The 60948-nt window shown below is 37.5% G+C and overlaps 1 protein-coding gene across 1 annotated transcript; it reads right to left on the bottom strand.

The window, feature by feature from the left end:
• Positions 1-451: 451 nt before the first annotated feature.
• On the bottom strand, positions 452-55716 carry LOC124157093. The gene is made up of 18 exons (XM_046531574.1): positions 55037-55716; positions 42213-42479; positions 24394-24577; positions 19566-19769; positions 11286-11398; positions 10578-10706; positions 8841-8973; positions 8183-8311; positions 7806-7942; positions 6482-6707; positions 6208-6324; positions 5517-5629; positions 4908-5113; positions 3612-3821; positions 3294-3450; positions 1506-1640; positions 1220-1391; positions 452-1114 (listed from the first exon to the last, which is right to left on the bottom strand). The coding sequence occupies exons 1-14, from the start codon at positions 55143-55145 to the stop codon at positions 3687-3689; spliced, it is 2202 nt and encodes a 733-aa protein (XP_046387530.1). The 5' UTR covers positions 55146-55716; the 3' UTR covers positions 452-1114; positions 1220-1391; positions 1506-1640; positions 3294-3450; positions 3612-3686.
• Between the last annotated feature and the right edge of the window lie 5232 nt (positions 55717-60948).

The raw sequence follows: 60948 nt of genomic DNA, 5'->3' as shown, positions 1-60948 counted from the left end.
CAATTGGTTCGAGCTGCTCAAGCTACAGATTTCGTTGTGTCATGACCAAAGGGACTACATAGAGGTTCTCAGTCCGACCCGATGAAGCATGCTGAAACAAAAACATATCAAAGGAAAAAAATCATTCTCTTTAACTCGTGAATTTATGTTGAAATTTTGAGAATATAAATAAAATATAACCTAATAAATTCCAATTGCTAAAATATGTTTGGTATTTAAACTTATAAATCCCCCTCCCAAAAAATAGTGGAGGATGATCTCTGATAGACATCCAAGAACTCTAATGCTTCACCGCTGAATACTAAAAAAGTAATAAATATTTAGGATTGGAGATTTTTAATCGAAAAGGTTGAAAAATTATCTTTCGTTGAAAAAAAACCATCGCTCTTGTAGTTATCAGATTCGATTAAAATTCTTCGACTTCCTTGTGTTGAATTATTAGAAATTTTTATCAATCAGATATTTATTCAAAATAATTTTTTCTGCTCGATATTTCACTAGCACTTGACCAAACACATGCTCACTCTCTCTTCAACCAAAGTCACTTCAACATCTTCACTACTGGATAAAATGTTTTCCAAATAATCCCTTGAGCCAGAGCACTGTACCTTGCGTAATTTTTTACGAGAGGCACTAGCGAAAGACATCTTAGGAAACTCGTCCTATGATGGAAAGAAATGTCATTTGGCTCCTAATTGAATGAATATATTAGTCTTTATCTCATTCGAAGAACAAATCCTTGGACGTTAACACACGTATTACGTTGCACACTGGTAGAAGTATAATTTCCGTAAAAAATAAGTATAAAAAGTAATATCTCTCCATTTTTTTAAGTTTGAGCCTTCCGACAGGTCCACTTATTCCGGATAAATATCTCTGACAAAAATCTGATAAGGCACTAAATCTCACAAGCTTGAAGTTACACGATCACACAAAACTGAGCTTTCGGAGAATTATTATAAGATACATGATGAAAGCGACGTGCTGATTACTCCATATAATATTTCCATCAGATGACCTGTCCGGAGGCGAAGCAACTCTTATATTGGCTATCTCATTTTGAGATTTCCATCTTATTGAGTATCCTGCGGGTGAATTCGACAGGGATGACAATCTGCAAATAGCAATAGAAAGCAGGAGTGAATTAGAACGGATTCTCGCAAAATAAAATAAACAATAACAGTAGTTTATAGATAATTAGTCATTTGTTTATACTTACTTTATGAAGACATTGTTTTGCTTCCATTGAAGGTGAATTATTTTTTTCCTTTGCTTCGGACAAAATACATGTAAAACTTTTCCCATCATGTCTTCTCTAATTTCCTTGATTTCCGATTCGATTCCATTGTATTTATATTGGATGACTGTTAAATTCCATACATTGCATTGCTCTGTAAGATTCGTCATAAAAATAGAAATAAGTTTCAAGGCATAATTTTGTAGGAACTGGCACTACTAAAATTAAGTAACAAGTTGACAATATGGTATTAAATATAAAGACTTACTACTTTCAGAGGAGTACAATTCAATAGTCAGCTGCCTATCAACTTTGGAATTTAAAAGCCAAGTACATGATTCATGGTAATAATTCCTTACAGCAGCAGGTAGCGCCTTCATTTTAGTTTTCGAGTCAATGGAACCTAGAATTTTAAGAATAATACGCATAAATTAGCAAAAAAATAATATCCTTAGTACCTAATGAAAGAAGAAAATTGATTTTTATAATACAAAGTAGAAATCCGTCCTACAAAATATAAGAAATATATGAATTAAAATATTAGAAAAACCACCAGATTATCCAGTTGCGGCATGCAATTGCGTTCCACCTAGTTTATCAACTAGATTACTACCAAAATTTTGCATTCTTTCTCCTATAATATGCCCATCATTTAACAACATTTCAATTAATTATTCAATTTTAAATAGGTCGCTGTTATGATAATTGGAGAGCCATATTCTAAAATCACATTTCACTCGCCTATCTTCTTTCTTAATTATAAAATATCCATCCAAATAAAAGTAACTCTAATAGCTTACAAGATTATTTTGAGCCTAAAACAGCCAAATAATTTTCATTTAAAAATACATGAAAAAGTGCCGCATTTTTAATTTGAAATTCAACATACAAGAAGCCAATTTACCAGGCAACGTAGGCATATCATGAAAAACATTTATTTATTAGCGTATATATTTTTGCTTCATCAAAAGCACAAATGGCTATTTTCGGGCACTTAAATAATGAAATGGATATGTGGGAAGGAAATATATTTATTAACGTTATTAATAAGTGGATCATTTTCTCCATCTTTATCCATAAGGAACTTAAAACACTGAAGAAATTCATAAGCTTCATATCGAAGAGGACTTTTTTGTAAAATAATAAAACGAGAAAATTTTTCTCGGGATGCATTCTCGAATTATAAAATACTTATTTGATTCAAGACCATGATAGTTCTCTTCAACACAACGAATCAGAAGCAAATGATATTGAAAAATCTGACCAGAGACTTCCAAGACCTGGTGCTTGGGGCGTGTGTTGAAGAGCAAGTGGACGGAAAGTGTGATGAATGAGTAGCTGTGCGCGAGAACATGAGAGGAAAAGGAAATATAGAGCTCCATACGCCAGAGAAGGACCCATTGGATAGGCCATATCTTATGACACTGTAATTACGAGAGAAAGGTCGAAATATCGAAGAAAAAGCCCCCATAAAAAGACCGAAGGTAATTGAAGTATACCGGCCACGGTGAAAATTTTACGGAGTCGCCCGCAATGCACAAATTGTGCGAAAAATCCACAGAGGAAAAATCATTCGCCTTGACCGGGATTCAAACACGGGTCCTTCGATTTTCGACCGAGTGCCTTTGCCAATCAAGGTACCGAGGCATCATTCTCCCCTATGGAGAAATTTGTGACTATATCGGACAGGGTGGTATGGACTTCTGAGCATATTATGCGACTAGCAGTCCAATTCGTGCGCACGGCGCCACAGCCGGAGAGCAAAGCCCGAGCTTTGAACACGAAGAGGTGTTCGCTCTAGACGAATTTAAGTATACCGGGACTAGCCATGGTGATAACTTTACTGAGTCACCCGCAATGCACAAATTGTGCGACCGAAGGTAAGTATTTATGGCAGATAAATATGGAGAAAATAAAAATAATGTAGGGAACTGAAGGAACTCGGGCGGGAAGGGGGAAAATGGAGTATGTCAATCGTAGTATTACAACACCATGAATCCATTATAATATTATTAGAGAAAAATTTTCTTTTCTTCTTTGGATAAAAATACATTACCTGCAAGCTCAGTTTTTATTTTATCTCCACACGAGTTCTCATCATCAAATCTGAAGGTTCCTTTGAAACCGAATCCTTTAGCAGTCCAATTGAAATGGGAAACCCTGTATTCCAAGAGAAGACTAGTTGTGCTCTTCATGGCAATTGGCATCACATGCTAAGAAAGAAAGAAGAAGCATACATTGGTATATTCTAAACCAATTTAATCATAAATATAAAGGACAAAATTGAAAAAATAGAGGTAAAAAACAAATCGTCATGCATTCGATACGCTGCTAAGTGATGACGCGTTTATGAAGATATCCTCTTTTTACTCACGTGAAAATCGCCACAGAGGCATGAGACCTGACTTCCGGACCCATCTGCGGCAGTTATCACCATGTGATCCGTTTGCTACAATGGGATGGAGTTGGTCATGCATGAACATCCACCGCCAATGTCTTCATCCATTATACCTCCTCCACCATTCTCAGTTTGGCAGCGAGTGTTGCAGTGTGGATCATACGTCAACCTCTCTCCCGAAGTAATCTGTATCGCAGCGGAAATTCATTTGTAAACGGCATGGAAGACATGGCGATGAAATGACAATCAAAATAATTATTCAATAGTATACACCCAGGGGATCTTCGAAGTATGGCCCGCCCAACAAAACCCGTACTTGTGTGTAAACATACTTGTGTGAACAAGCATTTTCAAAATTGAGGTAGGTGAAATCTAGCTATAGAGAACATTTTTCTGATGATTATTTGAAATAAATTCTGACAATTGGCTCACTTAATCTGGAACGTGGTTTTTAACTAAATTTTGAAGTAAAAACAAGAGTATCATTCTTCACACTAATTTGGTTGCGTAAAATTAAACTCAAGGAATCTTTTACTACCTATTCCGTATGCCCTGACTTTTTCCAAGAAGTTTTTTTTTCAATTTTTCCATGTTTATACTGTAAATTTTTAGGAAATTTTATTACTAGTACTGACTCTTTTTATTACTTCGGCCTGCATACATATGGGGAATATATAATGTGGCCATTACATGGAAAAGGTTGGAGACCCCATGTATACCGATGAAAATCACTGAGAATGCTTTCTGCCATTTAAAGGTCAAATTCAGTCACTATAGAAAAAGCCCATTTTTTAGCTTCATGACGACGGGTGATTCAGCCCGGTAAATCTGGGCATGTTTATCGTGCCACTTCGCGTTTCATTCGTCACCGATTTGAATTCTCCGACGTCATAAAAAAATTGTATTCTTTATAGTCATAGTCACAAACTTGACAGGTAAGAGCTCGAAAATTGTCCACTTGGAAAATAAGTGACACCCTTTCAACATTGGTTCGAGACCAGTGCTGCTCAACTGCAGTGATCTTATGGTGAGCGGAATGTCGGTGATTTGTTTTCGCACTCACCCTCCCAAATAAGGCAATACTCCGTATTCCTTCGAAAACGAATGAAAGTGATGAAGGAAACACAGTTATAAACTAATTATAACATTAAATATGAATATAAAATTTGAATGATAAGTGATAAACTCCCTCATTTCCATTACCTTCATTTTTTTTATTTAGCTTTATGGATAAATTTATTCCTTAATTATAAAAATATGTAAAGTATATACCTTTAGGGTAATAGTTTGACCTTTTTCGACGTCAAATCTTTGTGAGCACCGGAGAGGGCCTTCGACATATCTCAAAAATTGATGGGAACGACCAGCTATTGGCTCAGTCAAAGGCTCTTCCTTTTTCGCTTCCCGACCTCTCCTCTTGGCCCCATCGTAGACAACATCGCAGAGTGTAGAGGGCTTTAAAGACCCATCCAGACGTTCTGCAAATAAGAATGGAATAATTATCATTTGTAATTTAATGAAGCAATTTATCGAAGTGTGACTTAAGTTCAATATAAAATAAGCATGTATGCGGGATAATAGTATTCATCACAGATATGTAATATAAAATGTGAAAAAGTATTCGATTAGGTGTTTATAGCTAAGTAATTATCAGTTAATATTCACGGCTAGTTGCTTTGTGCCCGACTTTTAGCATCTCGCAAGTATTATTACAAATAATAAATCTAGACATCCGTTATATTTTTTTAAATATATTGAAATACTTATAATGTTAATGCACAAAAATAGTAATTCAATAATTAATTTTTTTAAGAAAACATAGCTAAAAGTGAAATAACGAAAAAAAGTTTTTTCATGAGGAGAAGTAAAGGAAGTACGTACCATCGTGAAATAAAAAGGCACCTTCAATGAATTCACTACTTGAGTCAATCGTCTTGTGGAAGACAATCGTCAAGATATTTCCCGTCGATACAATGGACTTGTGCTCTGAAATACTAATAGACAATGAGAAATCAAGATCACTAACACCATTTTAAGCAGTAACATATATATTACTGTAAATTTTATTCTTCCTGTTCAACTCATATTCTACTATTTCGTAAGAATGAGTGCATAAATTAACATCCCACATTTAAGAATAGTTTGAACCGCATATATGGAACAGAAACATTAGCATATAAAATTAGAGGTTTTTTTTACGTTTGATGAACCTTTATTCTCTTTCTTTTAAATATATACAATGTACTGAGTTTGCTTGCAGACGCATTATAGTTGGAATCTCTCATTTTCACATTGCAATCAAGTTTGATTTCTCAATTTTCGGATCATTCAAAAGACCAAAAATGAACAGTTTTTGGAAAAATTGAACATAAAATATTGAAAAGTACTGCACGTAACCTCTATTAAAAACGTCAAGGTTAAATATGCAGAGCAGGACGGCTTTTTATTTATAATAATCATGCTGGCTGGTAACAATTTCATTCCATATTTCAAATCAAAAAGGTCGCTTTTCAGAGGCAGATGTAGGATCTTTGACTATAAGCAGTCAGGTGTAGATTAATAGCTACCTTACCTTCGCGGTCGATCTTCTGCATTTCTTATGGAGGGACTACATATCTTTTCGATGCATTTGCTGCTCTCGTCTAGTACTCCATCGAAAATTTCTATGAATGACTCACAGGTAGGGGCCCTAAAAGTATATTATCCACCTAAGTAAAGTGATTTTCAACTAAAATGTGTTTTAAGCAAATAAGCAGTCCATACTCATTAAGTCAACATAGAATTCACATTATAATTCAAAATAAATAGATACGGTGCTAATTTGATGCAACCGTAGAAATTATTACCTTAAATTGAAGTTAAAAAGAGACATGTATACAATATCCGAGCTCCTTCCATGAAACTCAAGTTTGCAGGTGATTGGTACAGCAACGGTAGAGACCCCAGGTGCAGACGGCACTTGCAGGCCTTTATTCCTCGTGTCAAATTGTCCGGATCTAGTGGCATTTCCATGGTACACAAAATCACAAAGTGTGTTTGGTCTACGACTGGGAATATTTCCAGTTTCATCCACTGAGAAAGGAAAAACGATACTCTCAGTTTTTGCCTAAAAAACAAAGTACCTTTAATGACAATAAAACTCCAATTTAAGTATACTGGGACTAGCTTTGGTGATAACTTTACGGAGTCATACGCAATGCACTAATTGTGTGAAAAATCCAGAGAGAAAAAATTATTCGCCTTAGTCAAGGTGAATGATTTTTTTTCTCTGGATTTTTCGCACAATGAAACTCCATTTAATATTTCCAATGTAGTGGCTATTACTCCATTAACGAGTCAGTAAATATAATTTTCTATCAAAGTGCTTAACGCCTTATCAATTTTTATAAGCATATAAAATAGTTTATAGCATTATGAAACAATCAAATCACATTATTCTTTAATTCAAAATCTCACTTCGTGAATGCCATGAAGTCTATTTCTTTAGAAATGCCAATAAACTCAGAAAACGAATTACGCTGTAACACATATAAATAAATGTGTCGTTCTTTTCTTACTCTAATTCAAATTTAGTCATAAACAGCGATTCAATTTTTTTTATACCAAATAATACATTGGCCTATCCAAGGGGAGACTTTCCGGGTTACTACCTTGAGCCTTTTAAGATTTTACTCCATCCGATTTATATACTTTATTTTAATAAATAATCGTAAAAACTTAGTGCTTCAGAGTCCTAAAAATCACGTTTTCAACATCGAAAATCTCAAAAATATTCGGAGGAGAACCCGGACCTCCCTTTGTTCTACTGTGTTTTCCATAACCCCGGAAGGGCCCCAGAACTTCAGGTAAGCCAACCGGATTCCAAACTCCTGGCTACGCCACTGGCATAATATATGCCTTCACCTATTTCCTCGGCCGAAATGAGATGAAATTGAAACGACTACTTTACAATGTACTTCAACAATTGCGAATACCCAGTATTTTAGTAATTTGGTTTTAATACGATGACAATGTTAATTTCCAAATCAGAAGTTTAAATTATTTAATTGCTGACTCCAGTTTAGAATAGAATGAGCTAATAATACGTTCAGCCTAAAATTGGACTGGAATAAAATAGAATGATTGATATGCTTCCTGTCACATATTCAATTTTTTTAAACATCGCCTTACTCAAAATTCCCGACTCAGCTGATTTTGTAGTTGAGCTTATTGGTAGTTCCGTTGCGGGAAATTCCTCGGGTAGCTCGTTGAATTCTAACTTTGCGGTAAATCCGTTGTAATCATAAGGTGGAACAGGTGGACCAGATCTATAAGAGAAAAAGTAAAAATATGTATATATTTTTTTTCGATTCATCTCCAAGGTAATAACTGAGGTATGAATGTTTCCATACCCATTGATAATCCTTAAATTAAAACTCGACAAATGAAATAAAAAAACAGGCATATGCACGATAGATATTGTTCAGCATTATAATTTAATTATGAATTTATATATTAAGAAGAACTGAAAAATTATGACAAAACAAACATAAATACCAAAACATTACCTGAATTCAATGAGCATATTTGGTCCAGAAAACTCCAATTGTGTTTTGCGCGTTCCACATATTTTTGTCAGCACTGGGCTGGCTAAAGTTGATCCCTTATGTATCACTATGAAGTCGGTATCACAATGGCTGAGAAAGTAAAATTTTATTCATGAGATGAAACGATGATGGTAATTCTTAAATATTAATTAAGTAATTAAAAATATTACGAAATTAAGAAAACAAATAATATATGTATTTATAACTCTCAGAGATGATTTAAAAAAATGTGCATCATAATTATGCACATTAAATGTACTCTTTTTTCTTCACATTAATTTTCACTGAATATTTTTTCGTTAGACCTGATATCGAACTAGAGAGGAGTGGCTTTTCGGGCTACGTCTTAGATGACTACGATACCAGAGTTAATTGATTTCCTCCACAATTTCAAGTAACTTATGTGGCGAGGTCTGAGTGGTGGACCGAAAAATCAAAGGCCTCTGGTTCGATTCCCCGCCAAAGATACTATTTTCCCAATGTAATTATTGTGAATTTCACCGCCATCCGCGAGGAAAAATGGAAATCAAACCTATTTCTTACCACAGGAGTTGACGTTTATTGGTACGGATTTATTTATATTAATTGTTACTTATAAATAATCACATACTTCACTTACTTGTAAGGCATTAGGAGACTCGTGAAAGTAAGATTAACGTGCGTCCTACTGGACGATGTCGTCACCAAATACTTGCATACCCTGTTAGGTGGGTAAACGCCGGGATAACCCGGACTTGCTAGCACACATCCTCCTGAAATGAATGAACCCAATTTCATTTCCAACAATCAACCAAAAATTGAATCATTACGACACATGCACATATATATGCATACATTGCTGATATCAACGTTATGCACTGAGTAACTTTAGCTTTTTAAATCCCAAAAAACAAATTCTTAAAGAACTTTGATGCACATGTGAAATCGTTTCAGGTTTGACGTGGTGGAAATGCGATTTATCCATAATAAAATATAAACCATAAATGGTTACATTCAGAATTTACAATGTAAATCCACTACCAACCATGGTTTCGATATTCTATGTCATTTTCAAGGTAAATGGTAGAATGCCGGCCTCGGAGGTGGCGGGATATCATCCTCGCCTACCAAGCAGAATATCGCGGGTTCGAGTCCCGCCTGGTTTGGTTACCCCTATCCAGGGCATGCTGCTTTTTAACGTATACGCTGAGGAGATGGTAAGAGAAGCGTGGGACGAGTTGGAAGCTGGATTGAAAGTGGGAGGAATGATGTTGAAATCGGTAAGGTTTGCGGATGCTCAGGCGCTGATTAGCCAGTCAGCGAGGGGACTACAGACTCTAGTGAATGCGTTATACGAGCCGTGCGAGGAGTATGGGATGAGGATTAATCACAAGAAGACCAAGGTAATGCGGTTTTGTAAAGTATCGCGAGGGAGGAATGTGAGACTCAAGATAAAAGTAGGTGGGGAAAAACTTGGACAGGTAGAACAGTTTAACTATTTGGGCAGCCCATTAGAGGAAAACGGACACAGTAGCAAGGACATCAGGAAGCGAATTACACTAGCAAAGGTGGCGTTCATGAATAGGAAGGATCGTTATGTAAGAATTTAAAGAAAATGTTAGTGAAGAGTTTGATTTGGAGTGTAGCTCTCTACGGTACGGAAACGTGGACACTGAGGAAAGAAGACGAGTGAAGATGGAGGCATTCGAGATGTGGGCATGGAGAAGAATGGAGAGGGTGAAATAAACGGAGAGGAAAAGGAACGACGAAGTGCTGGATGTGGTTGGCGAGGAGAGGCAGCTTTTAGATGAGAACGGAGGAGACAGAAGGTATGGATGGAGTAGGTGCTTAGCGGTGAGGGGATGTCGAAAATGATACTAGAGGGTAGAATGTCAGGGAAACGAGGGAGGGGAAGGAAAAGAATAGGATTTTTAGATAGATTGAAAGGGATTAGGCCTTACGGTGAACTAAAGAAGGCATTGCTGGGAGGAAAGGGAGGCTTCCAGATCACTTCTTGAGCACTCCATGGAAACCTACCTTAAACGGTAGAATACTATAATAAATAAGTCCAGTGCATGGTTGTTCGTGAAAGTGCAATCGTTGAAATGTTTAATGAACCCCGATGTAAAAAGGCCATTACACGTGCTGTTTTCGGCGTTATGGAAATAAATAAATAAATAAATGTCGAAACCATGAGAGAAGAACCACGGCATTCTACAATGGTTTCGTCATTCTAACATTTACCTTGAAAATGACATAAAATGTCGAAGCCGTGGTCGGTATTGGAATTTTTATATTAGAGTGTGGAAAATAGCATTCATAGTATCCATGGATTTATTGAGCCTGCTCACAATTTTTTGACGCAAATCTTACTCACCTGCGTCATTTCCCCTGGCTCCATCCTCGAATCCTCCCTTCGCTTTGCCCCTGCCTCCCTTGCCAGTACCCCCAGTCCCTTTGACAGGTTTTGTTTTGCAGAGGTGCTCCAAATACACCCAATCACACTCTGAAAAATGAAATCACCGACGACGGTGTTTATATTTTTTCTTTTATAGAAACAAAACTAAAATTCTTACGTTAAATTCATTGAAAAAGATATATCATCAGAGTGCTGTGTATAAATCTTCGTGTCATTGCAACATTTTTCGAGCAATATTGAATAGAACGACAAATTTTACACCGGATTAAGAGGAACAAATATAAGTAGAGCACGGTGATCATCCTAAATAGAAAACATTACGTCCTGCCAAAAACATAATTGAGAAGATACCCAAGATCAAGAAAAACCTAGTTATAACAAAGTTAAAAAAAACACACTCTTCGGCGTATTTGAAAACTGGGATCATTGTATGCTACTAAACATTAGACTTATGTTTTCTTAGTACACCTAATGCAAACTGAGACGCTCTCCTACAATCACAGCAGAGTTGCAGCAATTTACTCCCCGCTACGTTGCTATATTCTGACACTGTCTTCAGTTCAATTTATCAATGGTGTTAATAATGTTAATAAAAATTTCATCAACACGGCAATGGATAGTTGATTTTGTCCTCGGAATAAAAATCTTTCCAGAACACTACCTCACCTGTGTGTTCCACTCGTTTTCCTCCGCGATTGGCAATCCCCAGGCTGAAGTGGTCGGCAGGAGTAAAGCTGAAGTACGCCAAGAATTGCGATCGCAAAGTCCGCTCTCCAACTCTGAAATAAGATTAGACAATCGATGATACTCAAAACATTTACTCCTACAATCCAAATTAAGTAACTGATACATATAAAAGGATTAACATATTTAGCAACATAGTAGTAAAATAATTGACGAACGCATTATTAATAATCGAGTAAAGTTATGAGTATAAAGTAAAAGTATGGTTGTCTAGGGGTGCTTCGGTTTCGTAAAGTGACTGCAAAATATGATAGTAAATATTCATCGTATGATCTACAAAATTCATTCTATTGAACTTTTATGAGACATTACATATAGCGTAAGAAATTGCTTTCGACTGTAATAGAATACCGGCCTCATTTCTGTCGGAATCATGAGAAACCAGAGGATAACATAATCGAAAAATATTCTTCGACATATTTGAAGATTATTGGATGAAAACTGAGATCATTGCATGCTACTAAACATTGGAGTTATGTTTTCGTACATTTTCATTCAGCTGCATTTCCTTGCTGAAAATTTTTCTTTGCTCCATATGTGGTTGATACACACTTTTATAACGTGAATAGAGTTGAAGTGAGTAAAGAAACGTACTAATAGTTGACACTCGATTGGAGTCAATTCTAAATTAAAAACTGTTCAGATCCACTACGGAATACTATCTCCTATATAGCACAGAAAGGCGTAGTCAGTCATTTAATAACTTTAATATATAACTATAATAACTATAGTATTTTTAAGATAATACGAGTATTACTTTTAAGAACAGTCTCCAGGGTACTGATTGTGAGCTACGTCATAGAAGTCTGCGAAAGGATTCGTCTGCGATCCTTAAAAAAACTGAGCATTTTTCAGCTACTCATATCGTTAAAAAAATGGCTGTTGCACCATTTAAGTGTAGAGTATACCTACTCTACCGATCATTCATATATTTCAAACTCTTACCTTCAACCTGTTCTCGTAATTTGGATCACACGACTTCTCCATTACTTCTTCGTTTTCGCAGGAAGACGAGCTACGTGAGCACGATAGGCGGAGACATTCACGGAGGAATGAAATACGAGAAAGAGAGCCGGTCAAGAGCTTTCTAAGTAGTCCAAACTGTTCCGTAGCACCCGGTACTCCCAAAAGACCTTAACTCTCGTAATCTCTCTCTCTCTTCTCGCCAAATCCTTCGACTTCCCTTTCACCTTTTCCCTTTCCAAAGACACGACTCGGGCCAAACTATTCCCCTTCCCTTTTCACTCTTCCAGCTCTGTGTGCTTTCACGCCAAAGTTCTCACCCTTATCGTCACAATTCTTGACGCGTGGGCTCGCTTCAAAGTTTTAGTCGTCGCCCGGGAATGTCATTAGCAAAGTGTGAATCGAACGTTTCAGGAATCGACGAAGTAACGGAGACTGTAAATGCCGCTTACAAGGGACTGCATTGACCCTTTTCTCCCCCGAACCATAAATGATTTTGATAAATGCTAGTCCTAATTTTTTTAACATATGCTTTATTGCTATGTCTAGCTGATGTCCTAACACCACCTGTCAAACGCCTTTTTAGGCAGCTTTCGGGGTTTTAAATAGATTTAGATGTAGATCTAAGTATATATTTCACGTAAATGAGTGGTAAATAGTGTTTACTGGACCTTCTTATCACTCTTTCCTGAATACAAAAGGTGCACCTTTATATGTATAAAAGAGGATGTCTGTTGATCTTTGCATTCTCTTCGGGTTTTCACCGCGCCCGTTGGCTTTTAGCGACAACAGTTTCGCTGACATTGCAGTCAGCGTCTTCAGGTTGAAGGTGAAGTTCACAGAAAGAAGACGCATACTGACCGCCACCTGAAGGCTTCTTCGCATCACCACCCAATGCAAAAAATGTCGAAAATCTTCGAACCTACAGGATGTCTGCTTGTCTGTCCGCTATGCGTTTCCATACGGCAGCATGGATTTTTTTTATTATCATACATTGCTGCAAGTAGACTATTGCCTGGTGGCAGCATTAGATGTACATGAATAACAAATGTGTACAAACCAAGTTTCTATCGGCCGTATTCATAGTTTCCTTAGTAAGCTACTAACGCCCAAGTAGCGTTCTAAGTAGTAGCATACTAGCAAAATGGTATTCATAGATCGTTAGTGAGGGCTACTAAGCTTAGTATGCTACTATCTTAGTAGCCGGTTCTTAGTCGCCCTTCGGCCTTGTCTAAGGGAGCTACTAAATATGGCGGACCGTTGTGGATGATCGAACTCCGGTTTTATTTGTATACTCTTATAGAGTTTTTATGCATTTGTGCCAAAATGGAATACGAGAATCCATTCTTCAAGTAAGGCAGGCAACGTATGTAGTGTAATTGTTGACAGGAATTGAAAGTTTTTCGTAGCTGCGAGGAAGCTACGACTTGCAGTGAACTTGTGCCTCTAGTGTAAGTGGTGTATGTGAACACAATTTGTACATTCAGTGCGCCCCTAAGTGAATTGATTGCATATATACGATGAAGTAAAGAGTGAAGCGACAAGTGAAGTGATTTGTGAGTGTATGAGCTTCGACAAAATTATTTATTTATTTCATACTGGTTTAACCATTTCGATCAAAGGTAGCTGTTGCGAAGGGGATATGTTTCATATTTGAAGCAGTTGTTCTTTAGGGATACAGCAAACGATTATAAATTTTCATTCGTTTGTACGCTTATAATTTGTGTTTGATTATATTACTTATTCTAGTCACTTTAACGTGAGCTTTCGGCAGTATTTACATTTCGCGTATTTCGTTGCGCTGTTGTTTTTGTTTTGGTTACGGTACGAGTGATAGTGGAGAGTGAGATTGGAAGTTTGTTGATGTTTCAATTTCTGGTTTAAAAATTTGTTTCAGCCTATTTATTTCATTGTCTACGTAATGGTAATGTGAAATAACATGAACTGATTCTAAATCATTAGTGATGAGTGGGAAGTGAGACGCGAAGAATTCTTTCGAACGTCAACGAGTGCAAATTCTTTTGGTGTGTGCAGAGAGATTGGAAAACTGATTATCATTGTTTACTAGAGTTACGTTATAGTGTTTTAAATTAAGTGTGAGTCAAGCTTTTCATTGAACCAGTTGATTCAGAATGTACGGATTATAAGTGTCATAAAGACAGCTCGTGAAATGTGAAGTGAAATGTGAAGTGAAATGTTGTGTGCGTTGTAGTGCTATTTGTGATATGATCAGCAATAAATAAGTAAAACAAGTTACGTAAATTATGCTTTGTTTTTTACATTAACCACCTCTAGTAAAGTATATGCCGTATATTTCCGCACGCTGTCAATATTTGAAATATTTAAATGTAGCGAAGCAGATTGTTGTTTCCTTGACTAACATTTTAGGAGTTGCAAACATATGTTACTAATTGCTCGCACGTAGGTGTTTGTAACGTAATAAATGTGTATCATTCACACATTTATCTCAACGTTATTTTCTTAACGTTTCATTTCTGCATTGCAAAAGTTTTCGTTTCTACTCCGACATCGAGGTGTATTTCTGCTTTCCGAATAAGATATGTATAATACTGACGTTGCTAGTTTTGTTTTTCCATACTAATCACGCATACACTAATGGAAACAAATATCGGAAGTGCAAACAATACGCAATGTATGTGATCAATAAATATACGGCCGTTTGTAAAGCAATAACTGCATCTCAAACATACAAATGCTTCGGTATTACTCATAAATCTACCCTTTCCCAAAGGTATTGCATAATTTTTGTGTACAGCAATCAAAAAATATGTCTGAGATGCGATATCACATCGAATTATCCATTATGAAGTAAAAATTTCAATGCATTTTGCTGAATCAATTTCTTTTGTTTGATAGTGTTACGAATTTTGCGCGCCGCGGAGGAGTCAGATGCAGTGTTGTCAAGCGTAGCCTAGCGGGTTGAACCCAAACCGCTACCGAGTATCGGCTGCCGAGCTGGCTAGTAGCATACTAAGTTAGTAGCTCTTAGTAGCTCACTGAACAGAATCCATGAATACCATATCTTAGTAGGCGACTAAAAGGTCTTAGTAGCCGACTAAGTTAGTCGCCCTACTAGCGTGTTTTAGCGGAAATCTATGAATACGGCCGTATCTGTCTAATACAAAGTTTAGAAACAGAATAGACACCCATGTTAAAAATAATACACTAATTCTTATCTCATACTACTAAGAATTAAACATTGTTCCAATAAACCAATTTCAAACAATCCATTAAATACATTAATTCTAATATAACACAACTAAAAAATGAACATTGACCCAATTTACCCAATTTCACACTCTCCCTTTCAAACCACTATGTAATTAATCAATAAGTGATGCACACTTCTTCCTAAAAAATTTCTCATTTCCTCAATTAGAGAGGTCATCACAGCGTTTAATTGCTCTTAAGCAATAAAACTATGTGATGACCTCTCTAATTGAACGTTCGATCTGGCTGAGTGACCCGAAGAATATATCTTCAGAAACTATTAAGCTGAAATCCATACTACGTCTTAATGGCTACGACAACGAAGCTATATCCCGCAATTTTAAAAAGATTATCAACAAGGACAAGAGGAACGATTCCCAAGACGCAGAAGACATCATTAACCAAAAGAAAGCCTTCCGCCCCTACGTGAAAGGAACGACGGATAAGATCGGTAACATCCTCCGGAAATTTGACATAAAAGCCATTTTTAAACCACACGCCCAAGTACGACACCTCCAAGGAAATGCCAAAGATAAGACGCCACTTCAAATGGAAGGAGTATACGAAATCCCCTGCCGATCGTGCGAGAAGAAATACATCGGAGAAACGGGACGAACAGTCAAAACTCGGATAGAAGAACACAAGCGAGCCATTCGACTGGATTACCCTTCAAAGTCAGCCGTAGCGGAGCACGAAGCCACCGGACATGCGATCGACTTCGAACAATCAAGATTCATCGCGAGGATAAAACAATTTAAAACCCGACTCATCCGCGAGGCCATAGAAATAAAGAAAAACAAGAACAACTACAATAGAGATACCGGATTAAGAATCAGCAATACTTGGAACCCAGTCATCCGCAGCATTTCGTTATCTTCCCCCTCCAGTCCTAATTCCTCACACCCTCCGCCCACCCCTCCCACCTGAAATATATAAAAAGGCAGCAAAAACCAATCCCAACATTATTCCCTTGAAAAAGTGACCAGCAGTCGGTCGCGAAACGTCGGGGCAATCTCCACTACGACACGCGGCATACACCCGAATGTGAGTTATTTTAATCATCATGAGCCGCGAAAGCTTCAATCAAGAAATCCTTTACGTCGTTTTCTAATTACCATTCGTTACGTCACATCGAACAGCGTCAGTGATTGTATACCCTTGCCGGTAGGCTCTTCCTCTTGACACCGTCAGAGGGAAAATATAACTCAAAGGATATTACACTCGCCTGTTAATCCTCTCGATGCAAACGTTTTCGCAAGGGTATGCGTTCACACGACGTAACTATCAGTGCTGTGGAGCGGGGTATAAGCTGATCCCGTGCGCGATTTACGGAAATCGTTTTTCCATTGTTTTCTGCTCAGCGTCTTTCGTTCACTGCCGTACTTTCTTTGAGTCAACTGTGAAATACGTTGAGGTGAGAGGTTCCAAATTTCCCTCTTCTATTGGCACTATTCTACCCGAGCAACGCGGGAAGGCCAGCTAGTATATCATACAAATTCAATGACTAAATACGATTCTTCCAAAAAGGTGCACTTATTATTCAGAGATGAAATTAGTGGTAAGCTATGAAAAACATAATAAAAGATATTTTAAGGATTTAAGGTTCCAAGTATCGAAATTTCAACTTACTTTCCTCAAAAACGATTAATTTATAATGAGGATGAACAATATCCTAGTTGAAAGTGCAATAGTATTTCTAGTGCAAATACGTAACACTCATTATTTTGAATGATAGTCAATATTTTAACCATTAATAGATTCATTTCAGACCTTCATAAAAATTAAACTTGTGGTAACAACTCTTATCACTTTTTACTACTACCACTACTACTAGTGCTTCAAAAGATGCAGTCAATGCTACGGTTGATTGCTGTAGTTTAATTAACTTGAGATTAACCTTGATGTAAATTTCTCATTACCGACGGAAATAATCGAGATTGAGGAAATGTCTACAACACAGGTGAGGTTTTCCAATTATCATGGACTATTTACATGCTTACATGGTTCATTGCTTCGCCCAAACTGGTACACTTGATTAACCTTTCGTACACAATGTTTCACTACGTGCAGTAAATTTTTCAATCTACTAGTATTCAACATTTTGAGGAGAAAATTTTATATTCCTCAAAGATGAGTCGTATGAAGAAATCGACTCTTTATTAAACGTAGACCACGTTAAACAGCTTGATCCATCACATCCGTTGCAATATTATTTGCCTCATCAGCCAGTAGTGCAATTTAAATTTCAGAGACTTATGCATTTCCCTCTTACTACCTGCCTCAACCATGCTCTAGATCAGTGGCGACCGAAAGGCATTTTCACAAGAGACTTTTAAATACCTGTCGTAAGTTCATCGATTAGCTAAGGATGAAAAACTCTCTAGGGAGACACATTATGGCACTAGTAGATTCGACGTTTACTCCGCTGTGCGCGAATTCCCATAGGAGCGTGGATAGATGTGTCTTTATGATAGATCTTATGACAATCTGATTGGGAATATTCTCCTTAAAGACATGTGTGTCAATTAATTAATGAATAATAGTAATTCTTGCATTGGCAAAGATTTCTCAGATCCCTTCAATTACTATCGCGTTCACTGCCGACACAAGAAAACAACCTATAAAATATTTAACAATAAAGTAAGCGGTGTTTTTGCACGACAAGATTCATGAAGTTAAATATTACTTCTTTTAATGCATAAATAATGTATGCGTAGGTGAATAGAATATTCAGACCGCAGTCCGTAATGAACAATAAAAAACCATTAAAATTAAAGGTGAATCCTCACCTTAGTATACTTCTTTGTGATCCACTGGAAATTACGGCATATGAAATTAAATAATTATTACTAGGATAATGTGTCAATCGCCACAGTCGTAAAAGAAATATCTCATATGCTCCGCCAATGTGCACAAATAGCGTAGGATGTATGATGCGCAGGTTTAAACTACTATACAAGTAGTGAAATGCCAATGTCATTTGATTCAGGAGGAACGGAAGGCCATAATTGATCATAATTGACTTTTACAATCATTCAAACGATTTACCACAATTCGCCGTTTTTTTAACTAAAACTATGCGTAGAGCTTCACATGATGTGTGAAACGGACAATAGTGTTTTCACGCACAGAATCAAGAAATATTGTCCAATATTAGAAATTAAAAATAATAACGCGGACTAACAAGGAGAACAAGTGTCTTTGAGCCTCAAAAAAGACATGAATTTTCCTGGGGAAAAAGTTCACCCTATTTAGACCGCTAGCAATAAACAAGCCGATAGTCCACAGCCGCCTCCGAGTTGCATTGATCGTCAGCGTTCATCACCAGTTGCGATTGCTGGTGTCCCAACGGACATCGTGTGAAAGCTTATAATCCATTAAATTGCATCCGTCGCCGGCGGCGGTCCTGCGTCTCTGCCTTGGGCTTGGTTGGTATTTACCAATTCGTGTGAAAATAACCCAGACTCAAAGCGTGAAAGCCCCTTTAATTTGAAAAAAATGCGCAATTTTTAAATGAGAAATACGACATGAAAAAAAATACAAGTACGACTAGTCAGAATGAAGTGACCTTAAGTTCGTCTTAAATTTGAAAATTATCATCCTTATATCCTAGAACAAAAATTCTACATATTTGAGATTAAGAAAAATGCACGAAAGTGTTTATTCTATAGACCTTTTAAATTTGAAAAAATAGCATAATATTTAAATGAGTAATACGACATGACAAAAATACAAATACCACTAGTCAAAGTGAAGTGATGTTTAAACCTTAACTTTGTCTTAAGTTTGAAACTTTTCCTCCTTATGTTCTTAAACAAAAATTCTACATATTTGAATTAAAGAAAAGCGCACGGAAAGGTTTACTCTATGTGCCTTTAAAATTTGAAAAAAAAAGAGCGTAATTTTTAAATGAGTAATACGCCTTGTGTGAAAGGGAAGGTGAAATCAAAACAGGAATGAGGACTAGGCTGGTCTATTCCATGAGGAGTGATGAGTAAGGGCACTCACTGGAAGAGTAGCGTAGCCGAGGTCCGGTCGGCAAACACCACGGCCGGGGGCGCAAATCTCTCATTTTCTCCGCACAGCTGGAGGCCCCGTCCGCTGCCGCCCCTGGGGGGACCCTCCATTATCACACCACCGCCCCGCCGGCCCTTGTCCTTCTTCCCAGCGGCGTCCGGGCCCTCGATGAGCTCCAGAAATCCCGCGTGGCAGCTTCAATGGAGAACAATGGAGACGTTTTGGGAATCAAAAATATGAATAATGATTGGGAAACGATTTATATTTCCTAAAAAGACCCTTTTAAGAGAAGCATCGTCTCTGCTCAACCGGTCTTTTTGGTGAAAAAATACACTGGGGTGGCAGGGGTGGCAGTCGAAAATAAACGAAAGTCAAAACCAGTAAAATTTCAATTGTTGTTCCCGGGAGAGAAAAGTAGAAACGAAACGAAAAAGAACTAAAACCTAGGAGCTAAACTCATGGTGGAAACGAAATCGGAGTCACAACTACAGCGGGTCGAAAATAAACTAAATCTCTGGAACGAAACGAAACACAGATTATGTTTCGCACCGGAGTGACCACGTACTTCACCTTCGAATGTTTTAGTTTCGAACCACTATCTAAGTACGAAGTATGGTTGAATGGAGTTGAGGTGCGACCTACCGCCATGAGTTGCATGGGATGCTCATATTTTGACCACTAAAATGAGGACGCTGAACGCAAACAAGGCATTCAATTTTTAAGTTCAATTTTAACAACTCTACATTCTCTCATGAAATAGGTCGAAACACCCTGTACTCAATTTCTGGGATAGAGACTTAACTATGGTCAGCGAATTTTCGATTAATTTAGTTTCGTCCTGCGATGAAACTAAACTCCTTGGTGATTTTAATTTCGGAAGGGAACGAAACTAAACCTATGACTCGTATTTTCGTTTCCCTCCGAGTCGAAACGAAACATTTTCGTTTCGTTTCAATTGCCATCCTTGGTTCAAAGCTTACGCATTCGTTTTGAAATATACCTAGTACATAAAATATACCGTTTAAACCTTTCTTTTACCTCAAATTTGTCCTCTTTATGTTCTCAGATAAAATTATTTATGTGTGACATATAGACGAGCGAATAAAAATTTTTATTCCATTACCTTTATAATTTGATAAAATATCGAAAATTTTAAGAAAATGAAAAACTTTAAGCCATGAAAAAAGACAAGTAATTACTAATTTTAAAAAATTAAGTAATTTTGTTTTGAAGTAGACTATACAAAGTACAAGATCGCAGTTATGGTAGCTAGCTAGTACGGGATCTATTCAGTGCAGAGGAAAATATTTAAATTCAGAATGACGGCCAGCAAGCATGAAATCTAATGAGCCAGATGAGCAAATGGATTTCCTAACGAACATGGCATTAGAATGCTTATATCTCCAAATAGTACCTACTAGTCATTGACTTGTTACATTGGGCTACAGAAATTCCACACAGCTAACTGATAATCCTCATTTTTCTCAATCAACGCTGTTTACAATTTCGCCGTGGAACCTTCATGCCTGAGGTCATTTGCTGATTCAAAATTGCCATGCCTATTTTTACTATCCAACAGTTTCATTTTCTTAAAATGTGTTTCAATGCGTGAACACGTCTTTATGAAACACAAACGGTGAGCCAGATGCGAATCTAAAGACAGGACAAACCCTACCCCAGAGCCCGAAAAAAAAAACACTCCTACAGCCCAACCTATGCGTTGAAGTGAGTTTCCTCAGCGCATTCCTTCCATTTGGGCTTTCGACTCTGGAGTTTGAGTGGTTACTTAAAAGCAAAGGATGCAGCTGGGCTTGAGTGCCAACCCTCCAAATTTTTACCGACCCGACCCCATTACTAAAATAAGACGTGTGGGTCTTTACATATTATTGAATACGATAGTACAATTCTATAACCTTCACCTACACTGCTACAAATACTCGCTCTGAAGGCAAAGCTGTTTAAAAAAAGAATAAACACAAACATTGGGATTTCGCTCCAAATGAATTTACAATATACAGAAAAAATCATGGAGTTTATGTTAAAGATATCATGCGTAGGATCGCGCAGAGAGATATAGGGTCCCGAGGCAATATGCCTCTCCCATTTCATTTCCACATTCATCCTTCTCACCTGAGTGCTTTTTAGCCTCCATGGATGCCTTTTAGGCCTCCAGAATGTGAGCTTGCGGTCCTGTCGAGAATCGGGCAATCTACGCCCTCGCCTCTGTGCGGCCTTTATTTTCAATGTGTGCTGGTTTTACATCGAAGTTTTACTGACGGACAGATCATAGTAAGCATCGAGGGATGGGGAACACGGATCAGCTGGGAAACCACATCTTTTCGCTGCCCAAGAGACGTAATTCCCGATTCAACAATAGCTTGCATTAGAGACATTGAAATACAATGAAAATTAACGTAGATGGCTATCGTGGCATGAGAAGAGAGACAGAAGTATAGCAGCATTACCTCATGTATTAAGGGATTATTGCATCGCTATTATGACTAAAACAACCTACTATTGCTCTGGAAATATTTATGAATGAAAGGGAATCTAAGATTAAGATTAGCTTGTTGTTCGAATTGTCTTTGCATTCGATACTCGCAATGGACAGATTTTATTATAATGTAGTTGCACCTGGTGAAACGTTTTAGCGAAAAAAGTTTTGTGAATGATCATCAAGCCAAGAATATTATACAGAAATAGAAATTTCCATAAAGCAGGAGACAAAGACCGGATAGTTAATGACACTAGAGTGGATAGACACTGAAAAGTCAAAAATACAAGGTAAATCATTATAAATGCATAATGTTGATGATTGTTGATGGGTTCGGCGTGACCCCTTCATTATGACGGATAACGGGCGCTCTAATGCACATACTTTCATTGACGTCACGACGGCGACGGTAAATTTTTATTAAATTTTACAACTTTTACGTAGAGCACGAATAATTTAGAAGCGGTATATCAGCTCCAAGGATAAGCATAATAAATCCCTCTGGGTTCTAGCCTATCTATAAGTCTCTGTGTGAGTCATACAATTATTGATCATCATTAATAAATTTTTTTAATGCTTGCGTGAAAATGTATTTTGAAACCACATGCACTTGAAATTCCAATTATATTATATCTCAGCACCACGTACATGAATATCATTTGCAAAATTCATTTCAAGGATTGCATTTTATTAAAAACTCCAAATATGTATTTGTACTTCAAAACATTATTTTGATTGCAACTAATTAAAAATGAAAGTACCTCGCAGGCCCTGAGGGAACTACAATCAGTTCCACACATTCTCCAGTAAAACTAGTAATTGGCAATAACTATTAGCCAGGGATTCATCGTCCTTGGCTCCCTAAAGCCTTCAATACCAATCCCCATTTCAGACCGGAACTTAACAATTCACACATACGCTGGCTCCACAACCATCGCTTCATTTCGACCGGTTTCCCTTTCGAATGACTTTGCCATCTTTAACAGAAAATATCCACCGTTCCCTCCGTGCTAGGTTAAAATTCTCTTTTCGGGGAGTTTTTGGACGAACGGGACGCGTTCGGAAAGGGATAGTGTGGGAGACAGGATAAAGGTTATGAAAGAACCATGACAGTTGCTTGATTTCTGTGACGTCGGCTTTTCCGCCAACAGTTCCACATCCGTCGAAAGCGCCCGGATGAAGGTGCTGCCGCCTGGTGTTCGTTTGGATGCGAGGCTTTCCGCACGCGGTCACGGCGGATGTAGGAAGCATTAATCAAGAGGACGGACGTACGCGAGAGACAAGGGGATCCACCTTGAAAAAAATATGAAGAGAAACGTCCAGAAGCCTAAAATGCGCCGGCGAAAAAATAAATTCATGATTACTTTTTCTTTTCCCGCCGGTTCTCTAGAATTCCGTCAACGCCATTGTTCTCTTTTCAGCAGGTGCCCGCGCAATCATAGGGTATACGCATATATCCAGATTTATCGCTTTCTCCATAATTTTTAGTCACTGTTGACCGGTTTCGTATAATCTAGAATTATGAGGCCTTTTCCATAATCGTAGAATGTCATCTCCCTAAACAGACTAATAATGGTTGAAATTAACCGTAAAATTACTTCACAGTTACGTTCAGTTAAACTAATCTGGTTAAATGGAAATATTTTTAGTAATGATTTTCCATTCTTAGCAAATTTTACAATACAGCTAGGCAAAGTAAATTAAAAACATAATTTTCAATGGAATTCCTTCATCGGGAAAACATTTATCTTATCTGGCCTGGAATAATTCCAGAATTTTAAAATATGATAAAGTTAAGTACATGTGTCCCAGAACATCACGTCCAGCTTATAAATGTGCAAATTAAATGGAATTCATATGGAGTGACCTCTATCATCACCCATCCAAAAAACCATCGGCTTGAAACAGAGAGTGCAAGAAGTGGGCAAAGAGAAAAAAGCATTTATGACAATTTACGTATTTTCAGTAGAGATTTTGGCATTAAAAGATAAATATGCTCACGCCGAAAGTACCCAAGTAAAGATTTTGAAATAAAAAATGACGTATAAGTTTTATTAGTAAACTCCTTTCACTGGTTTAACGGGAAAGCTTTCTCGGGCTTCATACCAGGTGAAAATTGATAATAGAAGAATTGAGTGGAGAGCTGCGTCAAACCGATCTTAGGAATGATTTTTGTTGATGATGATGATGATGATGATGATAGTGGAGTGTAGGGAGTATAACAGTCAAAACTAGAATATAGGAATAGGAGTGAGAGAGACGTGTTGTCAAATGAGATAAGGATTCATTGTACGAAACGCAGAGGAAAATGCAAAGTCACCTTACCTGGTGCCGTTGAAGTGTCCTACACTCACGAGGCGGTACACCTGTATCTCGATGCGCTGGTTTCGATCGGCCAGGAGTAAATACCAACAGGATCCGGGGCCGACGAGAGAAGGGGACTTGATCTGGCCGAATGTCTTGCCGGAGCGGGACCTGAGCACTCTCGAGTCCAGGGTGACATTGCACACTGAAAGGAAAAGAGGATACATGCCAATAGAAGTGACTACATCAACTCCAAATATACATCTCCACGGAGACAAATAAAAACACTTCTTGAAAACGGTTACAAAAACACGATAAATGTACGGAGAATGTTGACCCAGTTAGACTGATTCAGAAAATGCCATCATTTTCGTAGATAGAAAAACTAAAATTAAGCCAAAAACTTCAAATTTGTTCTACATTAACAGAGATTACGACGAATAAAAAGAGATTGATATGCAGCAGCGGCAAAAAGCAAATCTGAATCCCCGAGATTGATGTCGGAAACCAAACAGATATCATCTCGCTTAAAGAAGAGCTTCGTTATTCAGCTTATGGAAAATATTTATCTTCTCTCTTTTTAATATTTTCCGATACTTGTGCGTCTCTTCCAGTCTCTCTCCAAATGTTACTTTCCCTGAACGCACTTAATTACATATTCCCATTAAGTTTCAATAACTTTGCATTCCTCTAAACGTCAAAGGAGCTCCTTCCTTTTGATAGGTGGTTAAAGGTTTAGTAAATGAAGTACATCCAGTTGGAAGTGATAAGTTTAAGGATAGTCCCACTTTAGTGATGGAAGACGTGTAGTATGCCATTACTAGTACTGGTACCATTTCAATCACTATTAATTTCATCAATATTTTCTATCATCAGCCTTATTATTAGCTCTTAAACATGCTGCTGCCGTTGCTGTACGCACCATACGTGTATTTTAAGAATTGTCAGTATTGTTTTATGATGATTTGGAACAGCTACACCATCCTTTTTATTTACAACAACGATTTCAAATCGCGTGAATTCAGAAAGCACCATAATTTTGTAAAATACGTAGGAAATCAAAAAGTTAAATAAATAGCATTTATTTTTTATTATAAAAATATCAACCAGGAGCATATGCTGGATATTAGTTGCTTCAAATAATAGTTTTCACAATACCAAGAACGATGTGGCAAATAATACCGATGTTTCTATTCATATTATAAATATTTTCTCCTTCAAATACCTTCATTGCCGCTTTAGAATGAAGTGTTTCACATTAAATACTTCTTTTCTCCATGGGACAACACAAATAATTACGACTGATTCCGACTGAAGGGCGTGGTATTTTACGAGTCGAAAATGATATATAATCTCGTTACAGCACTCGTTCAATTTTTTTCTAAAAATCAACTAAATATTTATTAAATATTTATGATGATTCATTTGTATAAGATCTGAAATCCTCGTCTTGTTATACCTACCGACGCGAAGTTGTCTTCCTTGTTCATCTTAATGCCGGCGATGGCAAAATTTCGCAAGCTTTCAGTGATAAGCTCCTTAGTTCAGAGCCCATTCCTCCATTTGTCACCTCCCTGTGTCTTCCATCTCCTAACTTTCGAGATTTTTCTTGCCACACCAATATCTTCGGTTTCCCTTCCAGAATTTTCTTTTATTGCCAAAGCCTAACTCGATTCTCTGAAAAACGTTCACCTTCCCATGTCAGCTTATTTATCACTAGAGGGGTCTTCTTGGAAGACAATATTGGAGTTGCCTTTCCGGGGTCCAACGTCAGCTTCGTTTTTTCCGAGAATCAACTCCGTGTGCCTTACACAATACAAACATCCCAGTCTCTTTTTAACATAGAAATTAGCTTGATAAAAACTCACGGGAATCAGATCAACGAAAAGAAAAGGATGGAAAATACGACGGAAAATTGGAAAAGTTAATTACGGATACTCAAGTTTATCTCCTTTAATTTCCAAATCCACGATACATGGCGTGAACTGATACAAGTGTTGATTCAGTGTCTTGGAGGATAGGTCCAAGACATTGAATCGACGTAAGACATAGAGGATAAGTGAAAGAAAAATTCTCGAATAATATCTTCTCAATTTTTTTATGTCAGAAAAATAAATTGTTAACGTAGTACATAATTTTTTATACCTCATATTTCGCATGGTAGGCTTCCATTAGTAATCAAGTAACCAAGAAAAACCAAGAAAAAACCAAAAAAATTGCACCGTGACTGCGGCAATTGTGATTCAAGAGCAGTGTTCATGGGTAGAGCAAAAATAGACCACTTGAATCGAATTCAATACGTAGGAAGAACAATTATTTTCCACACTTTACGACTCACTCAGTTTTTTAACCCAAATGTTGGTTTTGACTAGGTTGTATCCACTTTATTAATCGAATACTTTTTGTTATCTACACTTTTTCAATGTTCCATTGCTTTCAATGGTTTTAAAAGGTCACAATCATGAACTCGTGGCCATGTATTGTGATTGCAAACGCTTCTCGCAGTCCATAAAACTGAATCCTGACACTAAGTTTTGGTTTTGCATACACCCCATAATGGAATTTTAAATTTCTACTCACAACCCCAAAGCGGTATCCAATGAATACTTAGTCCCACATGTTACAATAAGAGAGATTTACTACCATACTTTGCCTCATGAATGTAGCCAATCAGCAAGAAAAATAGCAGGGATTATTGTATATTGTGTGTTGTATTGTATAGTGTAAATAGCATTGATAATCTTAAAAATTATGCAAAATTCACTAAAATCAATTTCATGATTGATGCACGTCCTAAACTGCGATTGACGGCATGTTTTCTCTATTGGTCTGGGCTATGGTGGGCAGTTAAAAAATACATACCTACGCTGTGGAGAAGGAGGCTTAAAAATAGCATAGTAATACATCTGACTCGGTCTAAAAATCAATGTCATTCCTTTATCTATTGCCTTTCTCGACCAGTTTTTCTTCTTCTTAGGCGGATTTTGTTCTTAAATGATGAAATTAGAATCAGAAATCAGCTTTTCACGTTCATCGGAGTGACAGTGGACGAATGAAGGGTACGTGTTTTCGTGATCGTAAACCCTTTTCAAGCATGCGTGTACAACTTTACACGTTCGGCGTGGCATGAATGTAGCCAAGAGATGGATCGAGTTTGGTTTGCTGTGGGAGGCGTTGGAGTTGGCGTCTTTTTAAGGACGTTTGCACCGTCATTCCGCGCGGATGAATGAAACATGAGAGGAAGAAGGAGGAAACGGGCGGAGGGAGGAGTTGGTGCGAGGAATGAAGAGAAGATTCGAAGTGCGGAGGGAATGGGATCAAGTGGCATTCTGGAGGACGGATAAGATGGCACGTGAGGTTATAAAGGGCGCCGAGGGAGGGTGGAATTAAAGGGAGAACACTTGGATGGGAAAGCGTGGATGAAGGTCGGAACTCGCGTCATCAAATGTTCGAGAAATTATGAAATATTCAAATACTTAAATCTCTATCGTTTGCTGTATCCCTATATTCACGTGAGTATCAGTACATCTAAAAAGGCGTGTGGCAGGGGGTGTTAGGACACCAGCCGTCCATATATAAAAAGCAAATGCTGACACAAGATTACGACTAACATTTATTTAAGTCCTATATGGTTCGAGAGAAAAACGAATTCCCAAATCTATTCGTTCGAGACATATCTCTCTTAATATATCGCTTCTGCCGGACATGGACCTGTAGACCAAGGTAACTATGCATCTACATCAAAGCAAAACCGCATGGAGCCGCCCCTCCCACCAAAATTCTAAAACATGCTCCAATCAAAGGGAATAACTGTTTCTACGTTTCGTACTTTGTTATTTATCAAGGCAATTCATTCTATCTAATGAGGGTGAAACTGGTTAATTTTTTGATGAAGCTGTACACAGTACATTTACCCATCCAATATCCGAGCACTACATTTTTTAGGGGACCGCGGCAGCCTCGTGGTTAAAACCCTTCGATCGAAGGACCGCAATTGAATACTCTGGTTGAAACCTCTCGGTGATATTCCTTGAGATACACGCAGTTGATGGTATCACTCTGCATGTGAATACGATGACATTAATCTGATGGGAATGAGAATATCATGCGTAATGTCTGAATGCATTTTTATTTTATATTATTTTTACCTTTATTGGGCAATAAATACACGCAGTGAAGTGGACCCGGATACCTGCACGTGCATAAAAAAATCACTAACCCACTGAGCGAAAGTTTTATGTAAAAAGATGAGGGTAGAACTAGTCCAGGATCAAGCTACAAGCGGATGAACTGCACACAATATGAGTAAAGTGTCTTTGTCAGCATTTCTCTCCCTTGAAAATCGGCCTGGGGTTGTATAATGAATATGATGATGGCCTTCCTACACTTTTCAGCCGTTCTATCCCAGGAAAATCGTGCAACCAACATTTGTAGTCAAAATAAAGTAATAAAGTGATCAAGTTGAAATACCTTTAGATATTGCCTATAATAATCTAAAGCCCATTTCATCTCATTGATTTCATATGCAGAACGACTGTTCCAACTGCTCACTCGTATTCTATAGAATTTTACAAGGGTGGTTGTCCGAAGGTTTCAGCTGGTAGTTTAAATAGGAGCCCTGCGATCCACAACCAAGCTTTTTAATCACTAGCCTACTACGGTTCCCTTATAAGATCAGTGTTCGGTGTCCAGTGGTTTAATGTGTTGTATAACATTTTATCGAAATAGAAACCATTTTCAACCATAACCTAAAGGCAATAATCTAGCACTCAATTTTTTACATTTTCAGACATCGAATTTTAGAGGAAGGTAAGATCAAATAGCACGGTTTGAGAAAATGCTAATTCCCTAAAAAATAATGCAACTACCACATTTACACTACATCTATTTTTAATCATTTTTGTCAACAAGTCATTAATTATATAGTTATCCATCGATGACCATTTCTTCCGTACTCGATGTCACGTTAGGCGGTAACCATATCTTACCCATTGAATCTCAAACGTTAATTTTCAGTCACATTTATATGGAGGGAAAACAGGGAAAAATATACTTTTCTTTTGAAGCCAATATATTCCGTTGCAACCACCATGTGTGAGAATCCTGGAATGCGCTATCAAAACTTTATGTTTCAGTATAAAATCGCAAGTAGATCGAAGCCGTTAAAATGCTACCATTTAGATTCCTACACGATCGTAACTTGATAAAAACTAAACTGGGGAATCTCATCTTCCCGAAATGTATAGCGTCAAGATGGATTTTATACAATTCATACTCACATACGTCAACATACCGCGCCAATGAAGTCATCGTAAAACCGAGCATTTTATTTTTATTCCAGGAAAGTTCTACTTCGCATTTATCCCACCCTCCGAAGTCAAATATGCAGAATTTCATTTGCTTGGAAGGTAAAAACCAATAGTTTTCCTTCCACAACTGTCGTTCTATATAATTTCAAAGAATATCAGGGGACTCAAAATGTGCATGAGCATACAGAATACGTAATTCTGGAGCGCACTGGAAAACGGATCTCAGTCTTATGGCTTGTTCACTTTAGGATGTTACTTTGGTGTCAAATGTACGCAGGTAGTAGGATTTACACGGGATTAAAATGGGTAGGAAAAGATAGAAAAGCCAGTAGTGTAACCACAATACAAACGCGGGCCGGTGTCAAAAGCAACTAATAATAATGAGAAAAAGGATGCCTGGTGCCTGGACAACGAACACGGAGAGTTTTCAAAAAGACTTCTCTAGAAACAAACTTAGGTATCCTGAAATTACGCAACCGTCTTTGCATAGAAATCATGATGACAGCCTGAATAAAGGATACTCGCCTACACACAGAAATGCATTGTGTGTTACGGGCACGCTCATAGTGAGCAGGTCGAGGTATTGTACCTCACGGTTCACCAAGAGGTCGCGCGATACCACTTTAAAAAACAAACGAGTTCGTCTTTTCGAGTGGTGTACCACGAGGTATATCAGGAAGCTGCTCCGTGATCATTGCGTTCAAGGCCAGTTTCATGTGACATCCTCATGTATTCTTGAAATTTGTCTGGGTATTCCTTTAGTTGAAAAAACAGATGGTAATATTCTCCCAGATCTTGTGGCACTTGATTTATCGGATGAGCACTGGATTCGCGATTACTTAACGTAGCAATCAGCCACCACTTACTTGCTGACGACATGTCACCATCACCACTATTATCGCTACTAATGTAAAAATGTTACAACTAACCAAATAACCGTTGTACTAAATGCCACACAGTTAAATACTGGCTCGTGGTCGAGGCTATGGGAAAGCTACGTGCGTGAACCTCTTTACTCTGCGATACAACCTCTACCTCCACCTCAATCTCCATCTCTACCTCTATCTCCACCTCCACCTCTATCTCCTCACTATGCGAGTATTACACAGTACACGGAAATGCGCAATCTGACGTACGTGCGAAGGCGCAATCAAAAATGCGTCGTGTAAAGCGGTGAATTGCTAGAACACATGCGAGAATGCGTGGATGCGAGACGGCAAAATAGCCCCTGTTCTAATTTCGTTCATGCATTCGCACCATTCCACGCCATTTTAGAAATAAATGCAGCTCTAACCTGCGCAATTCCGTGCCCCGTGTAAAACGGCCTTTAGGCATGTAAAGCCTCCACGATGTGGTAGGTCGACAAAAATGTTTGTTGTGGTGTGTCACTAATCAAAATCGTATTCCTTGTAGCACAAAAGTATCTAAAAGTGAGGATAATCGTGCAATTGTCTTGTTTCATCTAAAATAATATTGCAGTTGGAGAATTTATAGTGGTTTAAATTTTAACCTCGAAGGATTTCCTGCCTAATGCAGAACTATTTGGACGCTGCGGAAGGACATTGCGGTCATTCACTGAGGAGAGAACTAACGTAACTGTCTGGAGGCGACATGTGAGCCTTGGCGAGGAAGACCCGATTCTTCACTATATTCGACCCTTGATAAAAGGATCATACTTGGAACGAGTAATCATTTCAGCAGCCCCATTGTGTTCTTATCCTGCCCTGCTCATTCGAAGTTCATCAAAATCTAGCAATATATTTTTGTGTTACGTTTGCCTTCTCCTACTGATGGAGCTACTATTCGTACATATGCTCTAGCCTGAATAAATTGTTTTGAACTTGGTGATGGCTCAGTGAGTTGAAACGCATGGTGTGGTAAATATATTTTTAATGGAAAAGTACTGCAGTTTTTCTGTCTTTGATACTTACCACCACATCAACCTCGAACCCGTTATATTACGAGACAGTGTTCGTCATTCGAGTTGAGGCCAAAGTGAAAGACTTAAAAAGCATAAATTTCGCTATTAAGCATTCAGTCCAGCTCTATTGCATGCTTTCCTATTCCAGCGGGAATATTCGTAAGTGGCCAGATCCCATGTTATGATATACTGTTAGATTTGGTAGGGTTAGATATGCTGTCGGATTGTCGTTGGCTTTTTCTTCAATACAGATGAAAGCAGGGGATCGGGTTGGTGTGAAGGTTTGATTGTTGGCCACCCCGAGAGGCCAAATTCAAATTATGGCGGTGGCGTAGATTTTCAGAGATTACCCGATCCCTACCTTAGTGTTTGTGGAGGACACTTTTAGTACAGGACCCATTCCGTCGGATATGAGGTCCCTTTGGCGCATTTTCTTAAGACCAGGATAATGCCAGCACCAGGTTTCTCTCCCTCGATCCTTCACCATCCTTCCCTATCGCGTGAATGACTTGCCCTACCATGGCCCTACCAAACCTATCGGGCGTCTCCTCCGAATATCACCATATACCATACCAAATGTGAGCTTTAAAAAAGAAAGGAAGCCTTGCATCAATGAGTTTCGACATTGTTACCTTTACTTTCACTACGTTTTACGTCGTAGCCTTTGAGTTATTATCCAACAAAAGGTAAAAAAAATATATAAAACCCTACTTTCAATTCACCGACCATATGTCATAAAATAACAGCCATTGGAATGATTTTAGTTTTCTATCTTTATTTGGAGCAACTCTGCACACCACATGGTCGCATTTCCTCTCTCCCGCATTCCCTTTCCATTGAATATTTCCTCAGCTTGCGCTCCAGGCACCATATAAAATGCCTCATATAAACATTTTTATACGATCTGCAACCCTTCAAATGCTCTCTAAAAATTCTTCCTCTACCCAGCATCTTTCCTTTTTCTCTAAAAAAATGACAATAAAATAGGCACAAGACAATGTTTGCTGATGTATTCCGAACCTGCACCCACTCGTGTTGTGACTCTCATCTCCTTTGAATGGCATGCTCCCTTTTTTTCCCCCACTTTAATCTTGAATCGGAGCCAAAAAAGCGGAGGGCGGCGGAAGAAGTTGCTCTGTCCATTTCTCTTCGAGTGGTTTTCGAGAGGAACAGGGAGAACTAGCGAGAGTTTTTGAGGACTTGAACGGAGCAGACAATACCACGATGCATCAGCGAGAACCACTGCTATCCTCCTCCTTTTTCCCTTCTTTCATCCCTCATTATAATCGCTACTACACCCTCTGATGCCCTTTTTCGCGCTATTTCTTATAAAATTCTTCCCTTGACCACTTTTTAGGCTTCGGCGGACAAAAGATGTGTATCTCTCTTCCCATCGCCAATCCCTTCATTACTACATCGCGGGGTACTGTTCTATTATTGGTAACTATCCCTCACTCAGCTTGCGTTTTATTGGCCATGATGGACGAAATTTGTGTAGAACTCATGCTATAACTCCATTAACACATACTGAACAGAAAATTTTATGTGAAAAATCCCCAGAGGGGAAATCAAAAGCCTTGACCGGGGTCCGAACCCGGATCCCTCGATTTCCGGCCGAGTGCTTTAGCCAGTTAAGCTCCGGAGGCGTCTTTCTCCCCTGTGAAAATTTGTGGACTATACCGGACAAGGTGGTATGGACTGCTGAGCATATTATGCGACGAGCAGTCCAAATCGTGCGCATGGCGCCACAGCCGGAGAGAAAAGCAAATAAATTTACATTTTACTTTCTAATGAAAATGGATCATTTGATTGAAAATTTTACTTTTTAATGAAAATACACCATTTGATTTCAGACTCTTTTTAACCCTTTCTAACCCAGTTACTTTTGGGAGAGTTAAAATTTCAAGATTTTTCATTATGAGAACTTGAAAATTTTGCAATCAATTATAATCAATCATGAACGTGGCAGCTGAATATTTCGTCATTACAATTAACAACACAAAATTATGCGTAGTTTGCATATTTACGAAACAGAGCATATAATATAAAAATTTTTGATGTTGCGTAGAAGCAACAATGGGTTATAATGGGTTAATTAGACTTGCTAGATACCCTATTTTTCTCTTGATTACCATTTTTTTATCAGTAAAATGAAGTACGGCTTCACCGCTAATGTTCTGTCTCCTTGAGAAATTCTGGAAAGCATCAATTGCCATCGTCTCTACGATGCCGCATATTCGCAAATGAATTGCAAATGATGAATTTTCTCCCTATTGATTACTCGAGTACACGATGGGGTCATTATCGGAGACCATTAAATCAAGGCTGGATCCAATTCAGCGCCATTCATGTGAAGTTCAATAAGCGAAGCTGTATTCCCATTGAAAAGTGAAATTAAATTCATCATCAGGATAATGCCAGAGCCAATATGATGCTGCGGATAAAACCACTATTCCAGCTGCTTATTTTCCGTTATTCACCGGAAATTATATAATTAACAGACATAGATATGCTTCTCCGATGAGCGGTAAAATATTCCGCGTATTTCAAGTAAATATTCCACTCGATTGGTGAATGCCCATTTAATATTTTTTCCAACTCCATAATTTACGTATTTTGATGAGAATATATGCATATAAATAACTTTCCAGTGCGTACGTATCAATGTTTGCTTCATAATTGGTTTAGATTTAAAACAAAAATGGGATCCGTTTGTTTTAATTAGATACTTAAATACAAAACACAGCATGAAGCAAGTATTTTGTACGTAGTCTCGTGCACGAGTGCAAATATACAAAAATATTGTACACTACCGATGTAATTCGCCATGAAAATTTATTAGGCTCTGCCAGGATTAGAACCCGGGTCTCCGGATTTTCGATGGGTATTGCCCTAGAATGAACATGGCTTGGTAGTGTAACTGGGCAGAATAGAAATTAGGAGATCCGAATTCGAATCCCAGCTAAGTCAAAATATGTTTTATGGCGAATTTCACCCTCAGAGTAAATACATATGCACAATAAGTGTGACTCTAAGTGTGTTTTCAATTCTTAATTCATTTTTATTTCAAATGCAGGAGGATATTTAGGCTGTCCTATCAGGATGGCGGACTTAAACAAATCCTCAACAGCACATCTAGTTAGTTTCAATAGCCGTGGCAGAGTTCAACACGTGGAGAGATGCCACTATTCCATGCGACAATTATTGAGGGTTTTCTGAGATGTAATGCTCCCTTAAAAACATAAGCAGTTAAAGCAGTAAAAATGGTGATTTACTACAATTTTCTGAGTTCAAGCCATATTTTTGGCACAATAAAACGTTGGTAACCCTCCAACTATTTAGTGAATACATTCATTAATATTGAACTGATTAATATAAACATTGAAATAGACTAAGAACTTAAAACAGAATAAAAATTACTGGTAATTTTGCGAGCTAAAACAACAACTTATGTTGCGGCACGCCTTGAATTGCGATGGCGTGCATTGAATATTGAGATAAGTACAAAAATGGACACAATTTTCGATCAAACGTTGTCAGCTTGCAAATGACAGAAGCTACCAATGAATGAAGCTACCAATTTCAATTTTATTTCGGCTAGGATATTAGAACGATTTATTTGGATCATCTCTTTTCTAGAACAAATTACAGCACATTAAGTAATTTATAATTTTATTCCAATGGATAGTTAGCGAATATAACCGAATTGCCAATACTTGTTATATTTAAACGTTTTTTTTACATTTAGACAAGATATAAAAAGTATTCCCGCAGAAAACGTGAGTAATATTACTTTCAGGTATAAAACATTTACTAGTGCAGTTTTCTACTTTCAACGCAAAAGCGAGCACTTGCATCCCTGGAACATGATTTAATTCTAACCAAAACTAAGGGTGCCGTTAATCAGTTACTTTATGAACGAATATTGGACAAGAAACTTGTACGACATTGTTTCGTTTAATACGAAGCATGTTGTGAAGAATTCCGTGAATGAGAAAAAGAATAAGGAGCCAAATAAAAGTTCAAGAAATTAAGCATTGATTTCTTCCACTGATTAGTTCAAACCAAAACGGTGGGTGCCGTTAATCATTTGCGTAACGAACGAATATTGGACAAGAAACATGTGCTACATTGTTTCCTTTACTCCGAAGCATGTTGTGAAGAATTTCGTGAATGATGAAAAGAATGAGCTGCTAAATGTTCGAAAAATTAAGCATTGATTTCTTCCACTGATTAGAGTCTATTGGTATTCCAGATTTTGCAAGTGGCATTTGACTCTGAAGTGATCGATTGCGAAAAAATATAGCGTTGAATAATGAGAAATGAAGCGGAGATACAGACAGACGCAAATGAAGAAGTGGATTAAGGTCAGAAGTGCGGAGTTCGATTGGCAATGAGAACATGATTCACAAGAGAACGCTAATTGGCAACCGAAACATTTCCAGTATTTTTTCCCTCCTCCCCGCGAGTTCTTGAAAATCTCTTGAGAATGTAGGACGGGAGAGAGAATAATATCCGACAGCGAGCGAAAATGTCACTGCCTCGCGTAGTCGATTCCGCCGGAATTAAACCTGTACCAGTCGATGACTACAAATTGACTCGATATTTAGATTGTACGTACCCCAAATTCTTCTTCTGCTCCCGACGTAATAGCTGCTCAGGGCTATTGCGAATAAGTTATTTAGAATTGATGAGAGGTAATGTTTTTTTCGGGTAAAAAAATTGCGCAGGTATTTAAAAGGCTCTGAAAAATCAACTATAGAATCTAACAACTAGAGCAAAGATATTACTAAATTAAAGGGAAAACAACTTTTAAATTTTGGCGAAAATAATATTACTTTCTTAGCATCAGATACTTTTATCATTGGTAAACTCATAAATTAGTCATATTAAAGCCCAGCCATTTATTAATTAGTATTTTTTTCAAAGTTTTGCTTTATTTCTGGTTTTACTGTCGCATACTTACGCGAGTTTTCCTTCCATAATATCCTTATATTGTGAGTAATAAACACAAACATTGGCTTAGAATCGCTCTGCCATTAAAAAGAATATTTATTATATTTTTAGCAGCCATGTTTTAAGTAGCATTTCCGTAATTCATAAGGCTAAAGAAGTTTTTCGAAACGAAAACTGGAAAAGATGCTGGCGGCAGATTTTGAAATTTTCACTAAAGTTATGAATGCTTGGTTTCTTGCAGAGCGCCCTCTTTCAGCTGAACCTTGACCGGAGTCCCTCTCATGCTCTTTCATGCCTCTCGACCGCCTTCCACGCGAAAAGGGGGCCCAAATTCCGTCCCCAGACCCTCACTTCCTTGTCGAGACGCAGCCGCCGCAGCAACAGGGAAGAAGCAACACTGGGTCTCATTGTCGCTAATGTGAGTGGCACTCTCGTAAATTAAATGGTCGCAAGTAATATAATTCAAGGAGCTCCGAGTTAATGAATGTATTCGTCATTTCATTTCCATGAGATTATGCGCTATTAACTACAAGGTGAATGAGGTGAATCTTCATGACCAGGGGAACAAACTATTGCAGTTCATTGTTACCTGATCAATTAACGTAATTACGAGATCTTTGCTCTGAAAATTGCTCCGTGATGATGTCTACTTTCTTTGTGTATATCGAGAATAGTTTAAATTAATCTCTTGGTTAAGTTTGAAAGTCAAAATAAAATATGATACTCAATGCTACGAAAAAGATGATCGTATATTGCATATTTAAAATTCCGCCATAATTTAAAAAAATTGGAGAAGTTTTAAGCCATACAGAATTACTCATTTTAACGCCTTACTCATGGTGAAATCAATTAATAGTTACGCCATTTACAATGCTTTTCCATCATACTTGAAAAAACTGCATTATAAAGAGGTCAACATTTAAAAAATCATAAAAAATTACTAATACTGAGTAAAATTTGCAAGCAAGGGAATTTCTCACTATCCATTAGCATCTTGATCTTGGTTATTATGGAATGAAATTTTTTAGCATTCTTTGCGTAACGTGGTCTAAACCTCCAACCATATTTATGAACTTTCATTTGAGAAGAATAGCCTTTAAATTGATATATTTTTGTATGGAAAAAAGACTTAAAATAATAAAAATTGTTAAAATCAAATGATTCTTATTATGTTGCAGATTCATGTGATATATGTCACCAAATTTTAAATTGTACTTTTCCACACTTCATTCCGTTACTATTATTTTCATGGACTTACCTCACATTTAACGTTGGTCTGTTGGCTATGTAGGGTTTATTCCATAACTGAAGTCCTAAACGTAAAATATCAATGGTAAACTTTTATCAACGACGATTTTATCAGGAAATGAACTGTACTGCGCGTAATTTACCTGAGTAGGAATTTAAAGGGTTTTCTTAAATGAACGATTTCGCACTTATCAATGATATATTTTTTTCCACCAGTTCATGCCACACAGACTCAAGGGCGTATGACAACAGAATATGTTCCTAAATAAGATAAGAGCGATTTTAAGATACTGTAATTTCAGCATAAATTTATAAGTCTTCTGCAATTTCTAAATACGTAATATTACATCAAAATACCTATTTCAGTTTTTTTTTACATTTAGTGATGATACCTCTACATATGCAAGGATAGTGGAGTTCAGTGGAGTTAACATCATTATCACTGAAAATTTGAACTTGGGATTCGTGACCTCATTTTAAAGGTACGAGAAGCAGAGCTATGTCTCTGAAGACACACGAGTGCGCGTGTCATGCGCAAGTATCGTCGTTGCTTATGTCAAAGAAGTTATGAAACTTCCCAACTATACCAATGAGATTACCTGCCTCCGCCATTCCAAAGTACTTACGCCGTATGCAAGTGATTATGACACCCCCCAAAGGCACATGCGACAATGCTGGTACTTCTCGGTAATATACTAGTGTATTCTGCGAAAAATCCACAGAGAAAAAATCATTCAGTGTATTCTTATAAATCAACTCTGAAAAATATACCAAAAAATGAACTTTGAGGTACATTTTGCGTTTTATTTTATTTTACCGTATTAAACACAGAAAATCTGAAATTCCTTAGAACAAAACCGACACTAGTCAGGCTATTTTTACGGATCAACGAAATAACTATTTTTCATGGTAAAATGAAACTTGATACAGTTGCAATACATATTTGATGCTTTCGACGTCCATTGGCATACTTGAGATGTCTTTTCCGGGCGAATTCTTCTTTCCTACTTTCAATTCTGAGTCAAGATTTTTCAGTTGCCTTTAAATTAGAAATCAACGGGATCCAGTTCTTCACCTTGTCTGCCACTAAAACATCGCGATACAGGTAAAAGCAGCCATATCTTTGAAAATAGTAGATAAGGAAGTCAAAGAAACAAACAAAAGTTAAATCGCTATAGGCAGCGATTCTTCCGGGTTTCCTTCCGCGTTTATTCATTTTGCAGGACAAGCAAAATGGATAAACGCAGAGGGAAACCCGGAAGAATCGCTGCCTATAGCGATTAAACTTTCGTTTCTTTCTTTGACTTTCTTATCGGCTATTTACAAAGATTTGGCTGCTTTTCGTCATAATCTCCACGGAAGCCGACTTGGAAAAGTTAAATCACTGACAAACTACCGTCTTTTTGCCAGCGTCATGTATATTATCTAGATTACTTAAATCCAATTTGTACCATAAAATCTGTGAGAACCGAAATGCGTCATTAACATTTAAAAAGTATGCATAATTGCAGTTTTTTCTTTTATTGTTACAGTATATTAGATTAATTATGTCCAGAAGTACAATTATATTGTTTTTCCTGAATAGTTCAAGAAAATTAAAGGGAAATTTTGAAATTATCTTCTTGGAGATGGAAAACCATGTTGGCAAACGTTGTTCTAGAGAATAAAGGAAAACAAATCCTTAAAATTAATATGTACGTTGTTAGGGCGATTAAGTGTTGTTATCGGGTGGATAAAGAACCAGATTAATTGAAGGGATCCGGGTTGAAATTTAGGTGAAGGTTCAAACTCATCCAAACATACATTATAATAATATTATACCCATATATACTTTCTTTCCTATCCTGAATTTTCGCAAGCCCCGCATCTGCACCTTCGCCTCGGCTGACCTTAACCCTCGCAGAGTCAAAAAAACCTTCATTTTGAATAATTGAATGACCGAGTCAATATTTGCTTTCACATAGCTCCATCCGAGAAAGATAATATACGTAAAAAGGTGAGTTACAAATTAGCTCCATGCGAAAGTGTCCGTAAAAATGGGAATCCGATTTCCATTTAAATTAGAAAATACGTTACTCGAAGCCGATTTAACGTTTGAAATGGCAGTGTTTAACGGGGAGAGGAATAACTTTTGACCTATCAAAACTCTCTCTTCTCCCCTCTTTCCCTTTCTAACTTCCGACAGGATAACATACATAACAGTCAGTTCAGTTATGATATTATTACGCACAAAATGTTTTTTTTCCCAAGGTATTGTGTATTTTGGTTCTATGAGTTTTCGTTTCCGCAGTTTATGAAATTTGAAGTTAGCCTAAACACAGGCTACCTTACTTTTTTGAATGGATATAGTAATCTTTAAAAAATATGTATGCATGCAAGAATAAATTATATTACTATTATCATTATTATTATTGTATATGTATATTGTCTATGTGTTAACTCTTAATAAATGTTTTGTAAAAGTAAAGATAATAATGGAACCTGCTGATAAGCTTAATGCTTAGCGGGACCATTAAAATGCAAATAATGTAGCTTTCATTCAAATGTAAATATTTAAAGAACCTGAATGTTTTATTGGAATATATACTTAATTGAATTGAATTATATAATGACAATATCTTTTTTTTTAGATAATATTTTATATACTGTAACTTTTTTAAAATTTTGTAATATGTTAAGCAATATGACTACTTATTTGAATGGCTATTAACGAATGGTTAATATTTTATAGGTATGGAACTATTTATGAAAATATTTTTAACTATCAAATGTATTATTGTAAACAATTTTTTTATCCTGTAACAATTTTATCCTGTAACAATAAATATTTAAGATTAAAAAAAAAATTATTATTATTAGTTCATGCACTTTCTCAGCTGGCTATACCAGACGGTAATATTCACCTATCCTTAGGGCAAATTAGGATTAGGCTCGAATGTTAAGGAAGAGAATTCACCCTATCCTATGTCATTACCAGCAAGAGCTGAGCACCCCGAAATTATGTGTTCAATGTATTCACCCGTTTTCCCACATTTTCTACATTTATCTGCAATTTCAAGTTTTAATACGTTTTTTTGTAGTTGTGAGTTCGTATAACTCTGTCTTGAATTGCCATCACAAACCCTTCAGTGTTCGGGTATAAATAGTCATCTTGGAGCCATTTCAAGATGCGTTTCTGTCAACCCAATACTCCTGTATGACTGTTGGGAACTTTCCATGCAAGATTTTAGACTTATTATTATTATTGTTATTATTATTATATTACTTTCTAATTTAAGTATACCGGAGCTAGTCATGGTGATAACGTTTACGAAGTCACGTGCAAGGTACAAATCGTGCGAAAACTCCACAGAGAAATAAATCATTCGTCTTAGCCGGCATCCGAACTCAGATCCCTTGACTTCCGGTCGAGTGCTTCAGCCAGTACTACTAATATTGTAAATGCTGTGGAAATTTGTAGACTATACCTGACAAGATAGTCGGGACTGCTGAGCATATTATACGACTAACAGTCCAAGTCGTGCGCACTGCGCCACAGACGGAGAGCAAAGCCCGAAGTTGGAACAATTTGGAGGTGTTCGCTCTTGCCTAATACGGTAGTTTCCTTCATCAAAGAAAACGAAAAACATTGATTGCGTTTCCTTACCCACCATTAGTGTAATCATATTATACAAATTATTTTGTTTTAGAAACCCCAGTTTAGACGAATGCTTATGGTCAATTTTAACCTTATTTGAAAAAGGCCAGATTGGCGCCCATGCGATGCCACTCCACGTGACGTCACAGGGACCTAGATGTACACGAGAAGTCAGGAGTTTTACATCATCTGAAATTACCAATGCATGCATGAGGCACAGAGCTCAGGGAAACATCTCTTAATAATCACCTATTAAAATTGTTGCCTATGGTCGAAAAGTACACTTCGTTTGATAGGTTATTAATAATCCTTATTTAAGCCAAGCGCTACCTGTTAGCAGCCTGCATCGTAGCGGCGCTTGTAACCTCGCACCAACTGCAACGTGGCCTCACAAGGCGGACACCGGAACCAGAATGATGTCACACGAGCTTTTCCCAGCATTCATTCTTAGGCGTCGCGTTTTCGCGCGCTTGAAAATTTTCACTTTTCATTTCATCGCAAAAAAATAGATATCGTCATTTAAAAATCTAAAAGCGTGAAATACGTACTACAGGAGTAATAATCTTTCGATTTATTAAATTCAAAAAGTAGAAAACCACCCAAGTATACAGGGACTAGCCACGGTGACAGCGTCTTCGGAGTCACCCGTAATGTCAACAGAAAATATAGGGCTGGAAATTATGTTATATATAAGATTTTGATTCAAGGACATGGGCCATTGGAAAAGCTGACCAGAAAATTTTAAATGAACTCAAGTGAGCGTACTCACTTTGCGTGCAGTGTGACTCGAGTCCGCACTGTGTGCACCTCCGGGGGGAGGCGGGGCCGCAGGGGCAACCGCCGTCCTTGACGCAGCAGGCGCAGTCCGAGGACGATGGGTTGTCCGTCAAAGAGGCCGTCACGTTGACCGTCGAGGCGGTGGCGGAGGTGGTGCCATATTTTCGAGCTGCGGCGGAAGAGGGCGTGTGTTTGGATGTCACGGCCTCCCGGGGGCAGCTGCAACCCGTGTCAGACACGGTCCACAGATCCACTTGGCCTGGCACAATGCAAATAAAGTTATTAAGGCAAAAAACATTTTTTTCGTCATGACAATAACATGAATTTTTTGTTTGAATATTCTCGCAACTTCTTTCGCTTATCTTAATTGATCCTTCCGGGAAATACTGCGAGGAAAACATTTTCACTCATCGTTTCACTGCTCTTACTGGGAGCGTAATCTAGAGAATTATTGTTTTCTCGAATCAATATAATTATTCATTTCCCGGAAGGATCATATAAAATATGGATTTTTCTCTAATCTTAAAAAAATATATGGACACAATAAATTGGACAGTATTTAAGTGGGTTATAGGCACCCCTGGGAAATGGCTGCATGGGGGCTACCTTCTACTTTAAGGTATTAGCGGCGATAGCAAGTGCTGTTACATGCATATAATTGCGTAGTGACTAAAGTACTAATTTTAATTTACAATAATTGTGTGGTCTAATGAATAAAGGAGAGAAAATGCTGTGGTAGTGATACCGTTTAGAAATACAAAAAAAATCCATGCATAGATACAATAAGCACCAAGGTTACACAACAAATTCTAACAATTTGTCAACCTCATTACCTTCCTTGGATAAAGCCATTGCTTTAATGTAACCCAAAATTCTATTTCTAAAGTTCGACCGGGAGGGAGTAGAATAACTTTGGCCAGCGGTATGCGTACACCTCTTTGGATATTACATTTTTGCGCTTAGTTATTGTTTTCTTAGAAACATGCCTGTGTTTTATTCAGTTCGGAATTCATTGCTTATAACTCTACATTAAACACTATTGCAAACCCGGACGAGGAAATTTAATTAATTTCCAACTTCACTGCTGGTAATTTGATGGACAACAGCCTTTGTTTGTGCTCTTAACGCTGAATAAATTATTCTATTTATTTTTATAAACTGCCTTTGTTTGTCTCTATATTTTTCGTTATATATTTGAGGTTAATTAAAAACTAATCAAAATATTAGCTTTATCACCTTTGCTGTTATGTCCTGAAGCCTCAATAATTTTGGATCATTAAGTTTTTATACCGGAAGTTCAATTTGAATACGTTTCCCGCAACCAACCCTTCATATTATTACCAGAAATAAGAAATGATGATGGAGAGTTAAATAAGGTGCTAAATTAATTGGATGCTATTCGTAAAAATAGTAAGCTTAATAATTTTATTTTTACTGATAAAATTATTTTAATTGAGTTTACGTGATATCATAGATATTTCTTTTCATGGTAGTTAACGAAAAAGCTGAAGGGCTACCCTTTACCAGGAAATAAAAATGTTTTTTAACGCTTGAGCTGCCTCATTAGAGTCTCTATTTGTGGTAAATAATTGAATTTTAAACATCGAAATTCCATTTTGGAAAAACTTTAAGGCTTGACGGACTAATGTAAGATAACGCAAGGAAAACTTCAAGACTGATGAACAAAGTAACGGAAAAAGTGGGAACATTTTCCTGACAATGGTAGAAGTCCCCTAAGCATGAGAATTTTGGAGAATAAAAAATTGGGAGGAAGTTTGCGCATTATGATGGAATGTAAAGAAGAGGGCTACCTTTCAAGATAAATCGGAAATTGAGAAGTTGTGGAAAACTTTAGAATCGAGGAGTGAAATTACACCTCGCGAATTCTGTGAAAGGAAAGAGACGTTGACAATGAGCAAGTTAAATAAAATTGTAACTGGTGTGCTCTTTCCGCTAAAGATATTATGTGTTTATTCATGGTTCACAGCTTTAAACATAGGGACAGGGCCCCTTATTTTCTCATAAGAAACAATGAATGCCGAGTCAAATAACTTTCACGAAGTCTCACATTACTGTCATAATGAGGGAAAAGTTAAAGGCATTATAGCTTTGGCACATCATAAACCCATTATGCTTAGATAAAGTTTACCATGCCCTGAAACTTGAATAAAAAATTACTCAGTCACATAAGAAAATAACTCATATTTGCCTCGTATCCCGCAGGACACAATGAAAACATTTCCACTGACTCCTCTCGTTACTGAAGCATTTTCCAGACGTTCATTCAAATCCTAGGCTTTAGTAAAAGAGTATATCCATTGAGTATTTATTTCTTACTTTTTATAATAATAATAATAATAATAAATTTTTCACGATTTCACGATAATCGATTAAAGGTTTTTAGAGTGTATTGATCTTGGATACCCAAATAGTGTCTATGGTTATAGACGACACGAAGCCATGAATTCTCTGAAATATATTTAACCTAGTTTCAAATAGGATATACATCTCTCCATTAATCATTGATGAAGTTGAACTTCCCCGGCGTATAAACACCAGGAGCTACGTATTGAGTTAATTCTGTTCCATCATCAATCTCAATATGATCGATTCGGAAGAAACTTTTTGAGGTGTCAAAGTTTCTTGTGAAGTTTTACATTCAAAGAAAGCTAACTGTATCCTCCAAAACTTTTCGAGAAGGTAAAACAGGAAGATATATCAGAGTGTTGAATGGAGAGGAAGGATAAAAAAGGAGCAGTATAAGACTATAGATAATGGGTTCTGCTGATTACGAGAGGAGATGACGTGCATATATCTATCGTTTTTTCATCAGCAGTTCACCGGTTATCGCAATATGCTACAGCCAGATGCGCTGGAATCGCATTTTTTCAGGTTATCCGAAACTCTGAGAGGAATTCCATATCCCCACGGTAATAGATCCCAGGCGATTAATTCCTGAGAATGGGTTTCGACGTGATTACCAGCATATCCCACAACATCAATTGTCTTTTCCTGCTATTTTAACTCCTGCTCCCCCTCTCTCTCTTTATTTTTCTGTGCTCTCCCTGATAATGCAGTTGGCTGTGGCACTAATGTCTCCACTTTTTCATCACCAGGTCTTTAAAATGTCGTTATTGGGAAACATTCTCTTGTTATAGTTTTGCTGTTACAATAAGATGTATTTACAGTGTTTTTAATATGCTACTACGATTTAACAATGTTTTAATCAACATTAACTTAGGCATTCTTGAATTCAAATACACATATATACTTATTTTTAGCATAAAAATGTGTTGATTCCAGTTATGATATTCAAGACTAGTTCTAATTTTGAGAATAGGGTGGTTTCCTATTATTTTTTTATTGCCTAAATCGAAAGATCATGACTCCTGGAGTACGCATTTCACGCATGTAGATTTTTAAATGACTATATATATTTTTCGCGATTAAAAAGGAAAAGTGAAAATTTTCAAGCGCGCGAAAACGCGACGGCTAAGTATGAATGCTGGGAAATCTTCGTGTGACGTCGTTCTATTTCCCGCTGCCGCAAGGGAGGTGACCTTGGAGCGAGGCGTTGAGCGCTGATACGACGCAGGATGCTAGCAGGTAGCTGAGTACTCTGCTAGCTGGTAGCGCTTGGCATAAATAACGATTATTAATACCTTATCAAACGAAGAAAACTTTCCGACAATAGGCAATAGATGATTAATAAGAGATGTTTCCCTGAGATCTGTGTCTCATGCATGCATTAGTAATCTCAGACGATGTGAAACTCCTATCTACTCGTATAGAAACTAAGTCCCTGTGACGTCACGTGGAGTGGCATCGCATGGGCGCCAATCTGACCTTTTTCAAAAAAGATTAAAATTGACCGTTAGCATTCTTCTAAACCGGTATTCCTAAAACCAAATACTTTGTATATTATGAATACACTAATGGTGGGTAACGAATCGCTATCAATGCCTTTCGTTTTCTTTGATGAAGGAAACTACCCTATTGAGAACTATATATTGCCTTGCAGACTGACACCGGTTAATAGCTCTTCATATTATTCTTATCTGTAATCACGTGAGAATGCTCAATGTCAAATTGCTATGCGATGTACCCATGTCAATCCAGCCGTGCGAGTGTTGGCGAAATTCGCATATATTTCCGAGGAATGCCAGTCCTCTAGACGGAGATTAAAACATTGATCCTATATAGGTTTATCAATCCCCATTACAATTTTACTGAGGTTAATGGGCTATCACTCGCACCATGAACTTCGATCAAATTGACAAGGAATTTCGTACCGGTCAGTCAGTGTCCCGCAATGGTATAGTTTCGTGGTTCAATATCCGACTCAAAGGCATTTTTTTCCAAGCAAAAATGATGAAAATAATTTTTTTGGACGTCACACTTTTATGCGCACCACATTTTTCCCATATATGAGTAAATTAGTACCATTTACGACTGCGGATTTATACATTAAAACCGCAAATTGAATTTAATGCCAATAAGGATAGAGGACAAAGGACACCCCAGGTGTCCATCGGTGCCTTCATTTATTGCTAATACACATCTCGAGCACGTAAAATGATTTAACGCGTGAAACACCTGCCCGAAATTCTCATTGCGCCCTCCCGAGATCATTTCAACGGATGAGAACTCCGGGTCTGGATGACAAATGGGTTACACTTCGGAACCCCTTTAATTGCGTTTTCTTCATGCAATTAACATCGTAAGGCGAAGGCGGCGGCCGAGGAGGCGACCTGGGAGGAGGAGGAGGTCATTCCGTGGGAGAGGGAGAGCGCGAGAAGGTCCCAATCTTCTCCGGAACTAGTTAGTCTTTTGCGGAGGAAGGGAAGGATTAATTGGGCAGAAGGGTAGAGTGCGCCAGAGTACGAGCTAATGAGCGAGTTTCGATTTGGACCGAGATAGACCGAGTCGCGGGAGGAGGAGAGGAAAAGGAGCTCCAGACGTAGTGGGGGGGGGGGGGTGAAGTGGGCGGGTCGAGTCTTGCAAGGCGGGCGACGGTGGCTTGGGGTAAAATTTTCCCCCGCCGCCTCACTACATGAGAAATCTCCCTCCTTCGACTTAATCAAGGTGCCTCGAGACAAGAGATGATATCTCCTCTCGCATGCGAGAAATTACAGAACTTTGCGGAAACATTTAAGTACCGGAGAGCATATTATAAAGTGGTGAACATGAGTTATCGCCGAGATTATCAAGGCGATCGCGTAGACTGGGGGGTCGGGAACCTTTTAGCGCCTCCGGGCCGCATGTTTAAACTGGCGGGATTCGAAGGGTTCAAGCAGGGTTATATTCACGATATGATGAGTGCGTGTGTAATCTAGCTAATAGCTTGAGGAGTACACTCCATCTTTGAGCCACAGGCAAAAAAGTGGGCTCACTAATTGCAGGAGCATTCTTATATTACGTAAGCAGAGCTTTCACTAATTTTGACCCCTCTCTCACTGGGCCCCATGTAAGCATAAATAAGTATTTGCCAAGCCCTAAACTAAGAAAACTCGATATCCTCCCTCAGAATTGCTTACGCAATACGCGAATGATCTGTAAGATTCGAGTTTGATAGAGCTTCAAAATATGGAGGCCCTTGTTTCCGTTTCTTGATCGTCTACTTCACTCAAAAAAATAACCGGCTTTAACCCTCGTTCAGATAAGTTGATGACGTCACCGACTCCGAGGCGATTGGTTCATTGCATCACTGATACCCCTTGGTTTACTGCACCTATCTCACGCGATTCGTTGCTGCATAGACTATCGACAGAAATTCCCCATTTCAATGAGCGGTTCTCTTAGACAGAGAGTTAACGAGCAAAAACTCTGATAACGTCACCAACTTATGAGAACTGTGCCACAACTTTCACGATTTTTATTTCAAAATTATGAAAGAATGACTCAATATGAAATCTAGTATTTATTAGAAGACATTAATTTCACGGGCCGCGTGAAATCGCTTGACGGATCGCATACGGTTTGCGGGCTGCGCATTGCCAACCCTGAAGTAGATTGAGGATAAAAGACAGTGTTTCCGGCCTAATTCAGTGGAAAAATTTTATATTTAACACAGTGAAACTAGTAGTCTATTTCAAAAATGGTATTATGTGTCGGAACCTAGGTCGGTGGGAATAAAGAAGTGTGGAATTAGACAGGTGTTTTCATAATGTGACACAGATTGAGGATGCCGACTCTTCTTGAAATTGAGTTAAAAAATATAAAATAAGGGATTCATTCTTATTTAAAGGTAACCATTCTTACAGGTAAAGGTATTCATTCTTATTATATCCACAATAAATGCAGAATGTTCTTGAAAAAATGAAAATTTTTTCAAAGCATTTATTTTGAGTTATAAATTTCATTAGAATGTAAAGGCCAAGGATATGGTAATAAATAGAAACAAAGTACACACACGTTTCAGAAAATTTCTCACCACATGAGAATCAATCACTAAAATATCACATATTTGAAAACCCGCAAATCATCGGCAGGCCCAGGCAAACAAAACGTTTTACGTCATTTTCTACTAAAAAGATAATCCCTGCGATATTAAAAAAAAAAATGCAATGTTATCGGAGGGGTCAAACGGAATGGGATATCTATCCCGGAAATCATTGCAACATCTCGATTATATAATTAGTCAATGGTACAATGGTGCATAGCTTTGAATTATGAAGTTAAAATGTAGGGCAGAGATTAATAGGATTGATAAAGATCAATAAGAGGGTATTACGTGCTCGTGTACGGTATAATTGGCGAAACGCCAGAGGAAATACGATTAACACCTAATAGTCAATTGTTTGGGCATTTAATAAACCCTATTTTATCATATAATTTACTGGGAGTAGCTAAATCAAGCGAAATTATGCTGAAAATACCACATTGGAAATCATGTTTTGATTCACTGTATGTCATTCGACGTAAGTGTTTCATGAAAAATATGTTATAAAACAGTGACAGTGTTTATTTAATAAATGTCCACTTCTGCGATGATTTTAACACATTTATAGCAAATTCGTTATGCATATTAACCCATTTTGTGTTGCTTCAAAGCAACATCAAAAAGGTATAAATTTTCAGCTCTATTTAGGAAATAGCTAGATTATGTATTATTTTATGGTGTAAATTTTAATGACGAAATATTTATCTGTCTCGATAATTATGATTGAGTGCAAAATTTTCATCTTTTCAGAATGGAAAATCTTGAAATTTGATTTCTCCCTTAAGCAGCTCTGGGTTAGAAAGGGTTAACGAAACGAAACACAAGAGGGAAAATCCAATATAATCAAAAAACAATCGATCATTTTAATCGTAGTTTGTTTGAACCGGAAGTTACCTATTAGTACGATAAAGCTTGTAACTATTCGAGAATATAAAAAATAAAGTATTAGCCTTGTTTTCTTTAATTCGTGTAACGACTGTAGAGCCAAATACCACGTGCGGTTTAGGCAGGAAGTTATATTCCATGAAAATGCAACGTTTCGGACTCAAAGCAGCTGCGTGAAACAAGCGATATTTTTTCGTTCAAATCGGTGGCTTGGTTAAGTAGATAAATTGCCACTTCCAGCCTTTACAGGAAGTGATAATTTAGTTATGTGTGTCATGTACAACAACGTAATAAGCCGATTGATAGTTTGCTAACATAAAACGGTGCAGCGGTTGAGTAGTTGTGTGTCTCTTCCGGTCAGAACCGGATGTGGTATTTTGTGGCCCAGTTACTATCGCTAATGTACCAATGGGGAACATGAATGAATTTTTTTCATCTTGCTAGTAAGTCTTATTGAATAGACAATTTTCTCACGAGTCCAAATATATAAGCCAAAACTCTCCTAGCACTACACAAACGTCATTAAATGCTTATTAAAAGTGATGGAATATCGCTTGCTGTCACGTGACCTGAAACGCCCTCTGACGTCATCGCACGGGACAGCATTTACTTTGCTAAGAGAGTAGAAAGGCAGACTCTTGATCGCAATATATCGAAGCAAAATCATCAACGAGCTTTGTAGCAGTTCCTAAAAGGACAAGTTGACTTAATAGGGATTTAAGAAAGCACAATACGACAGTTTACTTTTGGTCGACTTCTATATGGCGGCTGATTTTCTGAAAAATAGCGATTGCTTCCAAATCTCACCAAACAATCCCCTTCATTTGTTTCAATAACGCCTTGGCAACCCAACATATTCACGTTTGACGTTAAAACAGAAATTATTTTCGCCATATTTGCGTTTGAGCCCCTGCATAGACCGATTTTTTACCCACTTCCTCAGTCTGTCATCAGTGGATTCCGTGCCGCGACGTCACGCTCCGATGACGTCGTGTTTTCAAGCAGCCGTTGAAGATTAATTTTCAAAGACTCATAACTCAGCTAAAAAACATTATTCATCCGCGAAATTTTCGGTGAGTACATTTGAGATGGGGACCTTCTTATTCTAGTACTTTGAAAAAATTGTGCATGTTCCCCATTCCAACAATAGTTTGTTCATTCAAATAGGTGGAGCTATGTGAACGCTACGATGTAAATATCATTCATATATATATTTCCAAGAGCAAAAAACAATACAATCTTCTTTGATTGCACAGTCGTATAATAAAAGAGGTACTGAGGATGTGGAATTTTCAATTTTAACGCTTATACATTTTTTCAGACTTTACAAGCCGACCAAAGGCAATTTTTAGTCAGCTGATGAGCTTTGATTTCGATTACAGCCTTCGTTCGCAATGAAAGTTTCACCTTGCTAGCAAAATTATCGCTATAAATGACAATTTAAAATTTAAATTTCCAAATGCAAATCCCTGAAAATATTGTATGGAAAGCTCAATTACTTGAATCGTCAGCCGATGAAGAGCTAAGTAGAGTATGGAATATGGAATTTGGATGAAAATGACGATACCTCCGTTTCTCAGTAACTCGATACGCCAACATTATAGATAGCATTTTTCATTTACTGCGGCCATTTATATCCCATGAATATGGCTGGAAGAAAAACTGTTCAAGCCGCTGACCTCACTAATAGTTTTTATTTTTTTTGTATAAATGTAGCTTGGCGTTTAAAAGGTGATGCTATGGAACTGGAAGGAAAAGAAATATGCCTAGGGAAAGTTTCAAAACTTGCCTTAACAAGGGTAAAGAAGATAAAAAGGCGCGAGTGAGGAGCAGCGGCAGAATGAGAAAAGACTTGGCAAGTCTAGACACGTGGTAGTATAGGGAGATATAGTTTCGGAGCATCTCCAGAGAAACCTTCGCTCACCCTGCCCCGCCTTGATCCCGTCCCAGTTTTCTTTGATCCAGCCGTCATCTCCTCCGCATATTTTTATCAGGCCTTCGTCCCAGTTAATCTCCTCGCATCGCTAATTTGAGTGAGGAGTTTTCAAAGAACGGAGAAGGAATCGGGAAATGACATACGGAACTTTTGTTTTGACTGAATAAAAAAATCAGTTCAGAACTTTTTCGTCGTCCCCTTGAAAATTCAAAAGATTAGTCAGAAGTGAAAAGTTTTTCTTTTGGCCGAGTAATTATGATAATGAAGTCAAGTACATTGGCATATAGGAAAATGAGAAATAAAATATGAAATGCTAAGTCGAAGAAAAGATTTTTTAAGTATTACTGCACTAAGTTACAAACATTGATTGATCAAATTTTTTTTCGGATTTCATCCATGTAAGTTGAACCATAATTAGTTGTTATAGGCAAAGTTATCAGGCGGGAGAACCTGACAATTTTTCGCACTACTTTTTCACGGGAAAAGAACAAAACTTTGGATTCCTTATCGCTAAAGCTGATCTTACTTGACAGAAGTAACGTTCATTCAATGGCATCAACACTGTTTCAATCCTAATTATTTATTCAGTAATAGGTCCAATTACTCAAAGTGTTTAGCATAAATTATATATCATTTTATCTTAGCTAATTCCATTTTAATAAATAAAAATTAGGTTTGGGGGCTCTAAGGATAAAATGAATATACCTCTGCAATTACCTATGAAATCGCATTATTTAATGCTTTGGCTTCATCAGCTGCAGATATAATTTTTTTGCGTTTATTACGAGTTCAAAATATTAATACATTCCTTAATTAATTTATAATACTATTATCATTATAAGTATTCAAAAATTTATTCATGAAAATTTAGTAATCTTTCCTCTTGCATCAAAAAACAGTATTGCGGGAGAGGGCTTCTTCGCTACCACCGAGACCAGATAAAATATGAAGGATACACAGTGACCAATTATGATCCATAATTATAATTTCTCATTACTAAACGTAAAAGCTTCATAAAAATTAATGAAGGGAAATAATGAAATTGGTCACTTTCATCCACTAAAGAGCGCGGAAAAAGAAAAAAACCACATGATAACGTATCAAAGACCTCAATACATTAACAGCATTTAAATTCATCATGGACCTCATCCAATACTTCCGACGCGTTGCATGGGAATTAGCAAATGTTGCATAAAATATTTAAGTATCCCAGCTGTGTAAAGCATAGGCGTAAATATATTCCTTTCCAAACTTAAAAAAATCACTCAGTTAAATCATACATCCAAACTTGAAAATGTACGAGAAATGCGCTCGGAGATTTGAGCTATTCGACGCCAAAACTACCCACGCATGTCTCCCCATACGAATAGATGCGGATACGTGCTTTTTCTCGGGTTTATGTAAATAAACGGAAATGTTCCAGATGCTTTTTTTCCCAGAAACAGGAACAGATGACACGCTACTGGATCACTAGTTCGCGTTTGACTGAGTGATTTTGCTGGAATTAAGCATGGCTGGCTATGACGCTTTGGAACGCAGTATTGATAGCCAAAAAACAGGTCTTTTGAGAAAAAAATTAACTCCTCGGTTTAATCCGCGAAAAAAAATCTTTCTATTTTTCTATTTCTTTCCATTTAAAGCAAAAAAGCGATCCCACGTATAACATAGAGCACAGGACTATGGCGGACGACTATTGAAATTCATTTCCCATGGACTACTCCAGTAGAAGCGTAATGAAAAAGACAATGTGTATAATATTCGTAGTGACAGTTTCATAACTTAAAACATGGTCTTATATACAAAATAAAACTGAGTTTGCTAGATTTTTACCACCCCCATCCATCCCTTTGACTTTCATGGTTCTCAAATAACAAGGTATAGTGAAAACTCGTTAGACTATGCGAGCATTATTATAAGTAACCTTCTCCTACCCCCGAGGAACCCTTATTCAGTCCCTAACGGCCTAATAAATATCCTCATTCAACCTCTCACCGCCCATTTAAAAATTTTACTATTCACAAAATTTAGAGGTAATTCACGCTGTAGAGGCAAGATCGCTTTTTCTTAACTAAGAATGAGCTGAACTCAGGCCATGCAAAAATCTCGATGAATACAGTTTATGAATGGAAATATAAATTCTTTGAGAGCATTTGATTTCATCCATACTCTTCATATTTATTTTTCAGAACGTGACAGTATAGTCTGTCTATCCAGAGTTTAGGGTGGGTATGTTGCCTTCAATTAGCCTTGGAAAGATTTTTAGGGAGAAAATTATTATACCTTAGTCAGTAAACTACACTGTTTTCAAAAGAATAATTATAATTATTATTTAATAGAATAGTTATTAAATAGCGCAGTTAATACCGAAATTCGACAAAATCTTAAAATTATGTTGGGAGGGACATTGTTTTCGATTAAACTATAAGTTTTAATAAATAAAGGTGACAAATTTTGTTTTTTTAAAGAAATAAATTATTGTAAAGAAAAGATATTATAAAAATGTGTTTCATCCAAATAGAAGGATGTAGTATTGAATTATCCAGTAATTTAATGTGAAATAGTAAACTATGTTCTGCAAAAGTATTTCGAGCGCCAGTATAAAAGTAGTATGTTCACCTATTGACAGTATTTACTTGGTTGCAGTGGACATAGATGTTTTGAAATAGTACTTACGTCAGTATTTATTTAATGCAGAGGTGATAAAAGTTTTCAAAACAATTTTCATATGCATCGCAAGTTTAAGTCAAATATATCAGTTTTTCTTATTGAAAACGATGAACGAAAAAAAAACATTCCTTCGCACATTCCAAACTTAATTTTTGCGAACGCTGGTTTCAACACGATATATAATATGTTGTGTGACCTTGGTAATAACACATCATGTAATTAGTAGCTTATCGTACGTCGTAACCAAGGCCAGTATCCAGAGGCCTAATTCCATCCCACAGAAGGTTAATATCTGTTCAGTAGCATTTTCATCGTCTTTCAAAAATATCCGCAGCGCGGTAACGAGAGCAATGCGATACAACTTTTTCCAATATTTTGCAGTATTATTGTTTAATATTCAAAAGGTGAAAAGTGGACTGTATAGGAATTTAGTGCCGCCGAATGGTATTTACAAAAATTCGGAGGCGCCAATGCAATGGCGATCTGGCGCGTGGTCTCTGGGGCAGGTTCTCCTGGATGTTCGAAACACACACGTTCCTTTTTACTACTTGCCAACAACTGTTTCCTCGTCTCGAGGATCAAAAAAAAAGAGAACCTCTTGCCCTCTTAAGGCGAACACACGCCAAAAAAAAAACAAAAGTAAAACAAAATGCACCACTCGGCGGCGAATACGAAAAAGAAGTTTACCGAACAATTATGTTTATAATTGCGAGGAATAGCATTAAGAGTTATGAATTTCATAAATAACATCATGATGAATCTAAATTTCGGTTGACACCCCTGATCATGCCTCAGTGAAACTCAGCTGAAAAAAATAAAGCTTGCAATCTACGAAGCGAAATTTCTTTCCCTATGGATCGCAAGGATTTAGGAGCTTTGTACTCACTGTTGCCGTCGACGTATATCGGGGTCCAGGCCACTTGAGTCCTTCCGTTGTTCAAAAGGAATGCAAGAATTGTGAATACCGCGGACGTTCTTCTCTTCCAATGGTCCATTCTGCTTCTTTCTTCTCTTTCTACCCACAACAAACAGAACGAGCACTCGAGTTCTGCCCACGGCTAAAATACACCTCAATGCGAAGCACGGACGCTCAAGGTCTAGTACGATGGAGTCAGGAACTGCACTCAATAGATTACGTGAAACCACATCAAATAATGGACGCAGTTCTCACTCAGAAACTTATAGAGAGAATTTTACTGTTTATTTTATCGATCCAACGCAGAGTATCAGAACTGCTTCCTCGTCCACCTCTGGAAGAATTTCACACGCTAAATCCTAAATGTTTATTTTTACGTCACTTTTGCCAGGAATGTTATGTTATAATCCCAATGTTATTGCACTAAAACCGTTCACTGAAGGAAAATATGATTCCATATCTACTTGCACGGAAAGTTCATCATTACAAAAGGAAGGGTGATTTCATATCTCACTGTTGCGTTCTTTCTTTTGACGGATAGCCGACCAATATCGTTCAAGTATATTCACTAGGAAATTGTTTGAAAAAAAATTCATTTACTAATTCAGGATATTGTAAGTGAATTTATTAGTAGTTGAAACAAGTAACCTAATAAGGCTTTCACTTGAAAATCGTACAATGTTTCCATTTGAATTTATTTGTAGGATCCTTGGCAAAGGGGCCTAACCTTTAAAACTCTATAGCTTGGTATTATAAAGCCTTTTCTAAATAATTACTGCGTTTGACCCATATGGAAATGCACTAAGGGGAATTTGGGCTGCATCTTCATTATAAATACGTGATGAATAATTAAATATGGCATGCACTCCTTCATGATAATTAAAATTAAATTTCAATCGAGTAATTCCCAGGCACTAGCTATGTGTCTGTTTATTCCCTAATTACGAATAGGCCACCAGTGATTTTCTCCTCATTACAATGATCATTAATGCAAGTTAAGCGTTATTTTCTTTGATAGTTATTTTTTGCATCACATAGCAATGTATTAAAGGTCAAAATTACCCTGAAAATGAGGGTTGATTGGAGTTTATTTTTTTAATACGATTTGCCTTTCTTGTGATATTTTTATTGATCTTAACTCTGGATTGGGGCGAAATGCTCTCCAGCGCCAATATTGCGGGAAACACGATAAATAGCAAGAAAGAAACTGAGGCCTTATGAGATATATCTTAAGATTAGTCTAATATATTACTGAGATTTCATAAAAGGTAGCATAAATATTTTTAAAAAAAGTCAATCCTCTGATTTTAATGTTAGACTTAGGGTCATTTCCCTCGGCTTCGTCAATGAATAAAAGAAAATTCCGTGCAAATGAACTTATCCATTCGTGCTTTTCATTTTTAGCCGTTTGGGGATTATATTGCTTCATCGATCATCCACGAGTCGTAAGACCAATCAAAAGTAAAGTATGTTTCTTATTGCGTTTTAAAAACTAGGTAAAAGTAAATTTGCCTTGGTAACTCAAATGAAAAGAATGCACATCATGCCATCACCCTGTAAACGATTGGTCACATCAAACAAATCCAATGTGAGTAAGGGGGAGGTGGTCACACATGACGGTGGATGTATAGATGGCGTCAGTAAGTTCCTTTCTGTGATACTGCTTAAGACTTTGAAGAAGCGCAAAAGTTTCTAGCGTTGTCTATGGTAAACTAAGTTATGTACTTAAAGCTTCATTGATACAAATTCGGCTAAATACGTTCTCATTCCCCACTCATACAATAAAAACTTATTGATACCTCTTAAATCACATAATTACGGAATTCCTCAGAGTGACTTTTATTTATAGCTGTATCTCTCCGCTACATCCGACTTTTATTTATAGCTGTATCTCTCCGCTCCGGTATATTAAAATAGAGACATTATAGTTTTTAAAAATAGGCTATCGTGCTTTCGCTAAACACTCTTGAGCTGGGCAATCTCAACGGGTAACTACGTGACGTCATGCAATGGATCCTATACGTGCTGACACCACATTTCTCCTCAGTTTCTAGGGAGATGTACGAGTCCGCGGTAATGTGGCCAGCGAAACTGAATAAAGCAGAGAGTTAAACTTCTCCCAGCGTTGCATTCACAAGCAGCTCCTGGCAGCGGCAATCAACCAGCGAGTCTGTCAAACTGTGGGCGACGAATAGGTACTTCCCAGGCACGGATGCCGACGGAGGAAGAGAACCGCCACCGCAGCACCGGCGTCGGGGGAGAAAGAGAAGGGTTGCCCGTCGAGGCACTCGTTTGGATCGGGGCAGCTCTTGAGTGAGGAGGAGGCGACGGCGCTCTCACAGCGACCAAGGCACCGCACTACAAAGAGAGAGAGAGAGAGTGGTTGAATTAGTCACGCAGGAGGGAAAGGGAGGGCAATTCGCAATAATGAAAGAGAATGCATATCAGAGTAGCAAATACACACCACGGATGAAAACAGTCGGGGAAAAATATTTAACTTCAGAGAAAGCAACAATCCGTCTCGAATGGCAATTTTTCTTCGCGCTTTATTTACTTAAAACTTGGTCTATGAACTTAAAATCGTAACGATTAATACCGAAATGTTAACCTTCTGTCGGGCGCAATGGATCTAACAGGCACAGCGCGAGAGTTTTTTCATTTCTCCGTACCATTGGGCAGCGTGGACCCTTGACGCTTATAGTAGTTTTTTGTTTTGACATGCTCTATGCAGCCTTCTGCTTTTTGCATACATGCCGACAGAGCAGCGGCGAATTATTTACCATGCTTGAACAAAATTATGGCGCGATAAAGCAAAATAAATGCATCATTAGCTGAATAAGTTAGCAAAATAAAAACACTAATCTTAAAGAATTCACATTCTAAAATACATTACATACAATAATACTTGATAGCCTTAAGTGCACGTTAAATCGCTCCTTTCCTAATCGGTCCGTGGCCGTAAATGGTGTTTGAAGGGGTTTATAAATAGGAAATAAGACATCATTTAAGTGTTCGTTTACATTTATAATGTTACTTTAAACTTTAAAGTTGTGCTACTGAACCAAGCAAAGAGTCAATAATGTTTGTTCACATCTGTTCCTCTCAGGCACATTGCGCATGAACTCAGCAATTCCAATATTGCGTCTGATGGAAGTTTAAAGAGTATATTCAGGATTTCCTAGGTGATGAAACGTTTTCATGTATGTATCGGTAGATTTTGATGCGGTTCTATCCACCCAGAAAATTCAATATATTAGCAAAATGCAAGTTTAATGGCATTTAATATGTGTTTCGAACATGTAATAAGTCACGAATAGAGATGAAATACGACAGAGCAAGTGAGAGTCTAGCGACCACTTGACCACATTCAACCCAGACTTCACGATTAAGACAAAATCTTAAATCAACCTTTTGAAATGGTTTCCTCGAAAAAATTACGTGTAGAAAATTGAGATCATCAATTACTTAACAAATTGCAAGTAAAAATCATTGATTAATTTTTTTTCGATCGAAACAATTCTCGCCAGTTTAAGGAGAATATAGCGCTCTTCCAACAGCAGAAAAGGCACTGCACAAAAAAGGGAGAAAGCGGTCGAATACGTCACAAAAAAGAGAATAAGAGAAAGGGGGTTGTAGTTGTATATACTTAGATAAAAAAATTAGAAAAAGGAATGCATACCAAGGGGGAAATTTGTCGTGGCAAAAATATTTGGCTGAAGAGGACTCATACCGCACGCTCGACCGATACTTATAGTTAAGTCTTAGGTACTCATCCCTATTTGACCCGCTCTAAATATTAGCGTGGTTGAGACCTCGCCAGCTGAACCTAAGGTCGCGGATTCGAGTCCATCCTGAGTACAACTCACCCAGCCAGGGTATGAATCTACATCTACATCTACGTAATACCCTGCGAGCCACCTCTAGGGTGTTTGGCAGGGGGTGGTCAATCACCAGCATGCAGCATGCAATTGGACTCTCACATGCACACCACACGGTCCAAAAAACGTTACGCATACTAACAAATTACACTACCATATGCTGTTAGAAATACTAATAAAATTAAGAAACATGCATTAAGTTTTACATAAGTTAGTAGGCTACACTACAAGTCATGCAATCTATTTATGAGTTCTATCGCTGCCGTTATAATCTCTTATTGATCGTGGAAAAAAGACATTCTGAACCTGTCTGTTCTACAATCTATCTCTCTTATTTTATTTACATGACCTGATCTTCCGTATTATGTTGGCGTCCGTAAGATATGGTTAACTTAGTTAGAAAAGACACTGCTCTTGAATTTATCTAAAAGGTTTAGTCTATTTTTCAATCTACGGTCCGACAGAGATTCCCATCCGAGTTTATCTAAGAGGTCAGTTACACTAACGAGACTATCGTAACGACCTTTCACATACCTGGCAGCTCTTCTTTGAATGTTTAATTGCATGTCATGCATTGATAATTTAATTGCATGAATGTTTAATTTCATTGTCCAAATATGATATATGTCAGATACTTTACTTGATAGACAGCACTATTGAGTAAATGAATAAAAAGACTTCAACTCAGAACGATCAACACCTCATTTTAAGTACATCACATAAGAAAGTAATGCTGCTGAGTACATAAACAAAATTGTTAGGTCGCAAACCAGCAACAAAACTTCAGCGATAAATAAGTAAACATAAAACAATAGAATTTACAAATATCAACAATAAAGAGATCGTAACTGGTGGCTCCTGCATTCATTAGACATTATTATATTACATACTCAAGATATGGTCTCCTAATTATCAGGTTAAATCTAGAACTATACGAGTTATAAATTTTTTGTGTCTCAAATTCGAAAATTTATCCTAAAACTTTTTCATAATTATACAGTTGAAATTTGAAATTTTAGAGAGTTAGCAAGGATTTATTCTAAACTAGCTGACCCGGCGAACTTCGTACCGCCTAACAATCAATGAACTTACAGTTTACTAACACCATTTATAAATCAAGAGCGGCTGTATCGTTTTTAATCATGTTTAATATATTATAATAAAATAAGGATACACATTCAATAAAACTACGTAAATGAGAACCAAAATTGCTTGTCAGAAAGACATTTTCTTTATCGAATCTACATAGGGTGAATCGGAGCACGTTTACGCGGATTTTTTTCAACAAATTTTCTTACGTTTTAGCTTAAGAAATTTTGGGCATTGTGGTTTAATAAAGCAGTTCATGAAATAAAAATTATACGCATTCAGTTGTTGGCTATTTGCGTTATTAGCTGTAAAAAAATGTTTTTAGGTCCAAGTCTGTTGCATACACTTGGCCCATTCAGGGGGCAGGTTGACACGACCCCAGACCGACGCTTGACTGATGCTCAAAATCGTGCAAGAAAAGCCCCATGAAGCAGCATTCGCATTAAATGACTTAAGGCGCGCCAGTTTTAGTATCTCTGTTTGGAAAAAATGCACTGCGTAAACGTACTGCATGCGTAAACGCACCACGGTGAGCCCTACACATTCGGGTTTAATGTCTTGCGTCAAGCACCTTCTGAGAAACAACAGTTTTTGTTTTATTATCAGGCGCAAGATGAAGCGGATGAAGCTAAATAAATATAGCGAAGCAAAGCAGTGACGCAGCGAGGGGAGGTTTTGGGGGATAAACCCCCCCCCCCAAGAGCTTAGAGAATTTTTTAATGAAAGATTTTGTTATTAATATTAGGGGGAAGGATGACTAACAAACAAAACATATTTAACTATTCACACAGCCGCAAAACCCATTATTTTGAACCATTTATCTCAAAAAATGTCTGGGAGAAGTGCCCCCACACTTCCCGCTTACCTTAGCGAGTTTTCTATACCCTACAGACCCGTGGTATTAGCTGCGCCCAA

The sequence above is a fragment of the Ischnura elegans genome, chromosome 4 (genome assembly GCF_921293095.1).
Source record: "Ischnura elegans chromosome 4, ioIscEleg1.1, whole genome shotgun sequence".
In the NCBI taxonomy this organism is placed as follows: domain Eukaryota; kingdom Metazoa; phylum Arthropoda; class Insecta; order Odonata; family Coenagrionidae; genus Ischnura; species Ischnura elegans.
Note: the sequence above shows the minus strand (reverse complement) of the source record. Positions and strands in the feature narration are given on the sequence as shown.

What these genes read in the sequence shown, in the direction of transcription:
- LOC124157093 (XM_046531574.1), bottom strand. Translation starts at nt 55,145, where the DNA reads ATGGACCATTGGAAGAGAAGAACGTCCGCGGTATTCACAATTCTTGCA. An exon ending in TCGGCTACGCTACTCTTCCA is followed by an intron (nt 11,399 to 19,565) that starts GTGAGTGCCCTT and finishes ATCTTATTTCAG; the next exon opens with AGTTGGAGAGCGGACTTTGC. An exon ending in AGTCTCCTAATGCCTTACAA is followed by an intron (nt 8,312 to 8,840) that starts GTAAGTGAAGTA and finishes TTACTTTCTCAG; the next exon opens with CCATTGTGATACCGACTTCA.